The sequence below is a fragment of the Leguminivora glycinivorella genome, chromosome 2 (genome assembly GCF_023078275.1).
Source record: "Leguminivora glycinivorella isolate SPB_JAAS2020 chromosome 2, LegGlyc_1.1, whole genome shotgun sequence".
NCBI lineage: Eukaryota > Metazoa > Arthropoda > Insecta > Lepidoptera > Tortricidae > Leguminivora > Leguminivora glycinivorella.
In genome coordinates, this window is record NC_062972.1 from 1,735,470 (window position 1) to 1,787,525 (window position 52,056).

General features: G+C 36.0%; 1 protein-coding gene across 1 annotated transcript; it reads left to right on the forward strand.

The window, feature by feature from the left end:
* Positions 1–20,649: 20,649 nt before the first annotated feature.
* On the forward strand, positions 20,650–35,314 carry LOC125240874 (putative carbonic anhydrase 5). The gene is made up of 8 exons (XM_048149026.1): positions 20,650–20,859; positions 25,996–26,028; positions 27,213–27,380; positions 27,636–27,759; positions 28,101–28,203; positions 28,563–28,678; positions 29,498–29,621; positions 32,827–35,314. The coding sequence occupies exons 1-8, from the start codon at positions 20,826–20,828 to the stop codon at positions 33,085–33,087; spliced, it is 963 nt and encodes a 320-aa protein (XP_048004983.1). The 5' UTR covers positions 20,650–20,825; the 3' UTR covers positions 33,088–35,314.
* Positions 35,315–52,056: the final 16,742 nt, after the last annotated feature.

Here is a 52,056-nt window from a genome sequence, read left to right on the forward strand (position 1 = left end):
TATCCTAACACTAAACTTGCCCCCATGTCATTGCAAGTTTTATGCTATTAACTAACTCTGTAAATGTAAAACTATTAGATACTGGCTTCTAACCTTTGCCGAATTATGATGATGATGAGCACCCTCAGTTATTAATTAAGTTAATCGGAAACAAAAGTAACATACACATACACTTACAATTTAATTCATCTGTTGCTTACTCAAACTAATTACAATTTTACATGCTGGCACACGTGCCCCCCTGCGAACTAAACTTTTACATACTCAGTTGTGATAACCAGACATGGGGATAACTTACAACAAAAGTCATCTTTAACACTCAAAAAATGATTACTATTCTCTATACTCGCTGGCATACATGCCCCCGTGACAACTAAAATTTAGCGTATTCTAAAGGGTTCAAATTGTGAGAAGCTAATAAAGGAAATAATAAGCTAAAGGAAACAATTGACCAAAGTTTAATCACAAATGGATAACCTTGAACAATAAGATTAAAAACAAAACTAAAATAAATATAGAGGAAGAACCTTAAAACTAAACTAAAACAAATTAAAAGGAAAAAACTCAAACAATAAAACACACAAAAATATTTCATTGCCGGGTTTCGAACCGGTAATCTACCGCTTCGTAGCCCAATCCACTGAACTAAGTGTGCTACGGCGACTGTGGTGAAATAGGCAATGTATATCGACGAAGACAGATTGCCTTGATGTTTAATTTTCTTTCATTTATCTTTTCTGATTATTTTACCACCGTAGGAACAATTGCGTTTCGGGCAAAATGTCGCACGAAAAATATGAATGAACACTAAGCACATTTAGAACTAGTCCTGTAAATACACGAACAGTCGTATAACACTTACCCCGCGACTATAACACACTCGCACGTACCGCTTGTACATATGATTACGGTATACACCGTCCTTTTCACGTACGTAAAACAATTAAACTTTCCAGTTTACATTTCTAAAATGACGACTTTGACGGAATTTCTCATTGATCTCTCATCTTTCTTGACGGTCCCCTTCATTCTTCTCGCGACACCCTACATTTTAAAATAAAAAATGTATACCTACCAATCTACCCGTTGCCCTCTAAAGACAACAAATTGAAACTAGATGGCGTTATTAGGATCATGTAATGTGATGTTATGCTAAAACATCATGTTTCAACCACAAGCATTACCAACCGTATCACTTGAAACAAGCGAATACTAAAATAACATACATACACATATCTACAATTACATTTAAAATACAAAAGTGTTCCTTTACATACTTGTTGGCCTACTTCAGGTCCTCTTTGCGAAATTAACTTTTCTTCATCTGTCACAAATTACACACAAAAAATTCTAAGATTTAGGTTTTGGTGATGAAAATGAATAGTGATTAATACGCTGAGTTTATTTCTCTTACTTTAAGCTTTTTTTAGTTACGTCAACGATTTTTACGAGCCCTTAATAGAAAATAAATGACTTCTAAATAGTCTCGTAACATACATACATTACATACCTACATTCAAAAACAAAACTATACATACTTACATTCAAACACAACAATACATACATTCAGAAAACACACAACTATGAAAATTGAAATTTGTCTTTAAGTGTGTTTTCACACTATCCGGTCCGACCTCCGATATCGAATGCGAAAACTCCCTGAGTAGAGTGCACCTTTAACCTCTTAATGTAAGTTTATCTATGTATAATGATGGTAATGACAAACTACGTCTTATTTCGTTAATCTGCGTATAATTAGAATACCTATTGATAATAGTTAGCTTATACATCACGCAAAATACGCGCAAGACATCGGTTGCGGACAATCGCCCGTACTACAATACAATACAATAGTTGGTACATACTCTTACCCTCTGCTGACCATTACATTGAGTTGAAATTCGACGTACCTAACTTTTACTATTTCTAAAAATCACGTCTATGTTTTCAAAATCAAAATCAAACAACTAGGAGGTATAAATAGGTATATCTATGTTTATGAAAAACGTGATGAACTATCCCTTATTTACTGAATCTATGCTATAGAATTGGAATGTAAAATTGGATTTAGACAATTGAATATAATAGACGCTGATTTTACTGAGTAGGTATGAAAAATAATTTTCCTTTGACATGCAATATTATGAATACCTACTTACATACCTACTTCCACAGAATATAATATAATAGAACAAATACTTACTACTTACTTGGTACTTACTTATATCTATTACTTACTACTTACTTGGATGGCACGATAACCCAAAATGAGTTTCGTCCTTCAACACAAGAACACACCGTTTCGTTCGGTCTTGCGCGGTATCGTTACCTCACATTCACCTTGAGAGAATGGGAGAACGCCGTCCTGCTGGTCTCCCTAAATATCGTTGGGCGGATACAGTGGAAGTAGACCTCCGTGAGCTCGGCGTTGACGAAAGCAATATTATGAATACTCGACGATAATGGTAATCTAATAATATATCTAGTAAAACAAGTATTTACCTTGGTTAAAGAAACTAGTTAAAGTTAAGAGTGAAACGTTTTGCAATATACTACTTGACTCTATTTGACTTTACTTGACTCTAATGTTAATCTGAAAGTTTACTGATAAGAGTGCTTATCAAAAATTTAAAAGACTAGTTAATTTAAAGACTAAAACTATTAATATACTACGTCTCTAGTTTTGTTCAAGGAAATATAAAAGAATAACATGAAAATCCTTCTAATGTTGAATAAACGCAGCAATGTTAAAACTAACAACTATGCAGCAACATAAACTACAAGAAGACTCAATGAAACTACAGATGCACTCACGTTGTCATATCGCTACTGTTGCAACATGTCTCGGCCAATAAAAATAATCACTCAAGAAGATTCCAATTTAATTGAATGCATTAAGATTTATCTCGCCGAATCTATAAAGTTACATAAGTAAAACACGAAGATTATAATATTTCAGACATGCTCACTTACCTCGACATAATATGAAACTGCTATAATAACTGACTCTAACTAGTCTGACTTCATTTACCATTTTACCAATGTCTTCTACCACGTCGGTGACAAACAGGTAATTATACGGCCCTCCTGATGGAAAGCGGTCCCCGCAACAATTTTTGAAACCTTTTAACATCTTCTGGCTGATATTTACTCCACTGTGCCTTGAGTCAATTCACATAACCTTCTAAGTTTCCTAAGCTATAAATGGGAAAAACAAACAATGGGAAAACATAACAGTACATAACAAAAATAAATAGAGTTAGTATAAAACAACAAAAAGGTAAATAACATGTCAAATATGTCCCGTTAACTTGTGAATCTTCATTCCTTCAATCTTGCTTTCTTAAGTTTCCTAAGCTACAAATGGAAAAACAAACAATAGAAAAACATAACAGTACATAACAAAAGTAAATAGGGTTGGTAAAAACAACAAAAGAGTAATGAAACATCTCAAATATATCCCGTTAACTTGTAAATCTTGGTTTCTTCCAACTTCGAACATCCTGCATCTTCACGTGCCCCCTCCCCCCCTTATAGTAAAGTCTTGACCCACCATTATACAAGAACAAGATAAGTAGTGTAGACCTAAAAATATAAAAACACAATGTTAAAAGAGAAATAAAAATTATGCAACTCTCATCTACACGTACTTATATAATATCTACACATTATGTGACTATGTTTGGTAAAACATATAACTTTTTATGAGGTAGGAGGCAAACAAGCAGACAGGTCGCCTACTGGTAAGCGATCACTGCCACCCATGGACACCAGAAACACCAGAAGTGCTCTTTTCTTGAAGATTTGAAAGTAGCATCGGTCCGGTCCGGAAATAACGCCGATGACGATTCATTCTATAGTTTAGCTGTATGGGGCAGACATAACAATCGAAGACATTTAGAACCAAGTTCGGCTTTACGAACCATACTTATACATATTCATAAAGAAAGTTGTAAAAGTCGCTGACATGGACTATATTTTATTCGCTTTTTAGTGATAAAACTGCCTATTGCTACCTATTTATACTCTCACTCAACATTATGTATACATAAATGTAATGTGTAGAATGGTGCAATAAGTATGTTTACATACTTACTTACTTATAATATTAAGTGATGATGTTTAATGATATGTACTTAAAGTGGTAGTTCCTTAAAACAATCCCTACAAAAACGTTCCTTCAGTGTTGTTCTTGAAACCCTTTCATATTTCTACTCATACATACATATAATCACGGCTATATCCCATAAAGAGGTAGGCAGAGCACATGAACCACCAAGTTTCAGTGCCACTATTCATACGAAGAAAGCTGAAGTAATCTTTACTTTAGTTGCTGACACTAAAACCCTGACGACATATGAACATCTTATAAACTATATGGCAGCTCATTACAAAAACTGAAGGATTACAACGAGCTTTGAGACTAAATAAGAAAGTTAATTAATATACAATAAAGATTACATGAAACCTTACACTAACCGTGTATATGAACAATGATATCCTAAATGTTGAGGACGACAATCGTTCGCTACGAATAATTGCTATTACAAAATGACAGGCGTTATTTTTGTGTCATACTAACTAACAAAATCCAACTCACTAGACTATCCTGTTTGCCGTTGGTAAACACAAATCTATTCTAATTTGACCATATCTCAAATTAAAGGACTTCATATTCTAATGCTGATAACCATACAATAGACCTATACCTGTCCTATCAACACTAAGCTTAAGTAAAGATAAAAATAAGTTAAGTAAAGGTAAGTTCAGAACATGTTAAGTTTTAAATAAGAACCCCTATTCTATAGGATAAAGTCCTGCTCCAAGGTTTTCCAGAGCTCTCTATCTGAAGTAGTCGTCAACCAGTTGGGACTAGTCGGCGACGGCGGGCGGCGGCGGCGAGGCGGCGGCGGCAAGGCGGCGGCGAGGCGGCGGCGACGGTAGGCAAGGCGGTGACGGCAGGCAAGGTGGCGTCGGCAGGCAAGGCGGCGACGGTAAGCGGTCTGACTAGCCCATGGAGCATGACTAGGCGAGGCGGTGCATGAGGCGGCGGCGGCGAAGGCTGACAAACGCGTAGCGCGTGACGACACGGTGAGGTGAGGCGGCGGCGGTAGGCTACGAGGCGGCGGCGCGGGTGCGGCCGTCCCTCTTCTCGTTTGAATCTCAAGATTTGGCGTAGGCACCAGCTTCACGAAAGCGACTATCGACTGATCTTACTACACGTAAAATACTAAATAAATGCTAAACAAGTAGGTATGTTGAAGTCATTGAAACTAACCTATTGCGGCTATGTACTTACAAAGTAAAACTTACAGAAATAAACTAAAACTACCTAGAAATAATATTTAACCTAGAAATAAAACTTAAAACAAGAAATTTAAGTTGCCTAGAAATTTGTGAATATAAATTATGGTGTATTATTTTTGGAATTTCCCTTTTTATTCTACTTAAGTAGATTTTTCTTTCTCGCTGATCCAACAACAAAATCTATAATGGTCGTTAGAACTTTAAACTGAATCATTCATTACGTATCGAAACGTAGGTGTAACAATAAATCGGCGACAACTTTACAAACAATAGCATAACAGTATATTCATAAATTCTATAGATAATCAAAATCAAAAAATCTAAAATATAACTGTATATAAATATAAATTACCCAAATATCCTAGAAAAACAGAAAAAGTAAAAAAACAGAAAAATTTGATTATCCCATCGGAGGTTCGAACTCTGGACCCTCGAATCACATGTCCGATGTACTACCGCTGAGCCACATACGCTGTTAGCATAAGCTCGAATTTGTTGACCAGTATCCTCCCGTGTGACATAGTTTGAAAACCCCACAATCCCTAAATCTGATCAATTTTACCTATAAAAGATTTTAGCCTAAATTTTAGCTCGCTAACATTACTAAACACTAAAACTAACTTTCCTACGCTTTCTTATGAACCATGACTAAGAACACTCCCGACTAATTCAGTTTTCAAACAAAAAATAATCTAAGTTGGTTCCTGCGCTCGGGAGCTACGATAGCACAGACAAACACACACACAGACAGACGGACAGTCGAACAGACAGACAGACATACTTACATACAGACAGACATACGTACAGACAGACAGACAGACACACGGACAGTCGAACAGACAGACAGACGTACAGACAGACAGTCAGACATACATACATACGTACAGACAGACAGACATACACACGGACAGTCGAACAGACAGACAGACGTACAGACAGACAGTCAGACATACATACATACATACAGACAGACAGACATACGTACAGACAGACAGTCAGACATACATACATACAGACAGACTTATAGCACTCCGTAGCGCGTCGTTTTTACTCGCTACGCTCGTGGTTCAATACCCTACTATCAACTTTGGCATGACCGGTCAAACAACAAACCACTCGCTACGCTCGCGGTTCAATACTAGAATCCCTCGCTTAAGTACTCAAGTATCAACATTGGCACGGCCGGTCAAACAACAAACCACTCACTACGCTCGCGGTTCAATACTAGAATCTCTCGCTTACGCGAATATCAACATTGGCAAGTACGGTTAAACAACAACTTTGCCCCCCTTATAAAATAAATAACTAGGTATCTATTATTATTTATCTAATCCTACAATACAATACTAAATTAACCTTCCAAACCCCTGTTTACAGTATTTTGAACAATTTTGTCGAAAAAAGACATAAAACCCTCTAAAAATCAAAATCCGTTTTGTGATGAAATTTTGAATCCCTCGTATATTTTCAACCTGAGCGCACCGTCTAGTAACCACGTAGTCCACCAGACTATACTCGCTCTGTCAGTGTTGCCCGCTAAAGTTTACTGACAGATGGCACTTTTCCTCACTAGTAACAATAGTCCCATAGTTTGTCAAAAAAAACAAACAACTTTTTCCGTGTTTTCACTTGTTTATCAAGTTTTTAAAGTAATATTTATTCTATTATCAAGTGGAAATATATTCGCATACATAACAATCAATGAGGTAAAACCCCCGTACAAAAATAAGTGATAATTTAACCGCAATTCCACGACTATTGAAGCCGGCAAAACAACGTAACCTATCAGTGAAATTCATCATTTACTGTGAAACGAAATATAACAAATCTAGTTAAAATGTGTAATGTGTTAGATATTCAGTAACTACCACATGTTGTGTAAGTGAATTGTGAACTAGTGTTAAGTGATATGTGGAAAGAAAATGGTCAATCACCATTTATTGTCTTCAAACCCGTTGAATGCTGTAAGGTTAGTAATCAATTTATAGTTACACTGTATATAAATAAGATGCGTATAATCAAAACTACTCAAACTTAATACAATGAGTTGAAACTACAACTTGAGTCCTTTTTCACTGCAACAAATTGTGACATTAAAACATGTCACTTGCAAAACAAAACAAATACACTCTTAAGTAAAACAAAGACATGAACAAATGTAAACAAATGAAGCTAACAACATTCTAATGTGGCAAACAACCACAACATGGCATACAAATGCCCGTGCTGGTCGCGGCACCAAATTGTAACAGTCAAAAGGTGACCTACCTACCCTAGCCTATACTCTACCACAAGCACCCCATATATTTAACAACCCAAGACCCATTAAGCTCAATAACTACCCCTGAATTTAATCCCAATTTATTTTGTTTGTTTTTGTTCTGCATTTAAAACGTTTGGCCATAAGAAAAATAATAAAATGTGATCGTTTAGTAAAGGTAGGAAGCCTAAGCTGTACGAAGTAACCACAAATCCTTTTCTCAAGTGTAGGAAGTTTCAACACACTGGATATTCCCCTAACATTTAGAAATTCTACCTCCTAGGTAATAATAGTCTCCGCTATTCTGATATTCCCTATAGATGAGTACCGATACATAATTTATTTTATAGAGCTATTACAACCAACATGTTCATTCAATTCTCAAAGTCAAATATACACCTTGTGAAGTAGAAAGAAATAAAATACAATAATTAAGGTGAAAATTTCAATTTATTTGTCAAATTTTTAGGAATTTTATTTTTAAAGGTGTTTTATCCCCAACGCGTCTTAGTATGAATTACAATACATAGTCGGTAATACATACGAGACTGGACCATCAACGTAGAGCTATTTGCCAGTTCAATTCTTTCTTTGAATCGAATAAGAAATTGGAATTCTATTTCTATTTTATATTATCAGTGAGAATCAGCGAGAACGAGAATACAACTTCACTATTAATACTATTCAAAGATAATTAAAGGAAAACTCTCAGCAATTCAAGAATTCCAAGAACCCTTTGTTTTATTTTGTGTTCAGGGCTTTATTTAGGCAAATACCTCCTGGTTTGCGCATGAGGTAAGGTCGCCTATTCTGTCATCTAAAATACCAGGTCTTGGATCCTTTCTTAGAATCATCTTTTCTGGAATGTGAACCTATCAACCGGTTCTCTTAAAAATTTTGAACTTTATAAACCATAGAACCCCAGACTCTCCTCCAACATATCGACAAATGAAGACTACAATTACTATATTTGAACAAGACAATTCCATTTAATGGCCATCATTGTATGTGGTAAGCTTGTACGCATTGCTATACAAAACTTGCCTCAACTGTCACGTTACGCTTAGCTGATATACTCAAGCCTGGACCTCCTGCCCAAACAAGCATTATAACTTCAATGCCAAGTAGCAAGAGAAAAGACCTGAGTCTCTTTAATTTATCAAAAACAAATCCGAAATAAAAATATTTAATTCAAACTGGCATTCCCGACAGAACCTAGTCCCTAAGCTTCTCAAAACCCGGCTATCCCATATACTTCAGCAATTAAACCTCCAAAGATATAGTCCCCATTAGCAGCTCATTCTACAGATATAATAAATAATAAAAATATAATATCACAATATTATCAAATATCCAGAAATAAGATAATCTTTTATTTCTGAAGAATAAATAAAATATAATTGACTTCAGCTTTTTCTGAAGTTGGTTAAGAACCTTAGTTCATTTAAAAGCAAAAGCTTGTACAGAATAACCATATAATTAACACATAAAATATCATTTAGTTTGCTTCAGAACTCCTTGGAATTAATGTAAGACCCTTGGATCTCAAACACAAAAGCATGCAGTTAAGCATTGTTCTTCTGAAGTTGTTTAGAACCTTAGTCCATTTAAAGCAAAAGCTTGTATAAATAGCCATATAATTAACATTGTAATAAGTTCTCATATAAAATAATTTAGTTTGCTTCAGCATTCAATGGAATTAATGGAAGACCCTTGGATCTCATACACAGAAAACATGCAGATAAGCATTGTAATAAAATTATAATATAATATGCTCCAGAATTTCAGAGAATTATTTAAAATCTATAGATTATTCAAAGTGTATAATAAAAACCCTTAATAAATCAGTTATGTTTCAAAGTACCACAAAATAGTCATATAACAAAACACAATAGATCATCATAATGAAATCACAAAAGAAAAACAGTGATAAATATTAAAGAACTCACATGACTCCTTCTTATCTTTGGAGAGATCTCCCCGTGGCTGCCTGACCCGCGACTCGTTCCTGAATGATCCCCCTGCGCCCCGTGTACTGGCTTATATAGCCCGCTCGGGTGCCGGCCCCGCCCGAACCTGCCACGCTAGCGTCCCCCGGAGCCCCGACGACCCTGCTCGCTTGTATTACCATATATGGGCATCCGACGCGCACCCTGCAGCGCCGACGCGCTCATCTCGATCGTGATTGGCTGCGTACCATCGCCTGACGCCAAGTCGAGTTTCGACCTGTTTCCTAGAACTTTTGCTACCGATGTTTTGAATGATGTTTCTATTTGGAATGAAAATAATATTATATTTATGCATGCATAGGTTTGTACGAAACGAGATTATCGGATCGTCACAGCCTACACGTAAGCAAGTCTACAATTTTATTGTATGTATAATAATTATCTGTTAGAATAAGATGAGTGAAATGATACAAATTGTGTGGACACTCACGCAGCCCGACCAGCATACAAACTTATTATCATAATTATAACCTAAATTAATATAAACTAATGAAGCGCCTATAAGTTTAGGTAAATTCTAAATGTTAGACAAAAAACTTCGACTAAAAGTTAGGACCAATATAGCGCCTACGCCTATTCTTATAGCAACATATTGTGACAATATTTTCTTTTCAGGTGGTCTCGTAGCTACGTTCTTTCTCCCTGCTGATGGCAAAAAGAAGACTTAGATATTATTACTATACTTTTTACATTCTTGGTTTTAAGTTGCAATCTTATTTATTGTGAGTCACAATTTTTAAATACCTACACTGATTAATGAAAAGCGCCTTTGTTTCCGAATAAAATAGATAAGTTTGAATTTGATTGTTTGTTTTGAAAATACTTATATTTGTAAGGGCCACTTGCACCAACGAAAATTGAGGGTTAACCCGATGGTTAAGTTAACCATTTTATATGGAATTTGACAGATGACAGCCCACTAACTCTGAGTTAAGTCACACCTCGGACACTGGCGATCAAATATATGAAAGAGGCTCGTTCTAGCACACAGTCTAAGCTCGTGTAGGTGAACGCGTACTATGCTTGTATGAGTGACATATGACAGGTCGACTGTTCGCGTTTTTGACAGGCGGTAACTGTCAGGTAACCGAGAGGGGGTGGGCGGCGATTTCAGCGGGGAGCAGGAGTGGCCATACTGTACGATAGTACTCTTTATTATACTGTGGTTAAGTGGTTAGTGCAAGTGGGCCTAACAGATACATACCTAATCATAATATTGTTAGTTGTTACAACTATTAGGTACTTTGTACAGTCAAGGTACGGATGTAGTGCGAAAAGCTTTTCCTTCGTATTTTTCCGGAAACGTTCGTATTTGTTATGCGGTGTAAGTGTAGATGCAAATAAAGTGCCAAAAATATGTCCACAAGCTTAAGGAAGAAATAAAGTCGGGTATATACTTATAATTATATTAACCCTTTCCTTACAATTTTCTTAAATATATACTACTTACCTATCTACTTTTTCCTATTAGGAATTGCAAATAAATGTTATCTTATTTAGCTTCGGTCATTTCCTTTGAAATACGATTAATCGTTCTTATCTCGATATCGCAGCTATTTTTAGAATAATTATTTTTAAATTACCTGCATTCTTGATTGTGAAGATATCAACGGATTATTTTCATTATCTTAATGCTTCCTATTTTTTATTATTTTTCTACTCGTCAATTCAATTCAATTCAATGCTTTATTGCAATTCATGTGTACACATAATGATCTTAGGCTAAGTATAATATAGTCTCGTCGACTTTAATCAGTCAATTATGTATGTAGGGTAGTCATAAAACTGTATTATAATTATGTATAACGTATTTATTTATATGATTTAACGTCTATATTGCTATAAGGTTAGGTATAGGTTTACTAGGAACGTCTACCGTCTCCAATTCTCCTTTAACTGCTCTAAGTTAACTGGAAGAAATCCCTTAATGGGATAAGTTCGCCTTTGTACAAATGACTGTGTGTGTTCTTATCTTTGTACAATAAAGTGTATTACTACTACTACTACTACTACTACAATTAGGACACCACAGACTAAACTATAAGTGCTGACTTTTCAGTGTTGGATAGTAGACACTTAGTCAACTATAATATTTCATTACACTTCACTTTAGTTAACTGAAAAAAAAAATCAAAAATAGAACTTCATACAAGTTATATATTAATTTGCGATACCTGGCAAATTTTTCTGCATCTGAAACACATTTTTTTTTATCTATCGCGTTATCGACCAATCACAGACGATTATTACAAACAATTGGTTGCCAATTAAGTAATTCGATGTTGATACAACGGTGAACGACGCCATTAACATTAATTTTACTTGAATGATGATATTTTTGATGAAGATAAGAAGATATATAATTAAGCTTTTCACTCTCGTACCGGACTATTAGGCCACTCAGCAAGCTTTGTGGCCTAAACATGGTACTTACTCACCTGAAAAGCTTTGTATTATATCACGATTGTATAAAATACTATTTTAGCTTCTTTATTACCTAATATAAGGCTTATCACACCACACAGTTATTATTTAAATCTAGTCATAGGTACCTAACCATCGGGTCGGAAAGCAGTCGCTTTCGTAAAAATAGTGCCTAAGCCAAATTTTCGGATTAGTTGTCAATTCAATGCGGACTCCAGGCTCCCATGAGCCGTGACAAATGCCGGGATAACGCAAGGAGGATGATGATTTTACGAGAATCGGTTGAGAATTGCGACCTGCAAGCACATAAGCGTGAAACAGTAGGCCTATGCTGCTGCTCCGGTCAATGACAGATTAACATATGCGACACAAATGTAAATATTAGGTACATTCATATTTATAATTAGTTGCTATATTAGTTATTTCCCCATTAATTAATAATCATCTACTAGTTTGCTAATTCCGAATACAAAGGTCATTTGACACATAAAGTTATTTTTTTTATATTCTGTAGACGTAGGCACAAGAACATTTATAAATTATCATATTACTTCTTTGAAACGAGGTCAGTTAAAGCTGGAATCAAATCTGTCAGAACGTAGTCAGTCTAATTTCATACGGATCTTTATTCAAAGGCAATTTCTCATATCATTATGTTTATTACAGTTAAGTAATATTTTCCTCGTGTTAGTCGTGTTGATGTGGCGAAAAATGTTATTTTTCACTCGGTGGCAAAAGTGCCACGATGCCACACTGTGAACCACTCCCTGAGCACGCGGTTCCATATGGAAAATTCATGTTAATGCTTCAATGACAAAAACAATGTCACCTGCCACCTGACAACATCCTAATCAACCGCGCTGCAAATCTCTTTTCACGTCGTAACAGACTTACTATACAATTTTCCTTCATTTCCAACTTACGCGCTTTATAATAAGGATCGTTTTATACATCTTATAATGACTTAATGCCTTATAAAGGCGCAAAATACAGAGGTTAAGCACCAATTAGACATCACATTTCACTCGCCTCTATCCTCTTAATCCAATTACGCTGACCAACTTACTTTTGCAGTTGTGAATGTTCTCTAACATATATTCTTGTTATTTTAGAATAAGTTACTTGCACAGAACTAGATTTATATAGAAGAAACAAATTCATCTATTTGTATAGAGACCTAGCGTGTCAGATTTTGTACTGAAGTTGTTACTTGCCTGTGATATTAAATATACCTCAGTCCCATGAGTGTTCATAATTTTTATGTTGTTGCAATTAAATATCACGTAACGAGGCAGTTTTATTGTTTTTGTTGACCTCAACTTACAAAAATCGACGACCGAAAGCTGCAAGCTGCGATTAAAGACGGACAACTCAGTGGATTTTACTGAGTTCATTTGTCACGCTTAAGTAGATAATAGTCATTTGTTATACAAGGGGGCAAAGTTGTATTTTAACGCCGAGTGTGGAATTGAAAAACGAGCAAGTGAAAGGATTCTATAGTTGAACCACGAGCGAAGCGAGTGGTTCGAGAATAGAATCCTGAACTTGCGAGTTTTTTAACACACGAGAAGTAAAATACATTTGCACCCGAGTGTAACGCAAAACTTTTCCCCTCACTATAGCGAGGAAACTACAACGCAAAAAGTGCGTTTATCACTGCTTCCAGTAGATCCACAGGTGGTAAATCATCTTAATTACTAGATTTACCTACTTTTATCAATTTTAAAGCAGTTAATTTGATTTTATTCAAGGTCAAATTACTTTACCCACTAGTGGATAAAATGCGTTTTTACCCGCTGGTAGTAAAGGACAAAACACGTGTTTCCGAGCTAGTGAGGGGAAAATACGTTTGCTTGATCTATGGTATACATTACATTCGTGGTTAGATAGCATAAACGTCAGGAAATCATTGTATGGAGAAAATAATAGCGCCCCGAAACGTTACTTCCTCTAGTAAGTAACCAAGAATTACTGTCACAGTAAAAAAATTTTTCTTGATGGTTCCTACGTTCCTAGGTAACTTAGATTTTATCTATCTATAAGTATACGGAGTTGAGATGTCTTTGCTACAATCAAATATCACCAACATACATTTTTCCGTGACGGTTACACTACCGACTAACGTGATTTAAAACATCATCAACAACTCATAGAAATACATACAGAGTTAATGAATGGAGTAAATATAACTTAAGTGGTAATTAAACAGAAAAGTTTTATTGTTACATGAATGGCAAATATAACTAGGTAGTGTGACTTACCATAACACGTAGGACTCTGGTATGTATGTAGATTTATTAGATTTAATTAACATGTGTTATTGGACTACATTTACTGAAACTTTACTTAGAGAAAGTTGAGATGGGCGGGGCACATTGCCGGGATGAACCATAGTCGCTGGGCGAGACGAACTTTAGAGTGTAAGCCCGCTAACACCCGCGGTCGTGGCAAGCCACCCCTTAGTGCGTTTTCAGGCGATCCGATATCGGATTCGGAGATATATGCAGGTGCCATCGATTTTTTCCGACATCCGATATCGGGATGTTTTCACATTATCCGATCCGAAGGATGTCGGAAGGATTTTAATAGAAAAAATCCAAGATGGCGCCCGTAATGTATGGGATATCGGCCCGACATCCGATATCGGATCGGATAATGTGAAAACGCACTTACGCCGTGGCTTGCGTGGGCGACGGTCGCGCGATGGTCGCGCGACGGCGATGCGACGCATACGAAATCAAACCTTATCGATATGGAAGTATGAGACGCGACGGCGACGGTCGCGCGACGGTCGCACGACCGTCGCCCACGCAAGACACGGCGTTAGATGGAGAGATGAGATCTGCCAACTAAGTAGCTGGCGAGAACTGGATGCGGATAGCAATGGACCGACAGGCGTGGAGGAATGGAGAGGAGGCCTCTGCCCGAAGACAGGCGCTTTAAAGGTTGCTATAGATAGACAGATACATACTGATATATAACTTTGCAAGTCACATTATTGTGAATAATCAGGGCATATAAAAGATGTGTTATCAAACTAATAGCTCGCTCGATAATCATCGTCTATTTAAGCTTTGAACAAAAGGCTATATTTGCTTATCAAATCTATAATTATGTATTATCAATCCTATTTCGTCTAGACGCTTTATTTTTTTATGGTGTAAAACATGTACAGTGCGCTGCAAAAGTGCATGGCGAGTTTATCAATGAATTAATTCATGATTTCTCCATGCGATTTCCCAGCTCACTGTTACTTACTCTTAAACTTATCGCCACCAAAGATGAGCAAGCAGCGGGCCAAGAAAAACGCTAACCCTCTTATTCATAAAAAAAAGTTACTCAAATTGATTAATAAAAGTGTTTGTCCTTTTCTATCACACCAATACGTCAAATGGATAAACAAACTATCATTAGCTAATTTAGGTTTATAAAACGTTTATGAATAACGTCATAAATACCTATATAAATTTTCGAGTAAAGCTGAAGTATTTAAATTTTGGAAAAAAACGCTGTGCTTATTGACGTTTATGCCCGGAATACACGAGGCTAGTTTTTCAAGCCAGTATAGCAAAAATAAAATAAGTAATAAATTGTCAAGTGAGTTTTTTCAAGTCAAGGGTGAACAGGCACCTTCTGGGCGAGCTCACTCCATCGTAGGCCACGTCTTTGCCTTTGGCTAGTCTGTAGCCAAGGATAAGCACATTTATAGTTAAAAAAAATCTACCAGGCTATTAAGATAGTGCTAAAGCTAAGATATTTAGTTATTGCTGGCTACAAGCCAGGCGGGCAACCACGGTAGCGAGGCCTATCGCGTCAATGCGTCTTTTTGACACTTTTAGTAAGTCCAAGCAGGCAAGTATGGTCGCGCGATAAACGATAAAACATCAGGCCGTTCCTATCGCACTATTTGTAAGTTCGATAGGGACGGCCTGGTGGTTAATCGTTTATCGCGTCGTCCGGGTTCTAATCCCGGTAAGGGCATTTATTTGTGTGATGAGCACAGATATTTGTTCCTGAGTCATGGATGTTTTCTATGTATATAAGTATTTGTATATTATCTGTAGAGTTGTGCCTGCTCGTTCACTGAAAAGATCGCTCCCAACGAGTACGATCTCCGAAGTGTACTAGTTCGTTCTTTTAGGACATTTAGTACAGTAGCAAACCGAGAGAGCGAGAGACAAATTGTGCATATGGCGTACAGTAACGCTCGCTCGTACTAGCCCGAGAGGCGATCGGCCGTTTTCACGCGCTCTCGGTCCGAGTCAGTCGGTTCTAGTTCGGTTGCGGTCGGATCACACGGATCGCTTTGCTGTTGTCACTTCTCGGCTCTTCGCTCCCATACTGTTGCGCGTGTGTGTGTACTAAATGTACTAGAGAGCAGAATCATTTGGGAGTAGTTCGGTCTAGTACAGTGCAGGGAATCGTGTCTTTTGTACTATTAGTACATGTACTACACAAGCCTAGTTGTCTGAGTACCCACAACACAAGCCTTCTTGAGCTTACCGTTGAACTCAGTCAATCAGTGTAAGAATGTCCTATAATATTTATTTATTTATCGGGGGCCATCAGTGCTGGATTAAAACTAGTTTTGTATACGTTGAAGAATGCAAATATACAAATTACTAAATATCTTGATAACTTCGCTTGAAAAACTAGCTTCGTTTAATCCAGGCATTACATAGGTACACAGAATCTTATTGCCTGAGTATTTGAGCGATAAAAATGATAAAACTATAATAATGATAAATAAGCAAAATGTTATCAGTCACATCATTACTTTATCATTAGGTATTGCAAGTTGTAAATTATGCATGTTGTATATTTAAAGAACATAATAAAAATTTAATATAGTATTAGGTATTAACTTTCTTTGATGTTTACTTATTACCTAAATAATCTCCAAACTTCCACGACCTATCTTTTTGTTAATATAATGAAACGTTTTCATCTAACAGTTCAAATACCTACTATGAATAAAAAGCAAAATTAAAAATTTTGATAAAACCCATGCCGTCGTGGGTAAAAAGATCAAAATGATACAAAATAGGTAAAAAAATATTTTAACTAGGTACCTCTTATCCCAGGAACTAATTGCGGAAAAATATATATTCAAATTCATATATTTATTCATATATTTATTCATAATAGTTCATATTATATGTCACATACATTTTAAATACAATTATAAGAAATTGATTGATTTATTTATACAACTAGGGAACAAATCAAATTATTTTTCACCACACCAACTGGTAAAGGCTTTCTTTGTTATTCGAAAACAGATAGCAAAATTGCATTTTATCCACAAGGGGGCAAAGTAATTTCATACAAATTTTAACTCGATGTCTTAATCTGGCTGCTAGATTTTACCTATAAATGATGATTTTGAATCAGAAATATTGAATAAATTTATGTATTTCATTTATTTTGATGTTTTATAGTCAGTATTTTGTTCGTGTTGGTGTGGTGAAAAAATTTGTGTTTCACTCGGTGGCAAAGTTTGTTTAACCTTCGCGCCTTGATACCCTCGCAACGCTCAAGATTCCACTTTTTGAACCACTCGCTACGCTCGCGGTTCAATATTGGAATCTTTCGCTTGCTCTGGTATCAATATTGGCACGTGCGGTTAAACAACTACTTTGCCCCCTTGTAAAACAAATAACTATTATTGAATAGGTACTTTTTTTGATTTGTTCTTTTTTTCAAGTAGTCACACTACTATATATAAATTATAAATTGAAATAGATATATAACGAAAGAAAAAAAGGCACACTGGTGGCCGAGCCGGGAATCGAACCCGGGTCTTCAGCTTACGCGGCTAACGTCTTTACCACTAGACCACACGCCCGCCCAACGTCTAGTGGTAAAGACGTTAGCCGCGTAAGCTGAAGACCCGGGTTCGATTCCTGGCTCGGCCACCAGTGGGCCTTGCCGTGTTTTCTTTCGTGTATGATATCTATTACAATTTATGATTTATTTATGTTAATACGACTTTGATGGTAATACCAAGACGTGTGTCGTATCAAAACCACTTCAAAAGCCGTAACAAAGTTGTAACTCACAATCGACTTTTGCAACTGATCGGTGAAGATAAAAGCTTGATTAGGCTTGAGATGTTAATTAATGATGATCACATGTAACATACGAAAATGTACAGACAATATCACGAAAAGAAGAAACCATATACGTATACGTCACGAAATACCTACTCGTACCTACCTATACATATACGCTATGAATAATTTGGTACACAGAAAAGCATTTTTATCTTCATTAGCTACAGTGGCGGTACAGCCATATAAGTGCAGCGCGGAAGAGCACGTTCACTACGTTCAGCTATATCTTGCTCGCTCGCACTCGTTGGCTTGCAATGGGGCTTGCTCTTGCATCCTTTTTTTCCCAGCTTTTAGCCTACATTCTGCCTAGCAACTTATATAACTATTTGTAGGTATATATAGAACATTTGTTCCACGATTTAAGCCGGGCTTTTGGTATGAAGTGAGGAACAAGATTGAGCGCGCGTTTGATTGACAACTTCAAGTGTATTATTATTTAGTCGAACGAAAGTTTTATTTGCGTTAAGTGAATGTGCTCTTCTTCGTTTTCTTGTTATTAAGTGTTTAATTCGTTTAAAAATCCAATTGACAATGGATGAATTTGTTCCTTGTGACGGTGACAAATGCGTGGTACACATATTACTCGACGAAGGCAAGGTAAAGTAGTTAAATTTTGCCCAAAAACGAGACATTATTTCCGCGCCAAAACCAACGCCCGGCTTGTGTATTTCTCAGAAAAGTGCGGCGCGTAATAGAACATTTTGTAGGGCTGTGAGTTCGAAAATTGAAGATTAAGTAGTTAGATATTGCCAAAACGTACCTTTCGGCTTGCCTCACTTTGAAACCCTAGGCACGCCACTGTACAATACCACTTATTTTGCAGCGTAAAAAGGGTGAGAAAAAATCTAGCAGACTATAATAATCATAATATTTGCCGCGCCAACGTAACATACAAGACATTTATTTTTTATATTAATTTTATGCCATCAAGTTGAGTTTTTGTTAATTAATTTTGAAGTCACATAAGGTTAAATAAAGTCACTTATAAAACAGTGGAGTGTGATCGTTGACCCAAAAATCATTCCATAAAAAAAACATATTCGTTACTGACAGGAATCACGTCCTTTCTGGTAGGGTAACATCAACAATAGTGGGCTAGTTCACCGCAATGCCATTGACATTTGACTCTGTCAATTCTTTTTTAATACTACGTCGGTGGCAAAGAAGCGTACGGCCCGCCTGATGGAAACCGGTCACCGTAACCTACGGACGCCTGCAACTCAAAGAGTGTCACATGCGCGTTGCCACGTACCCCATTAGAAACTTGTACATTCCCTTTTGCTGTGTTAAATACACATTAAAAAGGAGTGCACAAGTTCCAAGGAGGGTTCGGGTTGCCGACGACTCAAAGGACAATAGACGGAATAAGTCAGTTGCGTAAGTCCTCCCGTCATCAGCACACCGCACCCTCGTTGAGCTCTTACCAGCCTTCGTGCAGCCTTACTCACCGGCAGGAACACAACACTATGAGCAGGGTCTAGTGCTATTTGGCTGCGGCTGGCTATAAGTAACATTATTATTGAGCGTCAATGTCTCCTTGTTGAACAGGCAAATAAACCGCGAAGTGTCACTGTCGGGCGACAATTGTCACTGTTGTGAAATAGGCCACAGAAAGTACAACTTTGTATACACGTAGGACAAAGTATTGTTTTTATTTTTATTTTTTAGACAAACGTCGTGTAAAAAAAAATCTTAGAGGTAAAGCTTAGTATTTTATATAAAAGTCTAAATGTTTAGAGGTTACCTTTTGAGTCTTTAAAAAATATAGCCAGGTTTTTACTCTTTTAGACTTATACTTATATTATGGAGGTGTTAAAAGGTAAATAATTGACAGTTTTAATTATTTCCTCTTTTAGTTTACGTATTTATATTTTTTTTATAATCAGAGCCCAAAAACGATGGCTTTACCCTAACTTCCTGAGTGTGATTTTTATTAGTAAATTGGTGACCTGTGCTCAATGCATACGGACACACAGACCTACAGTTTAACAAGCGGATTCTGGTAAAGATAGTTTTTTTTTCAAGTGTGTAGTGTGTACAAGGTATTTGTGTAGTCTTTTTTTATTACTGTAGTTTTTTAATCGTTTGATTTGTACTTAAGTATTGTTTATTTATAGTATACACAACATTTCTAACATGTTTTGTTTTTTTCGGCAATATTTCCAGGCTAGGCAATATTTCCGGTAATGACTTTTACTTGCATTTGAACATTTTGAACGCGTATCAATATAAGAAAATCATTTTTAACTTTTTTAAGTCATATGGGCCAGTTAATAATTATTGGGTGATTAGTAAATAATATTAGTATGTAATGTAATAATAAAAAAAAACGTACAAATAAGTATTTAAAAATCTGAAGTTTACCTTTTTTATGATGCTTATGTGTTGATAAAATTGTGTTGTTTAATTTAAGTTTTTAAAATTAAATCTTGAATGAATAAAATGATCCGTTTGCATTGCAATCTTGCCGTGTGTCCATCGCGCGCGCTCCGCCCGCCGCTGTTCCTCGCCTAGAGCCTACACCCGACGGCAGCGCGAATCGCACGGCGCGCGCCTATTCGCGATAAATAAAAAATAAAAAAATACGAAAAATGTATAAAAAGTTGACAACAAATTGTCACAACTCAGTTGTCGGGGGCTCGTGTGCGTGTGTGCTTGTGGATTTGTAGATTCAAATTTAGAGCTTTCTTTATTTGAGTGCGTGTGAAAATGAAGGCGTTTATTGTTATTATTTGTTTTATAGGTAAGTTTTTTTTTTTTTTCAATAATAAGTTGACATTCGTACTTAACTATCATACCAACAATGCACGCAATTTAGTGCTTTCTTGGTACGGAAATTTATTATTAAATTAAAATGTAATGGAATATATAAACATTCAGAATTTATAATTATTTATTCAAATAGGCTTAACAGCAAGCACTAGTAAAATTTTATAAAAAAAAAAATATTAAAAATTGAAATGCGACCGTCAGATTAATTTATTTAAATTTATAATTATGGAAGTTCTAATTTTAAATATTTTAATGTATAGCTATAGTTGCTATATGCAAATAAAAATGAACATATAAGTATTAGGAGAACATTTTTATAGAGATTAAGTACTATCAGCTGCAAAAGTGCACGGAGAAATTATGAATGAATTCATTGATAAATTCGCCATGCACTTTTGCAGCTGATACGTACCTTCAAGCCCCAAGATTGTGTTGTGAGTACTCAAACGACGATACATACATACATACAATATTCAAATACTTGAACATAATGAAGAAAACCAGGATTGTAGGCTTCCATCGGCTTAGGAGGCAAAGTCTATCCACTAGGCCAGACCGGATGTCAAAAACCATTTTTCCATGTATATTCGTACATTTTTTTTTATGGTGCCGCTATTATTATTTGAACATTGGCTGAACTTTACTTTCAGTAAACCATACAGGATTATTTTTAATGTATGATTTGTCTTATAATAATAGGGGCGTCTAAATAAAATTGTGCCTCTTATCAGAGAATATATAATAAATAGTACACTCTTAGCCAACATCCCAATTGCTTCCGCTTTGTAGCGAACCAAACGCAATTATCACTTTTGTACTATGGAAAAGAAATTCATTAAGAAAACTAATACAAGATACGCCGCAATAAGGAATCAGGCAATTATATTGTTTTCATCGCACTTATTCAGTAAGTGTGCAATTGCACGCAGACTCAGGGTAGCTTTTTCCCTATAATGTTATGAAAAATCTAGTAGGTACTTAATTACCTTTTTATTCTATTTTATTACATTTTGAATTGCCAGAGTGATGAGAAGTATTGCGTATAACTTGGGTGTCTGAATATCGCAACCTCGAGTTTTCAAATCGCTCTGACAAGTATCGCGTCGCGATACAACTATGTATAGGTACAGTATAATAAAGAGTACTATCGTACAGTATGGCCACTCCCGCTCCCCGCTAAAAGTGCCAAAGTGCCACTCATCTTCCCCTCTCGACACTCTTTTTACATATTTTTATCTCACAGTTACCGTCTGTCAAAAACGCGACCTGTCGACCTGTCATATCTCACTCATACAAGCATGGTACGCGTTCACCTACACGAGCTTAGAATGTGTGCTAGGAATGCGCCTCTTTCATATATTTGATCGCCAGTGTCCATGACTCGCATTAGAAAAATTAACTTACACCCCGTGTGGCACAATGTACCTACTATTTTACCTTTTTTCCGTTTCGGCCAGGTTGCACTAGCCGTCGTCACAGAAGACACGTCTTTGGCTTTAATGTTATTTTATCGCGCTCGACCCGTGTGTGTGTGACTTAAAAATATGTAGGTACCATATTTTAATTTCTTAAATGATATATTTTCAAATAAATGGATGCCTTTAGAAAACATTTACGTGACACTTCCACATAAAAAATAAAATGTCATGAGATTATCATTTTACGTGCGAGGTATAGGACCAAAAAAGTTCATTATTTCTACCTATAGAAACTTCTAAGCAACTTGTTGAGCTGTAAATGACATAATACAATGTAATTAACAAATATTATGCCCACACACCGCAAAAATCATATCTTTATCAAAAAGTAAACCATTTTTAAATTGTATTTACCTTTAAAACCAATCTACATCGCTAAAAAGCAATTAAATTTACACAAATAGTAAATTTGCGACATCAAGACGTTATCGGAAGATAAATATTGAGAAGACATCTTGTTTCGGAATATTTCTTTACTTACTTGTACGGTTTTACCTTGAGGCGGTCAAAAACTTGGTGTCAAACAAACAGTCGGTAAACTATAACCTAAATTCAATTTTATTATCTATATGTAAATAACAGGCCATATCTACTAGGTATACATATACAAACATATTAAGTATATTAACGTTTTAACTATTTTAGATTTCGTTTACTTTTAATTGCTAAGTACAATTTGTATATTCATTATTTCATTCATGATTTTTCTTTTAAATGTTAACAACAACTAACAGTTGCCATTTTTTATTAACTAAGGATATAAATACCTAAGTTTTTTTTGTTAAGCTATTAGATATTTAATGAATGATGTTAGGCAATAAAAATCATTGAACAATTCAAATACGAATATATTCCAATATTAAATATATTCGCCACCAACGATTTCCCGCGACCATATAACCAGATCGTCGGTCCATCTAGTCTGAAGTACATAGTTAATGCACTAAAAATAACCCTACATATATGCAAAAACTTACATTTTAATCGCTTTCGCAGTTACTCAAAGGTTATCAGGAAGAGATCTATATAAGGACGGATTCTCCTTTCACATTAATAGTCGGCATTTTATGACCAGTTTTACGTGATCATTAAATTATTTTACTGCAGCCAATTTTAATCAATAAATAACCAAACTATACCGAAAACCAGTATGTATTGAGAGGTATAGAGTTTTTTAGGTGAGTAGAATATTTGTTTTCTTTCGGCAATATTAACACGTTTAACGTTTTCGCAGGAAATATTGCTTAAACGTTAATTTAAAAAATGGCAAATATTACTTTCTCCGTTCAATTTTTTCTACATAATAATAATAAAGCTTTACTAGTCGATGCAAAAAAATATGAATGACAAATCACAATATATTTCTTTCACCTCTCATCGCGATTTGCCGCATGCGCATGTTTTAATACCACATACCTTCATACCCCTTTTTGGGAAAAAGTACAGGCGTAAGATTATGTACCTACTCGTAATTATGTTTTTTTTTTTATTTTAAGCCTTCGTGTGAATTTGATAGAAATAATGATTGTTACAAATTAAAAATAAATTGAAAATGATGCATGCAAATGAAATTAATGTTAGTTATGGTAGAATAAAGGCAATTTTTTTTTTATGAATTTGATTCATTTCATTTACAGTCGATCTCCAGAAATTATTTCTGTGAAATCAATCTGAAACGTCATGTATATGTTTATATATATCATGTTAGCTGTCAATTGTTATTTATAACCGTAGCGCACAAAAATTCCTGAAGGAAATTGAATTGCCTATTTTATTACATTTTTAACTTGCAATGACGAATTACAGCCTATGTTGATTTATAACAGTTATACTCGAATTGCCGTCAGGAATACGTATTGTATTTTTTTATATTTTATTTCTCCGAATTATATTAACACTATAAAGTACTCGATTGCAATATATAATTTCGGAGCATAACTTATTTGATAAAAATCTTTTATCTAAATCTTATTCATCGATAATCAATATTTACTTAAACTTTAATCTTAATTACCACCTGTCTCTGATACCATCATACTGAGTCACTAATTATTGATTCATTATAAGTTTGATACTCTATTAAATAATAATTATGATAAAACATGAATTATGATCTCACTCGTACTCAGATAACGCGCTTAGAAGTTGAGCCTTTCCTATTAAATTATAATCCGATATATGATTAACATCACTCTTTATTTCCTTAAGTTTCGATCGAATTAAAAATGAAGTCGGTTAAATAATGACTCATGGTAGGCCGCGTCTGGACTGGGACCCTCGGTGCTTCCTTTTCACAGTGTAAGCTCAGTAAAGCTTGTGTTGAACGTAGACTACAATAACCTATAGTAAATTATATATTTATTTAAAATTATTAACTGGAACTCATAGAAATAAACAACCCTACCGGAACTCGAACCCAAAGCCCATAACGAGGACCTATTAAATAGGACAGACAGGTCTGTTTCGAGTTTAATGACAAGTTATGAATTAAATAGGTCAGATCTACGACATAATAAATAAATATTATAGAACATTCTTACACAGATTGACTGAGTCCCACAGTAAGCTCAAGAAGGCTTGTGTTGTAGCAACAACGATATATACAATATACAAATACTTTTATATTATGTACATAGGAAATATCCATGACTCAGGAACAAATATCTGTGCTAATGACACAAATAAATGCCCTTATCGGAATTCAAACCCAGGACCGCGGCTTACCAGGCAGGGTCACTGCGCACTAGGCCATACCGGTCGTCAACCAAATTTAATTCAATAACCTGTTATCAATATCAGAATATGTCTGAAAGATACCATCATGTAGGTATATACTACTGGCCACCCGGCAAGTGACTCGTAGTAACAAATCATAAAAGTTCCCATTATCAACTCGAGCGACAATGTCTACTCGCCCAGCCCCGACATGGTAGTCTTTGTGATGTATCGACGACATAATAGACCACTACTATTGTACACAATACACATGTGGCGTTCTCAAAGAGAAAATACCACAAGGACGAAATTAGGTACTATATTTATACGAATTATCTGTTAATAGCGTCCTTATGCTTAAGCGACAATGTGGTACCTTTATCTATAACACAATGATACGCCATTTTGGAATTGACTGGGCCATTAACTTGTCCATCTGTATCGTGGACGCACAATTTAACGTGTGAGGCCAATGACATCATGATTGAACAATTAAGTACATCTATTAAAATTTAATTTTAAACTCATTCATACGAGAGTATAACGATATTTTACAACTATTTAAGCAATTTTATTTTGTTTTATTTTGTTTTATTTTGTCTTAAAACTTTAAGTGCTTGTTAACACAGTAATTTTTACCTTTACTGTTTTTTTTGTTTTTCTTTTATATGTAAGAAGTTATGATATTATTTTAATTGATACCTAAGACTGAACCATCTCCTCCACGGGACAGGCATCTGCCTAGTGTGGAGGTCAGTTTAATTGTATACATGACTGTATTTTCTTGGAAATAAACAAATTTTATTTTTATTATTATTTTATTAATTGGAAGAAAATAGAGTTTTTAACAATATCCCGATTTAAGTAGGTACTTACAAAGTATATTGAGTTGATATTGTTTTATTTTGTTTCAGGTTTAAGTTATGAAGCTGAATGGAGTTATGAAGGTAAATTACGACAAATTATGTACATCTTTATTTTGCACAGTTTTACATATAAAAAGTTTTTTGGCAATATTTCCCAGATGGATTATTATAAAAAACCGGCCAAGAGCGTGTCGGGCCACGCTCAGTGTAGGGTTCCGTAGTTTTCCGTATTTTTCTCAAAAACTACTGAACCTATCAAGTTCAAAACAATTTTCCTAGAAAGTGTTTATAAAGTTCTACTTTTGTGATTTTTTTCATATTTTTTAAACATATGGTTCAAAAGTTAGAGGGGGGGGACGCACTTTTTTTTCCTTTAGGAGCGATTATTTCCGAAAATATTAATATTATCAAAAAACGATCTTAGTAAACCCTTATTCATTTTTAAATACCTATCCAACAATATATCAGACGTTGGGGTTGGAATGAAAAAAAATATCAGGCCCCACTTTACATGTAGGGGACCCCCCCTAATAAAACATTTTTTTCCATTTTTTATTTTTGCACTTTGTTGGCGTGATTGATATACATATTGGTACCAAATTTCAGCTTTCTAGTGCTAACGGTTACTGAGATTATCCGCGGACGGACGGACGGACAGACAGACATGGCGAAACTATAAGGGTTCCTAGTTGACTACGGAACCCTAAAAAAAAACACTAGAAAATATTTTCAAACTTAAAATAGCAGCAGATAAAGCTAGTTATGTCTAAAACAGACGGATAGCCTGGATGAGCACCTGATTGGAAAATTGGACCCAGTGACACGGGTTTAATCATCCAGAAGCATCAACAGACATTTCGTATAAATCAATTTATGTGCTTTGCCATCACCGTGATTTAAATAACATATTATGGTTTGTTTTTTTAGCCAATATTAATATAATTAAAAACCTAATATTTGAAAGTTAATAAATTTTAGGATATACATATTATCGTACAAATTTAACTAAAATATCATCATTAGCATACAATACGAGTAGATAAAGAAATATTTAACAATACCTAGGGAATTAAGTTATTTATAAATGTGAAATTGAAATAAACTGAATTTTTATTTGTGTACATTTTAGTGAGTTTGTTAAAATCTTAAACATTGGGAAAATATATAAAAAAAGTAATTTGTTTGCAGCCCAACCGAGGTATTAGGTAGGTACTATTATTATAACTGTTATGAAAGGACTTCAACATTACAATTTGTTTTGACAGGTGAGTATCAATGGCCCGGAAAATGCAGCTCTGGCACCCTACAGTCTCCTATCGACATCTCGACTAAAGACGCGGTGGTAGATCGGCAAGGAGATCACATTCAAGGCCCTTTGGTCTTCCGCGGCTACCAACAAGTCACGGCCACGGCACTCAACAATGGACATACCTGTGAGTTTATATTCATTTACTAGGCGTTGTGGACAGCGGAAAATGCAAGACCGTATTATAATGCCTTTTCTGGTACAGTTAAAAGTAGGTATTGTTTTCGGCAATATTTCCCAGATCAATAATTCGATAGAAGCACTTGAATGAATATTGTTGATTTGATGAAAGCACCCACAAATCCCACAATGTAGCCAAACTTTGTGAGATGGCTGCCTTTTTACGACGGTTTGTGTTCAGACATCGCATTTTTGTCCGCAGTAAAATGGTCCGCAGTTCCTGGTACTCCAGCCCCCGTGTTGTCAGGGGGACCTCTAAAAGGGAACTACACATTTCTTCAGTTCCACCTACATTGGCTGTCGGAACACGCTATTGATGGTTTCAAGTAAGTTTGTAACTGTGTACTTACTTTTTATGTCAAACATATATGTTGGCGGATACGAACCTATAACTAAATGGGTGTAGCTCCTTTTTTGTGACTTATCTTGTTGGCACCTTGGCAGTCCAATAAATGAAATGTCATCATCTCTTTAGCTGCCAAAAACAAATCAAGTTCATTTATTTTAGCATCACCCACATGGGTGCAACTACGTTGTTGCACACTGAGGGTAGCATTTTTCGGCATATGTACCTGTGTGACCGTGATACCACATACCTACATTACCTACGCAAAGCATGAAGTTGGGTACTTCATCAGAAAGCTAACAATTATTCTGATTGTTTAAGGTACCCCTTGGAGATCCACATGGTACATATCAAAACTGGGCTAAAATTGGAGGAGGCTCTGAAGCGCCCTGATGGGCTCAGTGTAGTAGGAGTGCTTTGCGTGGTAAGTGATCCTAGTCCATAAACCTATTTACAAATTGTATATATATATGTACACCTATTCATAACATTGTTAACGCAGCAATCCGTGTTATTAAGTAATCAATATTAAATGTCATATTATCTATAAGGAAAGTAATGCAACCTATCAATTACATTTATTACATACATTCTCTTTCATTCCTGTTTTACAAGTACTACTTATTACTAACTTTTGACATGCATCGCTGAATATTAGGAAGATAGTATGGCCATCATTTAAGTGTAAGTTGTGAAGATAGTTACTGAACATAGAGCATGCAACTGGTAACTTGTTCTCACTTGTTATATTAAAGTCATATTAAAACAAGATTATTATTTTAGTTGAAGAGTGGCCCAGCAGCAGAACACGCCCTTGCTCAAATCATTCCTACTCTACCCGAGCTAACCTACCGCATGGATCCGGACAACCAAACCATGGCTCAAATCCTTGATTTATCGTGAGTAACTTCTCTATTGTTACAGGGTTATTTACCTCAAGGTTCAGATCCCTCTGAAGTACAAGATGAACAGGCCTTGTCTAAAACTTCCTATCTTTCTCAAATTACTCTCTGATCGGCCTTTCGTTTCGCCATTGTATCACCCTTTAGTGACGGTGAAGGGCATTGTTTTTAACTTTAAAAACATCCGAAGACCATTCTCATTATCAGTCAATGCTAGTATACTTTTGATAGCCATATGTAAAATAAGAGATAACACACATCACATAATACATTATTATAACATGCTTATTAAGCTTTGCTCCAATTTTTAACTGCAAGTAATATTATTTCGTACTTTTGCCAATATAAACAACCAATTTTATGTCTTATGTACCTATCCTTACCTACCTATGAAAGCAATAAATTATTGATTACTGATAATCGTAAATTTTATATTGCCAATCTACACTCTAAAAATCATGAAGAAAGCGATCTCCTCAAGACAACTTTTAGCTACCACTTAATTCTAATTGAATTTTAACTTTTGTGAGATATACCTATGTACCTATTACCTACATTAAAATTATGTAAAAGTTTTCTTTAGGAAATCAATGTTTGTTTCCTTCTTCTTGATTTTCTGTACCCTTAGTATTGTTTTATGTGTTATCATAAAGGGCATAAGGATTGTAGTATACGTTGGCAATATTTCCGGACTTTTTTTTGGCAATATTTTTTTTTTCTCAAATATATTTTTTTTCTTAATTATTTTAATAGTTTGTATAATATGTATTTATTTTATTAATTATTTTAATAATTATTTGAATATTTTGTATTTAGCCGCATGCTGAGCCCGGAGCCGCAGTCGTTCTACACGTACCACGGCTCCCTGACCACGCCCCAGTGCGAGGAAGCCGTCACTTGGATCGTGATGGACAAGCCACTTGTCATCTCTGATAATCAGGTACGACTATTTATGAAATGAGATCTTGCTTCCCTTTTTCATGATAGAGAAATGATACGGTCAAAAGGTCTTAAATATGGACACGAACGAAGTGACAAAAAACATGTATCAATAGGTAGATCAATTTTATTTGTCTACTCGAACATTTATAAAAACGCATTTCGCTGGGACGTCAGTCTTCCGCGACCACTGTTAGTGCAACCTGGCCGAAACGTTGGGTAAAAGGTAAAAGGTATTTTATCGCGTTCGACCCGTGTGTGTCTTTAAAAAATGTAAACAAAACGCGAGAACTTAAAGTGTTAAAAAACATGTAGGTATACAGTACACCATCTTATATTTGTGTATATATTTTTGGCAATTTGTCCGTGTCTATATTTAGTACTAGTACCAGGCCTGTCCCACTCGCGCGTGTAGGTATCGAACTGTAATACCCCTCGCGAGGGGCAAATCAGTAGGGCCTCGCGGGCGAGCGGTGACGCACGCGCGAGAGATTGTTCATCGCGTGTACGTATTGATTCGACCGCTGTCACAGAATTATTTATCGTGAATATTTTATCGTGATCGTACTGTTCGAAACCTCATTTTTTTAGAAAAATAACTAAAGGGCGGAATTATTCAAGGCGTTTGAGTAGGTAATACATATCAGGCCTGTTTCAATTAAGGTACCTATCTAAGTAAGTACGCCTTAGTTTCACGCGAATTTATAGAATTAAACCTACATACCACTAAGACATATCCTTGGTAAAATGCCGCAAGGGCCTATTTTAGACATCAGCTAGCTTTTAAGTTTAGTCTTAGTTTCTTATATAATTATGTAAATAAGTTCATGTAAACAAAGACCATATAGACATATCTTAGGTTTTTTCGAGCTAAAGTAGAGCAAAATAAAAAAGGTACTAATTAATTAAATATTAAGATTATATTATTTTTTTAAAGAAGACAACCCTATATCGTCAGAACAGATACGAGTTACGCGATAGAAAGAGAGCGCACTTCTACTTGAATATAATTGTAGGTATTTTGCGTAGCGCGGTAGGAATTTGAACTTAATAGTATCGTATTAGGAGTCGTTATTTCTTTAAACGGGTTTTGGAGAGGGCTTTTTGTACTTGTACTTGTACTAATATGTATTCTGTGCTAGTACTTCTAGCATTTGTTTTTGACGTTTAAGAATACATTAGTGCAATAACGTAATCGAAACAGAAAATTATGATTTTTTGGTTCTAAGTATGTACATGTTGAATAACCACTTGAGGCGCTGTTCAATTATTTCTCCATACAGTGAATATGTTTTTGTCGTAACTTACCCTACCAAAGTATGAGAAACTCATAGTAACCAGACAGAGTCATAATCCCGTAGGCGTACTAATTCGTTCTTGATGGGCTAATCTGCTTCCTCCCATCTAATAACTAATACCAGTTCGCGTTGGATTTACACGGTTTACAATTATGGTGTAATTGCGATTTGTTCGTAGTTCTCTATATAAGAAACGGTTTTTTAAATAAACTTCAATTAAATGGAAATATCGTAGCTATCACTAAAAAAATTAGAACTTATGTTATTAAGTTTTGATGAATATCCTAACCTGATTTTGTGGTTACGCTGACTGGCCTCTTAATAAATGTTAACATTTAAGTAGTTAGTAAGACCGTATTTTTAAAAATTGATATTGAACCAATGATTTCAGGCTAATCACGAAAACTTAGAATAACTAAGGCGTAAATCACACCTAATTAATATAATAAATTAATAAGGATTATTTGACACCTTACATTGTGCCTTACACAAATAGACTACGAGTAAGCCCCACGGATCCTATGTAATATATGAATCCATAATAAGTACAATGTTATGGAGTAATTTCTGATTGTTTCCGTCTAGTAATCTTCATTCATTCATGCTCTGATAATTGCCAAAGCATTAACCTACGCCTGTATCATTATCGCGTTCAATAATTACTTTATATGTATAATTTACTTATTTATACTACAACCTTTACGCTCGGCCAAGCTCAGCGCGTATTAAATGCCCTTAAAGCACTTGCCCTATATGCATATCATATTATAATGACTAAATAGGTCCCTATCAACATATTGATAGGTATAAACTTTTAGATAAGTGTATCACTAACTAGAAATATAGAAATTGATAATTATTTATCTTTAAAATCCAGTTTCTTGTTCCGTGGCGGATCTCTAATCAGTTATTAGATTTAGGCATTATTTAATCATAAATGGTTGTCTATTGTTTGCCCGACAGTCATTTAACATAATATTCATATGCCCGAATCTAACTTGCCTGAATTTCATTTGCCCGAATGATTTGTTTACCATAAAAATTGTATGACATACTGGTTGTTTATCCGAACATTACCTTCCATAATCATAAAATGCCATACTATTTGTTATCCATATTATTAAGTGCAATAATATGGTTTAGTATAATATTCAAACGCCATAAGCAATTATTGCCATATTAATTGTTGCCCATATTATTACCTAACCTACTTTCTGATAGCAGTTTCATTTTCCAGGGGGTCACAGTTCTAACCTAACCTAACCTACTTTTCAAGCAGTTTCATTTTCCAGGGGGTCACAGTTCTAACCTAACCTACTTTCTGATAGCAGTTTCATTTTCCAGGGGGTCGCAGTTATAACCTAACCTACTTTCTGATAGCATTTTCATTTTCCAGGGGGTTACAGTTCTAACCTAACCTAACTTAGTTTTCAAGCAGTTTCATTTTCCAGGGGTCACAGTTGGTATCCCATCATAAATATGCTATCAGTTACAATATTAGCTGTTGTCTCCACATCCGTATTCTATTCTCTAATCTTGAAAAGATATAAGTATGATTTAGATTAGGTGCTTACATAAATTCTAAGAATCTAATTAGCTATAGAAGTTATATTAAGTCTTACATTATAAAAGTATCTGAAAAGCTCCAATAAAACTAACACCAACAACACCAAGTCTCACTTACTTTCGTTGGCTTTTGTGGGTCTTCACCACCTTCACAAAGTTCCACCAGTTGTCACGATGCTTGGCTACCTTACCTTCTTCCAGTTAGTAAACTTTCCCATCTTCCTCAGGTCTTCTTATACACAATTTACCTAGGGTTTCTTAGGTCTTGCTCTCGGTCGTTTTTGTTGTGGTCACCTTGTCATTATTTTTCAACACCAAATCTAAATTACTTCTTCTTTCCAGTACAAACTGTTCAGCAAGATCGATATCGGAGGGAACACCTTCAACTATCGCGCCCTACGTCCCGCCAACCGCAAAGTGTACCGATCCGTGGCCTCCTGTGCCTCCATCGCCTCTCCGACCTTCATCGGCTTCCTCTTTTCAATAATCATGTGTGCCAAGTCCATCCTCACTACCACCCTGGTCAAAGGCATCTGTATCATCACCAATATGAAGAGAAAATTCATTGGAACTAGCATTAAGGATTGCAATAAGCTCGGCTGACTTGATAGAGATTTGATTAGCTTTTGTTTCGCTTCCTTATTCACTTCTTTATTGATTTCTATGGTCAAGGAAATGTGTAGTAATAAAGAGACAGTGTTCTTATTGATTACAAATTTAAATAAGCTCGTACGATTTAACTAAATTAACTTTAGTACCGTACGTATGTTTGAAGTTTGTGGTGAATCTGCGGCTATATATGTGTAACATACATGTCATATTACAATATGAGAAGACATTTTTTAGTTTAATGTTTAATGTACAGACATGTATAAAAACACTTAATGCTAAGTAGCAAAATATGTGTCCATTACTGAGAAAAAATGTAATATAATTATTATCACTAATATAAAGACGAGGTTTTTTGAAGCAAATAAAGAGCTTCAATAAGCTTGGCCGATTTTAAGTGTTTGCCCAATTTTCCTTTCAAGAAGGTGAGAATTGAAGCTTATGGGATGGTAGACGATATTATTGAAAATATAAAAATAAAATATCATTTTTGTAATCTTCAGACTTCAACTAATCCAAAGTATTGTAATTATCCTATTAAGTATTGTAAATATACGTATAGTAATAAAGATTGACAATTAGCCTAATCCGCCTGACGTCATATATGAGATCAATAAAAATAATGTATGACCGACCAATCGGACCAACATTGTCAGATCCGCTCATAAAATAATTATGATATAAGTCGTTAAATAATAGCTCACTGTAATTGAAGATACATAGATGCACCTCTACTGCACCTACACAGCAATACTGGATGATGATTATGACAGTTTTTTTTTCTATAAAACTATTGACTGTCACGGGTTCCAGTATTTTTGACTTAGAATCACTAGGTACTATTTTATACTTTAATCATGGTTGTAAATCCATAATAATGTATGGATTTTTTAGTTTTCCACTAAGTAAGTCACGCACACACGACGAGTAATTGTGCATTACCACAATGTGACGTAATAAAACTGACATTTTGGAACAACACTTTTAATGGCAAGATGAAGATTGCTATCGATTTCTAAAAAACCCAAAATACAGGGATCTAAACAATAATATGGGTGAAATAAAACAGCCACACGCCACACCACTGAATTGTATATGGCAGTTGATCTTTTACGACACTTGCGAGAGCTAATAAGGAATAGAATCCATCATAAATTATCTTTCAAAAATGTAAGGCAGGTACCCCTTGATTTGCAAGCGTTCATAGATTACGGTGACCGCTTTCCATTCGTGGTCATTGCGTGGGCCGTATACTTATTTGCCACCGACGTTGTATAACAAAAAAAAAATAGTAAATATAAAAAACGCGTATAAAAATTAAGGTTATACATAGGTACATATCTAGAGAGTCGTAATAAAATATCGTAATAAATATAATATCATCAACATTACTGTCACGCTCGTTTATCGTAACTTTTTAATATTTTTACTTTTGTTTTACAGATAGTATATTTTTATTATATCCGCGTTGAAATCACGCGTTGCACGCATGTACCATGACATTGCATATATGACATGAATATAATATAAGATTAAGCTGCATTATATTCTTCAATAAATTAGGTTCAATCTATATCTCAACATCTAATGATGTAGCTACTGATGTCTGGAGATAAAAATAATCTATTTCTTTTTTTGCCGAACTGTGAAAATTATTTATGAATAATAATTAAGTTGTAAATTAGATTGGCTGTGACTATATTGTATAAATTATTATTTTAATGTGAGTAAGTAGGTATATTTATTGCTGAATTGTTTTGTGTTTTAATCAGTTTACAGACTCAGTAATTCAAATATGCAAGCAAAAATTGCAACCTGTTTGGATTCTAGACGTCGCATAGTAAAAGTATATATTTTTATATATTTACATTGCTCAATAAAAAAAAGATTAACGGAAGCGCAGTTTAAATATCAACAGTTGCTGGTGACATGATTTCTTTAGTTGCATTTAACTTTTTTTCAATGACTGAAAACGAATAATGGCAAATAGTGCCATAGAATTGTATAACAACAGATTATGTAGGTAGATATCTTATTTTATTTGAGCAACCCAGTAAGTTCTGTCAGTGTTATATTTTAAGTTAATTGTATTTAAAGTTTTTTTTTAATGTTGTTCTAGTAATGTTGCTGGAATTGGCAAATAGTACAATATTTTATTCATAAGATTGTGTTATGTCCTAGGTTGTTAAGTAACCAGTCAATAAATAATAATATGAACATATTTATTAAGTACTTTGTTTTTGTTTTTACCCCTGAATGATAGTGCTTTTTACGAGTGGCCTTAAAAAATAGTTGAATGTAATAAAATGTAACCTTTCAGGAAGTACAAAAATATAAAAATAGGTACAAATCATTTTATGTGATTTAACATTAAAACGATACAAAAATTTTAAACTATTTAGGTTAAAAGCGTTGTAAATAAACAGTATTATACCGGAATCGCAATATTAACGATCACACGGTAACCGTAAAAACCTATACCTAGCTATTTATCACGTTATTATCACATTAAGATTCACCAGGATATGATAACCATAATGTCCTTGTGTCCGGAGATAAAAAAAAATCGGAAATATTGCCAACCAGCTTAAAGGATCGGCAATATTTCCTGAAGTACAGAATACTTTTTCAAACTTGTGTTGTATTTTTTTTTAATAAACATATTAGGTAAATTGTAAATGGACTTTATTATGTTTTAGTCAACCTTAGTAGATATAATGCGTATAGTCTTTATGCTGCTGTCTAAGCTAACTTTGCAGCACGGGACCGTAGCTCAGGTTAACGAGCCATACTATACTAGGCCAGAACGGACATCATATATTAAAGAAAACATTATAGAACAAGTCTAATTATGTTAGTATGTGTATATAGTGTATTAGCCTGGGGCGTATGACCCTATCACTAACGGTACGGCTTGTTACATGTGACCCTAAGGTATAATCTGCAGGAAGTGCGACCTAGACGCTATATGCAGCACAATGATCTAGATTGCAGCGATTGTAACCGGTCATTATCTCGTTCACTGATATATAGATATCTATCGGGACTATTCGGATTTTAAAATGCGTGTAAAATAAGCTCTAGTTACGAAATGAATGGGATATCCAGGTGTCAAAATGAAATTTCGGCAGACAAAATATCTGTTAAAGCCTCTGGTCGGACTCTTGGCGTCATTTCTAATAACATAAGGTTAATTATTCCAAAAACGTCAATCAAATGCCCAGTTGTCCGATCTCTGGTTAAAGCTGACTTACCTATCCTTTATTTTTTTTAATTTATGGTATTTCAAGGCCGATACGACCTTCAAAACTTCAAGAAAAGAGCATATTACACATCTAAAGGCCGGCAACGCACCTCCAACCCTTCTAGTTTTTCGGGTGTCCATGGGCTGTAGCTTACCATTTAAGCGACATGTCTGCTCGTTTACCCCCTATCACATATTTAAAAAAAAAGAAAAAATCCTATCCTTATCGCATTTAGAGCACGTATGACGTATCTTAAGTTCGAATAGGGCCATAAAAGTCATGCGTCATTACGAGTACTTATTGTGAGTTTTTAATCAAGAATTCATTTTCATTTGTAACAGTATTTGATTAAAACCAAGGCAAGATTGAATCATCCACCGTGACATCTAAAATACAGCGGCTAACTGCCTCTTTCGCACAGAAAATGTTCATCAATATGTAGTATACATAATACAGGGGCGTATTTACCCTAAGTGCGTTTTCACATTATCTGATCCGATATCGAATGTCGGAAGGATTTCAATAGTAAAAATCAAAGATGTTGGCTTAAATGTTGGGGATATCGATCCTACATCCGATATCGGATCGGATAATGTGAAAGAAAACGCACTAATAGGACCGGGCCGTGGCCCAGGCCCTGTAGCCGAATGGCATTTCTGCGATGCGAAACGCCGCAGAAATGGCTCTGTCGCGCCAATACGCAAGAGCGATAGGGATAGATAGCTACGAAAGAGATATTATCGTGAGCGTTTGTGCATTCGGCTACGCTAAATCTTTACATCTAACGAATAACACAGGGAGGCGCTAAATCTTTACATCTAACGAATAACGTTAAGTTTGTAGTCAACGTGTGTGAAGGCCGATACCTCCAGGCAGACAATTATGGTCGCGTGATAAATGATAAAACATTCAGCCCTATCGCACTATTTGTAAGTGCAATAGGGACGGTCCGATGTTTTATCATTTATCGCGCGACTATGATTGCCCTGCAGGTCTTCAGAGGCCTGTGCTGTGCATTACGTATATGCGGGTTGTATTAAAGACTATCAGATATTTTCTTTATTCTTTTTGGTCGTTAGGTTTTTTTATCATTTAGTTTGATACAAAATAAAGTATGTGTATCAAATAAAAACCTAATGAATAGAGTACAGCTAGCAGCAGTCAAGTCAGAGACACAAAGAAAGACAGGGAATATCGACGCATATCTTATCTTATCCCAATACCGCCATCGCCATCTGCATCAGACTCTTTATCTTACCCAATTTCCGAGTCTCTTCTCTAAATTTCAGTTTCTTGAGTTGAAAATGTTGAAACTCATACTTGGTAATAAATAAAACACAAAAAAACATATAAAAATCACAATATAATTTTAAATTATAGCTTAGGCCCTGTACCAGTTGCAGTCGCCACGTCTGTAAAGTCCCTTGTAGTTTCTTTTAAATGGCTAAATACCTAGATGTTATGTCATAAACATCTATGACGTGACTGAAAATTAAAAAACATCGCTCAGAGATAAGGTTCAAATTAGCATGGCAAAAAATACAACAGTGCAGTCAAAATACGAAAAAGCAAATGTCAATGTCAATAATGTCAATATCACTGCCGTATTTCAGGCAATAAGGGCTGTTTTCTCAAATATGAAAAAATCTCAAAAGCAGGACTTTATAAAGACTTTCTAGGAAAATTATTTTGAACTTGATAGGTAGACCAATTTAATAAAAGTTGTACGAAAAAAAATTCTGAACTAAGTTTGTAATTATATATGAAAAGCATTTTTATCTTAGATTGCATATTTTAGATTCGTAACGATTTTTCTTTCAAATAAATAGAGAATTATTAGAATAGATTCACGGTGTCTTACCGTAAACTGGGGTTACATTGACCAATTTGGGAATTTAAACTTCTCTAGCTTCTACATGTAATGGGTAGCTATAGCTAGCTTCTACATTTAATGGGTATTTATTAATGTAAAGAGAGAAAAAAAATGGGACCATCAACTTTTTTAGTCTTTTCCTGCTAAAAATCTAGAAAAGTAACAAAATAATGTACGCAGAAAAAAAAACTATGAGATCAAACTTAAACTGACATTGGGGTTACTTTGATACCCTGTTTTTTTAAATGGTAATCGAATGTAACCCCTTGCAAAAGTATTTTATCTCAAGAAAAGATAAAAAAACGGTTCGCAAAGTCAAATATTACAACTCTTTAACGCTATTTTGGGGTTACTTTGATCAAAAAAAAAATTACCTACCATCTTCGAAAAACCAACTTTATTTGCAATTGTTTCAATATTTATCACACGAAGAGATCAAATTATCTGCCTCAACTCAACAAGTACCGTGACATAATCAGACAATAATCAACTATGTGTCATTATGGTCAATGTTACCTAGGGTTTCTGCTCGAGAGTCTCGAACTCGAGACTTCTCGAGACTTTCGGCTTCATTAGAGACGAGAAAAAAATGACAGGTACTCGAGACGTCTCGAGGCCCGAATGTAAAGTACGACCTGAAGTGAAATGCAACTTTTTACCTTCTGCCCGGTCTCATCGCGAGGCGGTGGGGACGGTGTCGAACGGCGGTCATAAATTATAACGAGATAAAGCGATCTAACCTCTCATTCCAACGTAAGCTGGCAGCGACTTTGGCTAGTTTTGACAGCCTCATGTTATTTAAAAGCAATTCGTCATTACAAAAAAGTCATCGCGTTTATGTATCTTGGGTCATTGATAACCTGCGAAGAGTGCTATGGCTAACTTCGACAAGATTTGGAAGAACAGAGGAATCCGACGTCAAAATAAAGTGCGATTATTTCAATAATCTCGATATTTATGTACTTATGGACTTGGACCCCGAAAAGTTTTGATGTGGCTAAGATTGACGCTATTGAGATGTGGTGCTGGCGAAGACTGCTACGAGTATAACTTGAAAAGCTAGAAGAACTAACAAACATCTCTATTTTGCAAGAACTGAATATCACCACACGGCTCTCTAAAATATGCCAAGAGCGACCCTCAGATTTTTCGGACACATTATGAGAGCACCAATGCATAATATGGCGAATTAATGGTAAACATTCTTGGGGTGGGGCTCGTAAGAGATGGTCTGACTGTGTGAAGAAATCGTGTGGCGACAGCGTATACTGTGCAGTCCACATGGCTTATGACCGCGTTCAATGGAGACACGCTACTTGTGGTCGCGAACCTCGGCAATGAGGAAACGAGGAAGAAGAAGAAGTTATTTTAAACGTTTAATTTCAATGACATTATGATTTAATACATGACATTTTAATTTACTTAACCCGTGCACAGGCGGGGAAGTTAAAGGATTAGGTATTATTTTCAAGACTATAATTGTAGTTTTCTTGTAAAAATTTGATTTATGTTTATTTCAAATAAGATTTTTATTGCTCTTACGCATTTTTTATGATAGTGTGGTGCAATAAAAACTACTAATCATATTGTAGTTTATTGTTTTATCAAAATTTTACCATTTATAAAAAAAGACTCGAGACTCGAGACGACTCGAGACTTTGGGCTCGAGATTTCTCGAAACTCGAGACTTCTAATAGGTCGAGAAATCAGAAACCCTAATTGTTACCCCATGCAAGTGATCAAAGGCACCCCACAGAGTAAAGCATTAGTAATAAATGCCTAGTTTGACTTTATGATACAAAACTCAATACTTACAATGGTAGGTACATGCGCGGATCCAGGGGGGGGTCATGGGGGTCATGACCCCCCTGGAGCCTAGGTTGGTCATACAAATAGACCACGTGACCCCCCCTGGGGCCTGGGCATTTATACCACGTGACCCCCCCCTGGGCACGAAGCTGGATCCGCGCTTGGGTAGGTATAGCTAAGCAGAAACACATTTCTGGCAAGCTACTTAATATTCACTGTGAACCTTTTACTTGAATACAACTACGTTAGTTGAGAAGTTATTTAAACATGAAAAATAGCAACAAACTATGCTTATATTTTAACACGTTATCCGCACTGCCCACGACCATACTTACTTGTTCACTGCGTCAGAGCACCATTTATAAAGGTTGGTTTAAGGTTATCATATGTGTAGATTTCGATAAATTTATTTTATTAATACATAACCGACTACTCATAACATATTAGTTAGTCAGGTTTTGTTCGTAGTCGAAAAGGGTCAACCCTAGCACTTTTCCCTATTCACCCCAACGTTAGGGTGAGCGAAAATTACTAAATAAAACGACATATTTTCAAAGACAAACCGAAGTTCACACCGCTGGAAGATTTTTTGTGTAAAAAATTAGCATGGAACATATAAAAAAAGTGCTATCGACGTTCAAAAGTCGGTTTTGGTCCTATTCAGCACAAATTACGGTAGTTCATACCCGTTCCGACCCCATGAACCCAAAATCTTCAGAAAACGATGTACTAAGTAGCCCAAAGTGCAGCGCCGTCTCTAGGTGAATTGGGTTACTAATTTATGCAAACTACTTAAGTCGCAATAGATGTCATTTCATTTAGTATTTTAGAGGTAACTAGTAAAGACAAACTGCAACGGCAAACTGATAATGAAATTAAGTTTTTTTGAAATAAATTTGTGACATATGTGGGTAGTTTAGTAATTATAGGCACCGACTGATTGTGGGTAGGTTTATATTTTCGCTCTCTGCTAATAAATCTTGTACGGAACAGACGTGTTTTCTTTGGTGCCTCTTCATCAGCGCTGATCTTCGGCTGGGAGCATACCTTACAAAATTAAATGCCAAAAAAAAAGTTTATCAGTAAAAATTACTTATTTGAAAATAAAGTCATAACCGTTTTCATGCTTATATATTGAAATAGATATCACGCACGAAAGTAAGAACGACAAGGCCCCCTGGTGGCTGAGCCGGGAATCGAACCCGCCATGTCTCTCGCTATACCGTAATCCTCTAAGTGCCACTTGCACCAACGAAGATGGAGGATTAACCTGAGGGTTAACCCACTATTTTACATGGAATTTGACAGTTGACAGCCCACTAACCCTGTTAAGTGGTTGGTGCAAATGGGCCTTATAAGATTCATATACGAGGTGGTCAAAATGTGCCTATCAGAGATAACATACACTAGAGAAATTTCGTTGGGTACCACACGGCGGGCGGGTGGCCTAGTGGTAATGACGTTAGCTGCGTAAGCTGAAAACCCGGGTTCGATTCCCGGCTCGGCCATCAGTAGGCCTTGTCGTTTTTTCTTTCGTGTATGATATCTATTTCAATTTATGTATGTATGTATGTGAACACTTTATTGTACATAAGACAAGTTAGGACATATAAATACAGTATAGTTATGGTGTACAAAGGCGAACTTATAGGGATAAGTAATCGAATGTCTTATAGGGATAAGGTGTCTCTTTCAACCTTTGAGCGAATTGAGAATTTATTATTTATATAAACTTGAAAAGGAACAAATCAAAAATTATTCAATAAAATAACTTTATTTCTTCCCTAGTTGTATAGTTTCATACTTATGATTTTTATTTTAAAGTAATCCATTTATATTATAGCAATCATGGGTGAAACGTGGAGGTTGACAGAAGTGTAATTAACATTTCTAAATGTTGATTTCTTGTATCTAGTCTAACTACGAAGCAATACATTGACGTATAAATTGCGTCCATATACAGAGAGGTCATTCATAAAAACATCACTTTAGGTAAGTTATATATCTTTTATACAATTTGACAACCATTGACCACACATCCCAATTCACCCCTCTTCCGACCCTAATCACCCCCTTCGTAAACCTATTCACCCCTTTGCGACCCGATTCCCCCATTCCTGATCCTATTCACCCCTCAGGCCGTGGATATTTATCCATCAAATTGAAATTGAAAATTGAAATTGAAATCGTCTGTCAATGAAAAGAAAATTGTAGTAAGTATGTATGGAACATAAACTTTAGAAGTGTAGGTATACACTACATTCAAAAGGATAACGAACAAATTCTGAGCAAAATTTCACACAAAAATAAAGTTAAAATGAGTAAATAATACAATAAATTTAAATGCCAACTTTGACAGACTATATTATTTTCCCTGGAACTACGGAACCCTACACTGACCGTGACCCGACGCGCTCTTGGCCGGTTTTTCTTCTCAATGAAATGCAGAGATAATAAAAAATTACACCTCCCAATTTATAATATTTTTTTTTTTGCAAAAATTTCATTTTTGGCACAAGCTTTACCTTAGGCGACTGTACCTTTCTTTCAACAATCATCTATTGCTCTCCGAGATGTTTCTAAAAACCCCTTACTCAATGAGGATACGACGTTTCATAACACAGTTCCTCTGACCACCTTTCTGCTCCATCATCAGATCACCTCCATGATACCATAATATTGCATTGTCACGTGATTTACATATGTGTGCAAAATTTCAGCTCAATCGGAAACCGGAAAGTGGGTCAAATTTAGCTTCTACGTTTTGACCCAAACTAACAAGGCAAGTTGAATAAAAGCTTGTAAAAAGGCTTCTGATATCAGATTTGTAATAAGTTTAGTTGTCATAGTTTAAGAACAGATGAGACAGACATATGCAACGACAATATAATACTGCATGTGTTTCGTGAGATGTCAAATCACTTAATACAAATAATACAATTTACTGCTCTAAGGCAACTAAGGTAGGGTTTGTTATTGCACTTTAATTACATATTAATGATTTCTAGCCCGTAAGATATATATTTGCTTTAACAATGGATAGATAATTATGCGAGTGAGAGTGTAATTTAGATTTTTATAAGGAAACAAATATTTTTAAGCGACCCGATCAGATATTTATACGGATAAGGACCCTCCCACATCTACCGTCTCGCGATCGTAGCGTCGGGCCTACTGTATGGCTAAGCCACGCCGACGCGACGCGGCGTCTTTTTTTTCCATACAGTTGGCCCGACGCTACGCTCGCGAGACGCTAGAAAGAGAGACTATGTTTTTGCCGGTCACGAAGCATCACAATTTTTTGCCGGGAATATGTCGTCATATATTTATGGCCCCTATAGAGAATCGGATATGTTGTCACGGCCGTTCATAGTCATATATACGTATGCTGGTGACTGTTCCATGAACATCTGGTCTAGTTGAATGGAGAAGTGCCATTCAAAACGAGCGTTACTTTCTAAACAACGATGAACTTACGGTTACTTACGTGTTCGTGGTATGCACAGGGTAATCTTTAATGAAATTGAAACATTTTTTTATATACAAATTTGAACCAGAAGCACATCATACGGAATATTGTATTTAATAAATAGGTACTTATATACCCGCCCGCATTTCCCTTTCTTCTATTCTAAGTAAGAATCGATTAATAAGTATCTAAATATGTAAAAATAAATTAAATTATAATTGTTTACATACAACCTGATTGACAGAATTTGACGTAGGTGCTGTCATATATATTTTTAAAATGACGTACTGTTAATACCAGCGTAATGAAAATTTATTCCAATGAGTAAAATAAAACATGAAACTCTTTTCAATTTAACCGAACTAGAATGAAATCATTTATACTCATTCGGTTGTGTTCGTTATTTTCTTTAATAATGTGATATATTTTTATTTATTTTTGATGCACAAGCCATGCACCTTTACACTTTAAATGAGATTGGATCTCCACCTGATATTATCGACTTACCCTATTTATTTTGAGCACAGTTTTACACTGGTATGGTTTTTCGTGTACGTACACTATTTTATGTCAAAATATTTGTCAAATTTAATTGTCAACGCGGAGCGACCGGCGACACGTCTGCCTCCGATGAGCCGCTCACGGCATCTAATCGAAAGGAGAATTCTGACAGCAATGGCGAATGTATGGAAATTTTACGATAGTTTAAATTTAAGGTACAATTTCTTTGTTGCCTTTGAGAGGAAAAATATAAAAAACCTCAAAACTTGTAGTCCATTTATCTGGCTTTCAGAATCACATAATGTTATAACTAGGGTATTGAATTTTTTTAACAAAGTTTACTAAACGGCGACATACGTTTTTCTCATTTTAGGTCAACTTTGTGTGGGTTTAGTTATTACACCGTTAATAATTGGAGATTGTGAATAGTCAAAAGTTGTAGACACACTCTTTAAGATAATAACTACATTTATTTTATTTCATTCAATTTAGAAATGTGAGCAGCATTTGTTAAACGCCGGATGCACTTTTCGAGGATTTCGTACGACCCCCTCAGTATTTTTCTCGTTTGCTGCGCTAGCTTTCCTATTCGATTTAGGGTGCCAAACCAAAACTTATTGGCCCGGGGCGCCAAATTTCAAAATACGCGCCTGCATGTGTATACATTATGAGTGTGTACTCATAATTGCTTCCTTCTTGCACGCTTATTATTTTCAAGCGAAGTGTAATTGCAGTTGTTAACAACTATATACCTACTCGTGACTTCCCTGATCCTAGCACACTAACCACTCAGCCAGTCTGCGTATACAGAAATGACAATAGTTGACACTAGACATCGATGGAAACACAATCTGGCTCTGTCTCGCCAATACGGCAAAGCGATAGAGATACCTAGCAGTGGCGGAGCGTCGATACAACTCGATTCCCAACGGGTTAAAAAGCAACCTAAAATTCTCATAAAAAGTATCTGTCATCTTCAAAAAGAAGTCCATACAAAACAGATGCCATGAAAACTACACCCTCCGGCTTTACCAACGAAAAAAGGCCTTTGTTTTTCAAAACGTTCCTCCGCATTCATACTGATACCTAGCCACGATAACGATATTGTCGTAAACGTTCGTACAGTGGGCCAAGAAAGTGGTCTACCAGTTTTGACAAAAGTTTCTGCGAGCTCTAACGATCGCTAAGGTTGACTTGACACATGGCATAACGTAAATATCACATAAAGACAAAGAAATTGACGACCGGTCTGGCGCAGTCGGTAGTGACCCTGCCTGCTACGCCGCGGTCCCGGGTTCGAATCCCGGTAAGGGCATTTATTTGTGTGATGAGCACAGATATTTGTTCCTGAGTCATAGATGTATTCTATGTATATAAGTATTTATATTATATATATCGTTGTCTGAGTACCTGCAACCACAAGCCTTCTTGAGCTTACCGTGGGACTCAGTCAATCTGTGTAACAATGTCCTATAATATTTATTTATTTATTTATTAAATTGTCTCTGACATAATGTTATTACAAGCAGAAATCGACCTTGTTGTCTCATGACGTTCAAACGAACCTCAACCGTGGTAAACCACATTTTTGGTTGACTGTACGTACGTATTTTCATAGAAAATATTTTTGTATTTATTGTATTGTATTGTATAAATAGAGGTAGAGGGCGCCAGGAGCCTTCGGAAATGTCAAATACTTGGAATTTTTGACCCTTGCCTTCGTGATCCGATGGCCGAGAGGTTTAGGCATCCGTCCGGTAAACGGAGGACGCTGGTTCGATTCCAGTTCGGGACACTTGGAGGCCTTGGTCACTTTTTCTTTGTATATGACATTTATTTGACAATCGCAATGGGGAACTTGACTGTAGTTAAAATAAAATATATTATACCATGCACGAAATAAAGCATCAGATAATTATAAGAAAAACATAGGCATAAATTATTTTTAAATCCAATTTCTATTTAATAAGTCAGGTAGAAATATATAAAGTAACTGAGTTGACCGTGACGTCACTCAATTCGATTTCATATAAATTCCATATTAGCAAGTCGTTAAAATTCGTTTTGACAGTTCTTAAAAAGAAGCTGCATGATTTGACTAGGAAGCAAGTAGCCTATTGCTACGTGCTCTGATCCTAGGACACTAACCGGACACTAACCGCTCAGCCTACGTTACAGGAAGCCTGCGATCTATATGCAGCACAATGATACAGATTGCACCGGCATTATCCAATATAGAGGTGATACGGTAGCGAGAAAATAAGGCCAATACACACGGGTACATGCCAACTTGTAGCTTCTACAGGTGGAGGCTCAAATTATGAATATTCCTGTAACCTAAAATATTTTTGGATACCTATACACTGAGAGTTTGCATTGTTAATTTAACAAGTTCGACTTGTTGCCGGTTTATCCATTTGAAATAAAAGTAGGCACCTATTTTAGTAAACTGAAATCACAATATTGATGATACAAGTCGAATTTGTAAGAACAACAAGGTCAAACTTCTTAAAAGATATTTGATTGAATCAGCCAAACATATGTTTAAAACAATATGTGTCATGTTGCTTTTATAAAATCGACTTGTTGATTCAAATATATTGTTGATACAAATGACGAGTAACTTGTAGAATGTTGTTTCAACTAAAGAGCACGTAGGCGCTATTTTAACCAAAAAACTTTTTGAAAGAATATGAAAACTGGTTGTTTTTTCTCTCAGTGTAGCCAACGCCACAATCGCTTTACGTTTATTATTATCATAGCTCTCTACTACTCTTCCGTATTGGCGCGACAGAGCCCAGACTACGTTTTGATCGGCGTCTAGCGTAGGCCACTGTAGAACTCTTTCACAGTAAAAGTTAAACTGACTTCTATTAGCAAATAAAGCACGGTGTCAACACGACAGGGTTCTAGAGTGGCCGAGGATTCTAGTTGGTTGACTGTACGTCCATCTCGATTACCAGAGGGCGGAATTGCTCATGGCAAAAATCAAACGTCAATCGAGTTGGAACGTTAAATTTTATCGACTATCGATTGAACTGAAATTATCAGTATATTGAGTTGTTTTCGTCGTAAGTAAGACGAGGATACTTCTTTATCCATTTGTTGACTGTTTTTCGTTTTAGATTAACCATTTTTAGGGTTCCGTACCTCAAAGAGGAAAAACGGAACCCTTATAGGATCACTCGCGTGTCTGTCTGTCCCTCTGTCAAAGCCGATTTCTCCGAAACTACTTCACCGATTTACTTGAAATTTGGCACACGTATGTAAACCTGTGGCCCAAAGACGGACATGTAATTTAATTAAATGAAATTTAATCACAGGGGTCACTTTTGGGGGGTAAAATTGAAAATTAAAAATCAAAGTTACTTATTAAAACTATATTGTGTTACATATCAAATGAAAGAGCATTTTATCAGCATCTGAAATATATTTTTTTTATATTTTTTTATTTTGGTAATTTAGAAGTAATTTAAGAAAATAAGCAAAAAATGACCATTCCCCCCCTTATCTCCGAAACTACTTAGAAAAAAAAATTCAAAAAAATACACGAGATAGCCCTCTACCTGTAGATTACAGGAAAACCTATTAGAAATCTACAGTCAAGCGTAAGTCGGACTTAAGAGAAAAAAACTCAAATTACGAATTTCACTCACTGCCGCTGCAAGTAGTTACTAAACGTCTTAAATTGTGTAAGCGCGTTGGACAGGTATAAAGAAATTCATTTCTGTTTTGTTTTGTTTTAGAAATTGTTAAAAAAAAATTTCATTTGCAAAATGACTTAAGTTCGTACTAAAAAGGAGGCGCTTAAGACCTTTTAGAACTTCACTGACCATAATATTGCCCACATAGGTCCAAAAAAAGGTGTATATATACGAAAACAAAAAAATTGTGCCACCGACAACCAAAATCTGAAGTCTATCTGCTCTATCTCTTATAGTTTCCAAAATATACGTAAAATCTTATAACTCAAATTTAGTGTACATTGCTATCACATATCGTCAGGCGCTCATGACCTTTTTGTATGGAAATGTCGAAATCCGACTCGCACTTGACCAATTTTCATAGAAAGTTGTGTTTTATTTTATTATAGTTTTCAAGGAGGTTTCTTGTTTTTAACCACCGACGCAAAAACGACGGAGTATTATTGACATGTCTGTCTGTCTGTGGCATCGTAGCTCCCGAACGAATCAATCGATTTTGATATAGTTTTTAATGTTTAAGGTGAATTCGTCGAGTTTTTTTCTTGTACCACGTAGGTGGCAAACAGGCACACGGACCGCCTGATGGAAAGCGGTCATTGTAACCTATGGACGCCTGCCACTCCAGGAGTGGCACATGTGCGTTGCCGACTCGATTCATTAGAAACTTGTACAAACCTGTACTTAGAAGGGGCCTGGGTGCCGACGACTCAAAGGACAATCTATTGTCCTAATTAGTTCCGTAGGTTCTCTCGTCGTCAGTATACCGCACCCTCGTTGAGCTCTGGCTGCCTTACTCACCGGCAGGAACACAACAATGAGTAAGGTCTAGTCCTATTTGACCGCGGTCTTTTGTAAAGCGGAGGTACTTCCCCAGTTAGACTCTGCTCTACCTTAGAGTATATTCAATTTAGTATTAGAGTTATATTCAAATGCAGCGCCATCTTTATTATTAGTTTCGACAACTGTTTATGTGACTTTCCATGCCTAAAGGTTCGCTCGAGTCTCAAGTCGCGTAAATTACTTAGTAATTTTTGCCGAGAGATGGCACTAAATACAATAATGCTCATTATAGAGTACCTATACTTCTAGCCAAAGACATATATAACTCCGTATAGACAGGTAAAGTCTATGAAAAAAACGTACAATACCTCAGTACCATACAGAAGAAGGGTACGCTCAGCTAGATGGCGCTAATATTAATATTTGACATTTTAAAACATATCAAGCTAAGAATATGGGCCAAATTTTCAAAACTGAGGTTCAAAAGTCTTAAGCCTGTGTCGAGAGATGGCAGTCTATGCACTGTGATTACACATTTTACTTTGACTCTACATCTCTATAATACTCGATCTTCTTTGCTTCTAGCACACCTCGGACACTGGCGATCAAATGTGAGTGTGCACGGGAAAACGTCCCACTTTGTCGATTGCTATAAAGCCGCTTTGTCAGTTTATTCATATGAAGATACAAGTAAATCTCGCCTTAATGGTAACCGACAAAGTGGGACGTTTTACTAAACACACTCACAAATAAATTGAAAGAGGCGCAATCCTAGCACACAGTCTTAGCTCGTGTAGGTGAACGTACTATGCTTGTATGAGTGAAATATGACAGGTCGACTGTTAGTGTTTTTGACAGGCGGTAACTGTGAGGTAACCGAGAGGGAGTTGGCGGCACTTTCAGCGGGGAGCGAGGGTGGCCATACTGTACGATAGTACTCTTTATTATACTGTGCTTCTAGACAAGTCTTATATGAGTACCAATGTGGTAGGGGATAGTGACAAAATAAGATCAGATCCCTCAGAGGCAACTATGGATCGTCAGATCTAACATACTTTTCACTTCTCCTCAACGACCTACCGGTTGCGATACAGGCTGCCAACATTTTAATGTACGCCGATGATGTTGCTGCTATAGTTAGTGCACCAACGTCTGAAAGTCTCCAGCGAGCCTTGAATAAAACGACAACTCAGCTGTCTTACGCCGTGTCTTGCGTGGGCGACGGTCGCGCGACCGTCGCCGTCGCGTCTCATCGCATCGTCTACTTCCATATCGATAAGGTTTGAAGTCGTATGCGTCGCATCACCGTCGCGCGAGCATCGCGCGACCGCCGCCAACGCCAGCCACGGTGTCAATGGTTCGCATGAAATGGCTTAGCTTTAAATCTCAAAAAGACTCACTTTGTGCATTTTAATCTTTCGGGCCGCATGACCACGCCGTTGATAGTTCATATTAATGTGAAAATACTTGAACAGGCATCCACGACTACTTTCCTAGGTTTAAAGATTGATCACGGCTTAAAATGGGACCAGCAAGTAGATAAACTGTGTGATAGTCTGGGCAGTGCGTGCTTTGCCTTAGGTCGAGTTGCAAAGTCTGTGGCTCCAGAAGTAGCCCGGACATCCTATTTTGCCACTGTCCATTCATTAATACAGTACGGTGCGGGGCTCTAGGGACGTTGTGCTGAATGGGAGAGGGTCTTTCGCTTTCAGAAACGAGCTATCAGAATCGTTGCTCAGGTACCTGTAGACACCCCGGCCAAAGAACTCTTTAAAATATAAGAATCCTGACACTGCCTGCAATAGTTATCACGCAGGTAGCCATTTATGTAAGAGAGAACTTGGAAGCATACAAAACCAGGGGTGGCTCACGCCGCGATTCTATTGCCGCGCTACAAGTACATGTCAGCTGCCGCGAGTTCGCGGCCCATTCATTGGCGACGACCTTCGCGCGGCGCAATAAAATTCAATGTTGGCTGCTCGCGTGCGGTCCGTTTGTTAATGATGGTAAGAATTTAGAATGGCGGCATTTTGTGAACATCGACGGAGTGAGCCTTCTGTACTTTTACTATTATATATAATATATTCTGTGACAACACTAACAACATGTGTTCCAAGTACAACACTCGAAATGCCGCAAAGTTAGTAGGTATCGACCGTAAATTGGCGAAATCCAACAAATTAACACATCAAACACATGTAATGGACCCTGCCGTCTATAATAAATTGCCGCAATATGTAGTTGAAGCGCCTAGTGTGTCGAACTTTAAGTATCGCTTAAAAAATTAGCTGGTCGAGCACCCGTTCTACATTTATGACAATTTTTTTATTACCGAATTAGAAAATTATTTTTGTGCATTTTTTATGTGAATATTGCCTAACTTTTTGTAATTTCAATCTTCTGTCTATTTATTTTCTAAGTATTATTGTTGTATGAATATATATTTTTTAAATCAAATCTTGACGTGTAAAATGGCGTTACAAATAAATGAGTATGAGTAGTATGATTATTTTAACCATTGAAAGTTTGTACGGAACCCTCCTTGTGAGTCCGACTCGCACTTGGCCGGTTTTTTTTTTCAAACGTTTTTGCAAGAGGACTAGTGACAAAAATGGTATTCAAATGTTATACAATTTACTTTTAATCTAGTCAAAGAGGTCAAAATCAAATGGTCGAATAGCTAATCAGAGGAGAATAAAGGCAGAAATTTAAAAGGTGACTGTTTTTATCGATAGCTGAAAATGTCGATAAAATTTAACGTTCCAACTCTATTGACGTTTGATTTTTGCCATGAGCAATTCCGCCCTCTGACAATAAGTACAGATTTTGTGTTTTATTTTTGTAAAGCTAATAATTAATAGACTTTATAGACAACTTATTGAAATAGATAAGCCTTGTATAGAATAGAATATATAATATCGTCACTACTTTTAAAAAATCTCGTATCTCACGCTGTTCCTCAAAGTTAAAACGCAGTAAGTCTATATGCATTCCATACATACTTACTACAATTTTCTTTTCATTGACAGACGAAGATACAAGTTTTTTTTAAAGTAGTGACGATATGTATAACCTGAAATAAATACAATATCTATCTAGTTTTCAGCATCACTCAACACTACAATCGTAAGAACGTGAAATAACACAGACATTTCCATTTTGGGAAAAGCTGTTTTTGGTCTACTTTCGACATTGCCTTGGCAAGGCGTATTGAATAATTGAGATCCACCTAGATTCTAGAACAAATGTGCTGAGTACCATGAACATCGCTGGTCAAAAACTTTAAATAAAGGTAAAAATCCAACAAACAATACAAAGTGTCATGGAAACAGTAAAGTTGTTGACAAATTTTACGGCTAAAAGCCTTTGTCAATTACAAAATATTTACGAGCGGTTTTATACCGCAACCAGTAAGTGGGTGAGTCAGTTACTTATCGACAGCTAGACGTGATCCGACACGGCGATAAGTTTATCGGCTTACGACGTTAGTCGTCATAGCCGTGTGTCGTTCGAAAGTTCATTGTTTTGATCCGAAGGCGTGCGGGCACGCTGACAAAGACAGTTTACTCATGACCCATTAGG

Coding starts and splice junctions, on each gene's coding strand:
- LOC125240874 (XM_048149026.1), top strand. CDS start 20,826: ATGAAGGCGTTTATTGTTATTATTTGTTTTATAG. Junction 27,381..27,635: donor ACTCAACAATGGACATACCT/GTGAGTTTATAT, acceptor TTTTGTCCGCAG/TAAAATGGTCCGCAGTTCCT. Junction 28,679..29,497: donor GCTCAAATCCTTGATTTATC/GTGAGTAACTTC, acceptor TTTTGTATTTAG/CCGCATGCTGAGCCCGGAGC.